This window comes from Tursiops truncatus, chromosome 1 (genome assembly GCF_011762595.2).
Source record: "Tursiops truncatus isolate mTurTru1 chromosome 1, mTurTru1.mat.Y, whole genome shotgun sequence".
In the NCBI taxonomy this organism is placed as follows: Eukaryota; Metazoa; Chordata; class Mammalia; order Artiodactyla; family Delphinidae; genus Tursiops; species Tursiops truncatus.
Window position 1 is genome coordinate 11,942,688 of NC_047034.1, and position 72,089 is coordinate 12,014,776.

Genomic DNA, 72,089 nt, shown 5'->3' on the forward strand with positions numbered 1-72,089 from the left:
TTCTAATAAATTGTATTACCTTGCTTCAGATACCTAAAGTCAGTTTCTAGTTCTTGTAACCAAGGATTCTGTCAGACATGAAATGCAATCTTTGGTCCTAGTTGGAAATTATATGTCCCATGTCCCAGCCTTTATTGTAGATAATGATCCCTCTCTAGGGGAATGCATTGGGAAGTAGGTTCCAGTCCAATGATTCTTCTGGAAGAGCAGCTTCTGAGAACTGTATTTTAAAATGTCTAGGAAGAGATCAGTTTTGCTTATCACTTCATGATTTTTATTTCTAGAGACTGTGGGGTATTGAAAGAGAATTGGGAAGTAAAGCAGCACTAAGGAAGATCAAAAAGTTGTCTTTGCTACATCAAGGTTTATTTAACGTGGGGTCACTAGTAAAGCAGGAGATGAGTGCTTCATGGATTTCCTCAGTTACTCTTAGACTTTCAGTATGTATCAGTACTACAAAACAACTTCTGGGGCCGTTCCTTTTTGACTTAGGAACATTTCTACCACAGATTTTGCTTCAAATATGTTCATACATAGCTGTTTTCATTCTCCGTTTTATGCTTCTTTCAAACCTTCAGTTTGTCTTTATTCTTACTTGAATAGGAAATTTGAGTTTTGACCTCAGTATGGCACAACTCCCCGACCTGGGATTTGCTACTGCTCCTACAATGGCTCTTCAACTAACAACACAAGAGAAAGAAGACCCATCTCTCAGGACTACCGAAAGCTTCTAAGAAATTTCACACTAGCCAAGAGACAGGCATTGGGCTATGTAAAGAAACTTGTATATAAAATCCTACATCATAAGAAAAACACTGGAAACCACAGCCAAGAGATTATCACAATAAGAGTCTGTAAATATATTAAGCTTTAGCAAGCAAATCTATTACTCAACTCTGGTTCTGGTGATATCAAAATGATAAGAAACCACAATTATAATTTTTTTAAAAATCTGTTCATTTTCAGGGGAATTGAAATATTTTCCTTAGTTTTTAAAATCTCTGATTTTTTAATGATTTCACTGTTTAAATATATTTTTCTGTTAAAGCTCATATGACAACGATTAAACAGTGTTTGTAAGAACCAAATTATTTTCCCCATGATATATTTTCGAAGGTGCTTAGGAAAAGGGCTTAATATTACCTGAAGAGTCACAAGTTTCATACAAAAGAAATCTAGTAATACTTGCATATGAACATGTCCAATCCATTATATTTTATGCATGTAAGGAAAAAAAAAAGACACTGGATTCCACATTCTTGAGTGGGAACAGAATGGAACTATGAGAAAATAAATTGATATTTGTATTAATGTTTTTAGTATATGCCAGACATTGGACCAACACTTATAGAAATTATCTTACTCATTATGAGACAGGGCAAATTACTGGAGTTTACCACCAGGAAGCTACTATCTAACACAGACCTTAGAGAGAAACAGACAAGAAGAAATGTGAACAGGAATTAATGAAGATCACCTTTACCCCATGCCCAGTTCTTCCAGTTTAGATCCTGTCATTGCTCTCAATGAATGAATGTTCTAAGCTACTACATGTAACAGTCTTATGTGATTTGAAAATAAATAATCAGACCAGATAATTCATCATTCAAGAGTAGTTTTAGAATTAAGAATTTGGGAGTCAAGAAATTTCCAAATTTATTCACGTATAGTAGAAATATTTTTAGGGTTTTTTTCCCCAGAAATGTAATGTCATAAAAAGGAGGAAAAAGTAAAAAGCAGAAACATGAGATGTGAATGCACCATTAGTTTTGTATTTTTCAGTAAATATCCCAATTCCAATGTTAGTCCAATGCATTCTTAATGTGGTTTCCCTCAGTTACATTATACTTTAATTCATTATGCTTTTTATTTCTCATTCAGGGATATTAACCATTTTATATTTGTACTAGATCTCACATTTCAGGTTTCTCTCAACCGAGTAAAAGAAATGTGGCTTGTTGTATTTAATGACATCTGGGATTTGCATTTCAGAAAGTACCACCAGATTGTTTCTACGGGATGCCATAGATGTGTAGGACTGTGGATACATTTGCATATTTTACTGCCTTTTGAAGAAAATGCCAGAACCATAAAGTCTGGAGAACATATAATATTTGCCCAACATAAATTTTGTTGTTATGTGAACTATTTTTAGCAGAGATAAGAAGTTTTACTGGTAAAGCACAGGAGATACATAGGATAAGTAAATTCATAGGAAGCCAGCAAGCTGATCTCCAAGGACCATTTCTGATGGTAAAGTGCTTCCTCTCCATATCAAAATCAAATATCAAAACCAGTCATTTTCTGAGTGGTTTACTTAGCAAATTTCTTAATCAATGAGATATGTGGATATAGAATGAAGATTTTATTTTTACTCTGGGTCGATTTAGTATCCTTATGCTTTCTGTGATTCTAATATTGTTTAAAATGAAGTCTAGGATGAAACTGATCCTCAATATATGCTCTGAAAAGAAATAAAAAATTACATTGATTATTATATTCAAGCACACTGTGTATTTGTAGGGATAGACGTCAGGGTCACTGATGCTCCAGAAGACAGAAGATGCCCCTGTATCACTTTTCCACATTATATATCATAATCTTGTATCTCTGCTGGGAGATTCATTCTCCATGTCTCTCTGGCACTTCTACAAGTCTAGACATTCAGTCTTAAAAGCTAGAAACACTGTCTCCACGTGGGGCAGTGAAGGTATTTGTATGTGGTGATATTTCAGGTCAAGTCTTCTTGCTTCTTCTAGAGGAGGTCTGCTTATATTCCAGGGGAAAAAGTATAAAATGTTCCTTATGCTCAAAGCGTGGTCAGGTTTGTCAACAGTCTGGTAAGATCAGGGGTCCCTAAGCTGAGTATTCCTCAACTGTGAGTGTGCTAACTATGCATCCAGACATACTCTGCGTTGTTCCCGCCAGACTTGGAGAACAAAGGAATCTAACATGAACATGAAGTTCGTGTTCTCTTCTGTGCCACGAGCAATATTCTGTCTAACTCTATTTGAGCTCATTGTTTTCTTACCACTAATTTTTGTATATTAATATGTATGTATATACACACATATATACATGTGTATGTATATCTTATACATATTTCAGAATTTAAAATATCTTACCAAGGTTATCAAAGACCCCCAAATATTAACAATTTAAAACAATAGTTTAAATGAGCATAGATTAAATCTCAAATTTTAATTGAACAAAAGAAAAATTATGCTTCACTGAAAGTATAATAACTCCAAATCCCATACACTTGAAATTATAAGAAGCAAGCATACCACTAAAACAACAAAACGTCTAAGCAACTATTAGAGAAAGAAAAGATTAGCAGTGGACCTTTTCCTTTTCCTTGGAGACTTACCAGGGAAAAATGTGGTCCAATAAAACTCCCTTAAAAACGTGTTATTGACAGATCTCACAATAAATAGAGTAATGATATTTAAAAGTGAAAGATTCCTTATCTATGGAATGTTTTTATTTGAATATACCTATTGTCTCTAGAACTCTTATGTTAAGTAAAAATGGGATTTATTGGTTTATGTGTTGACTCTTTGCAAAATATTATTAAATAATTCAATTACTAGAGTGTAAAATGGGAGAGGTTTCTTTATTTCCCTATTGTGTAAAATATCATTTGTCAACCTGGTATGTAAATGCTGGGCCACAGCATATACTAACATGGCAAGTGAGGAATGGGTAAGCTGAGTTGGCTGTTCTGACTTATTTCTATTTTTTCCTTTACTTTACAGATGCTTGTGCCCTCAAAATTATTAGTAACACATGATATTGGGTAAAATTTCTGTTTCTTATTAATCTGATTTATCTCAAATCAAAAACATGTTATTTTTAAGTGCAGAATATCTAAAACTAATAATTTTGAGAAAATCATACAAAACAACTCATAACAAAAGAGTACATGTTAGGTGCAAGAGCTCTTTGGCCACAGTGCCAAAGTTTCAATTCAATTCTTCCACTCAAAGATGCTATGACCTTGAGAAATATGGAAAAAGCAAAACATTATAGTATACAGAGTCCATGTAGAACACAGAAACCACACTAGGCATTTTAAGAGAGAGAATTGAATGTTAAGACTTCTTTACTGGGTTTTGCATAACTGAAAGAAATATTGAAAACTGAACATTATAACATGGAAATAGTCACTGCTGGAAATAAGTTATGATCTGGCTAAGAGAAAAACCAAAGTGTGACTTGTACTTATTAGAACTTAGAAATTTGGAAAAGGGTGCTGTGGTTGTAGAATCGAGACCCTTGAGGATGGCCAAAATTCAGAACACTGACAACAACAAATTCTGTAGAGGATATGGAGCAACAGGAACTCATATAACTTGCTGGTGGGAATGCACAAATGGTACAGCCAAAACAGTTCAGCAGTTTCTTATAAAACTATACATACTCTGAACATAAGATCCAGCAATCGTGCTCCTTGGTAATAACCCAAAGGAGTTGAAAACGTAGGTGCACACAAAAACCTGCACATGGATGTTTATAGCAGCTTTATTTTTAATTGCCCAAATTTGGAGGCAACCAAGATGCCCTTTCATAGGTTAATGGAGGATGTTGATAATGGGGAACGTTATGCATGTGTAGGGCAGGGGGTATATGGGAAATCTCTGTACCTCTTCCTCAATTTTGCCATGGACTTAAAAGGTCTCTTTAAAAAATTTTTCTTAATAAAAATAATAAATTTATTTAAGTCTTTCTAAAAGTGTTCCATATACATTATCTTACTCTAAAATATATATCTAAAATGAATAATTTTACTTGGTATATATTTATGCATTTAGTTAGTTTCTTGTCCTTATCTTTTTTTTTTTTATGTGATGCTGGTGGGTTTTTTTCTTATTTAGAAATGTACTTTTTTTGAAATGATCTTGTGGTTTTTCATTTATCAACTATTTTATTCAAAATTCTGGGTTATTTTTTTGGTTAATAAAATGAAAAATAGTGACTTTTTGATTCATTCTACTCTGTGGAGCATGTTATTAATTTAAAAAAATTGTACACATACAATGCTGAGTTTTCTGCAAAGCTCATAGGAAATTGTGCAAAATAGAATATATTTCTTTTTTTTTTCTTTCTGGTGCATATATATATATATGCACATACATATATGTAAATAAGTAGCCTACATATTTTTGAAGGTAATTACTTTCGCAATCATTAAGGAAGGCAAAATAGTTTAATCATTTCTACACTCAGAAAATATTTTCTTAGAGATAATTATAGTATACAAGAGAGACCCAGTTGTGGTATCAACAAAAAAAGTTGTAGTAATAATCCAATATGTTTTCTAAAATGTAGATTAAAAGGACAGATATTGTTAAACTCACACAATTTTTATGGAAGTGTCATAGATACAAAAAAACAGTATTGCTATAGGTACAATAGATAATTTTTTAGCTTTAAAAGAATATAGGGCTTCCCTGGTGGCACAGTGGTTGAGAGTCTGCCTGCCAATGCAGGGGACACGGGTTCGTGCCCCGGTCTGGGAAGATCCCATGTGCCGCAGAGCGGCTGGGCCCGTGAGCCATGGCCGCTGAGCCTGCGCGTCCGGAGCCTGTGCTCCGCAACAGGAGAGGCCACAACAGTGACAGGCCCGCGTACCGCCAAAAACAAAAAAAAAATCATGGGGATATATGTGATTCACTTTGTTATACAGCAGAAATGAACATAACAATGTAAAGCAATTATACTCCAATAAAGATGTTAAAAAAAAGAATAGGAAAAAATTTAAAAAAATCATGCAATCTTCTACAAGGTTACAAACTAGAATATCTTAGAATTGCCCTTCACCCTGTGGAATACAATTCCTTAATCACATCCCGTCTTGTCTAGCAATAATCATCATTGTGACTTTTACTTTTTTCTACAGTTGTACAAATTATGTTATAATAGGCTATATAAAATATACACTTTGGTTTCACCTGCGTTTGAACTTCATTAAAATTAAACCAAGCTATATTTATTCTTTGTTGAACTTTATGATTGAGAGGTTTATTAAAGTCAATATGTGTAGTTGTAACTTTTAATATTCGTTATTTAAGTGTATCCTAGTATGTGACAATGGCACACATTACTCGTTTAATTTCTGTGAGTTTTTAGATTGTACCTGGCTAGGGGATAGAGCAGCAATGGCACCATAATATTTTGCTAAAAATTTTTTCAAAGTAATTCTACCAATATAACCCCTCCACCTCTGTTGTCCCATATCTTCAAAAAAACAAACAAATCTATGTACATGTAATGTTATTTCAGAGTTGTCATAGTTTTATTCCCATGTATAGTCACAAAGTTGATCAGTTTTCAAATGTTCACTAATCGTTTGAGTTTCCTATTTTGTGAAGTCCTTGTTAAAATCTTTTGCATATTCCTCTGTTGAAGTATATGTCTTCTTACCGATTTGTAACAGTCTTATACATGTGGTTAATATTACTTTAATTTAGTTTTGTTTTTTCAGTTGTTTTTGTCAGTTGTATGCATTGCAAATATATTTCCCACTTTGCATGTTGATTTACTTCCGTTCCTGAGAAAATTTATGAATAATAATTCATAAGATAAATATAGAAAATCTATTTATATTTCTGTCATTTCATTTCTTTTCAGTCTTAAATACTTTTTCCCTTTCTTGACATAATAAATATAATAGTTTCATATTACATTATGAAACTATTATATTTGTTATTTCACATATAGGTTTTTATTCAATTTGAAATTTATTTTTAGGTTTGGGGATAAAGTAAAAAGAAAAAAGTGTTTTATTTATTTTTTTAGTGTAGTTACACTGACATGCCAGTGTCACTTATTGAAAAGTTGGTCCTGTCCATATTCTTTGTAATGCCTTTTGTCCTCATGTTATCTCTCCTTATATCAGTGGGCCTGATCTATATTCTGTTTCATTAATTTGCATTTTATCTATGTTTTTAAATTATTCTTTTCCCTTTGAATTACCTTGGCACTTTTCTCAAAAATCATACTCCAACACAGAACAGACTAATAAAAAAAACTAAGAAAATGTTTTTCTAATCTTCAGGTGACCCTTTGCTATTCTTAGCTCTTTCTATTGCCAAATATATTTTAAAATCAGTTTCTCAATCCCAGAGCAATATTTCTATGTAATCCTTCTACAAGATAGTTGTACCAATTTATATCCCCATCAGCGGTGAATGAGAATTTGTGTTCCTCCACATCCTAAGCAAAATACAACCATCTGTGTAGGTGTAGGGGTATAACAATGAATGAAAGTGGTGAGAATGGACATCTAGTTTTGTTCCTGATTTTGGACCTTTAAATATAAATTTAATGGTATTTTTAAAAATATATCTATTATCCACAAGCATGCTGTCAATTTTCTATTTCTAGTTTGCTGAATGTTGTTAGCACTTCATTAGAAGTTATCTTTATTTTGTTTATTGCTTTTTCTACATCTATCCAAAAGATCTTATGTTTTTTACATCTGTAAGTATAAGAGGTTATATGAACTGCTTTTTAAACCTTAAAATATATTTATATACTAGGATAAACCCAAAGTGGGCATGATGTATTGCTGTCTATTACATATTGCCAGATTTAATTTGCTAATATTTTGCTTTATATTTATATATACTCATATATTTATGAATACCTGGGTTTGTGGTTTTCATTTCTTGTAATAGTTTTGTCTGATTTTGATATCAAGATTTTACTGGCTTCATATAATGAATTAGGATGAGTTACTTGTCTCTTGGTATAGTTACTTCTCTATTTCTAGTAGTATACTGTGTAGAATTAAAGAATTATACTGAACAACAGTGATATCTGCTGCGGAATTACCACATTTGGGAAATGTGAACATATAGGCAAGGAAATTTTATCAGAACATATGGGCAAGGAGATTTTGTCAAATTAATATATCTGTAGGGCTTCCCTGGTGGTGCAGTGGTTAAGAATCCGCCTGTCAATGCAGGGGACACGGGTTCAAGCCCTGGTCTGGGAAGATTCCACATGCCGTGGAGCAACTAAGCCCATGCGCCACAACTACTGAAGCCCATGCGCCTAAAGCCCGCGAGCCACAACTACTAAAGTCCATGCGCCTAAAGTCCATGCTCCGCAACAAGAGAAGCCACGACAATGAGAAGCCCGCGCACCGCAACAAAGAGTAGGCCCTGCTCCCCGCAACTAGAGAAAGCCCGCGTGCAGCAACGAACACCCAAATGCAGCCAAAAATAAATAAATTTTAAAACCAAGTTAAAAAAAAAAATATATATATATATCTGTAATCGTCCATAAAGTTGGAATTGGGCTCAGGAATCTCATACATATTTTATATCATTTAAGAGATCACTATTATTAGGCAGCCAGTCACAACAATCGTATCCAAATATCTTGGAGATACAATTTAACTCCTAATATTTATACAATTTTTCTTTCATTTTAAAATATAAGAATTATTTACTGTCTCTGTTTTTGTTGTTGTGTTGGGGTACTTTTCTTTCCATTTACAAATAATACAGATATATTGTAGTACTTTGTCTAAAAGTAAAACCTCACTCTGAAAGAAAAACTATAATAGTTAAAATATACATTATTAATTATTATAATTGATTGATTTCTAAAATGTGACAAAGGGCAAGACAGATTTATGGGAGATAAGAGAAATCAACTGCTAAATTGTACCAGCTAATTTTTTGTACTTAATTATCTGCAATATATTGAACAATTCTCTGGTTAAGGGAAATAACTAATTTGAGTTTATAAGTCATACTTTGAATGAACTTGGAAAAGGGCATGGGATAATTTTCAAATTAATGTAAAGAAATGCGTTATTGCATAATTCTTAAATGTATTCATACAATTGAAGTCATACTTTCAAAACAATTGAAATATACAGGTGTTTTTGATTATAGATAAATCTGTTGTCTATTTCTATAAACCCTACTCTGTTAAATAATCTGGCAATTAGAACAGCTACATGATGGTAAGAAACTGCTTTAAATGAATTGCCCTTATCAAATGACTGCTTAAGTTAACATATTAAATTGGGTCATTATTTTGATTCCATATAGGCAAAGATATCATTCAATTAATCAAAGTAGGCATTTGAGATATTTCCTTCCCTTTTAAACTCTCATTTTCAACTTCACTTCCTTTGAAACAAAGATAATTAGTATAATTTGGAAACCAACTTGTGTGTGTAATATACATACATTTGAATATAATGATACATTGAAAGTTCATTTGCATGTATAATAATTCAGAATAAGTTGGTTTTACTTCTTTCTAAAAAATTTATTATATCTCATCTCCTGGAAAATTTTACGCAGCTCTAGTCCATAACATTTTATGCAGTGAAAAATTTCCAGTCAACATAACAAAAATGATGAGGGTGGAAAGAATGAAGCAGTTTATCATGACGAAATCTTTCTGGAAAGACAACAGGATATAGATAATTTTATGTCATGAAAAAGGAAACAACATACCTAAGATGCACTTCTTTATACTGTGGAGCTAGGAATTATTTCTAAGAGCATCAATTACCATACAGTAATCCGGAGTGGAAGTACAGGGGTGGAAATAAGTCAGGCATAAGAAGAGATCAATAAATTTATATGCACTGACAAGCTGACCATTTAGGTTGAGGATACAAGTAGGGGATTGCCTGCAGTTAGGAGTTTGTCTTTGAAATGACTGGCATCAGTCTGAAAAAACAATCAGAGGTTATTAATAGGCTTGAAACATTGTAGGTGCTAGAATGAATAAATGGATCCTTAACTAGGAAATTGACCTAAAAATGATTAAAAAGAATTATGGAAATAAATCAGGTAGATCATATCCAGACTACTGTTGCCAGAACTGAGTAACTGACTGCAATGGCTTACATGTTTGTATATGTGAATCTGAATGCCTTAGATGTTAGGGAAATAGAGATGAAAATATAGATCTAAGAATTTGATAGGTAGAAAAGTGATGTCACAGTTGGTAGGTAAACTGTGTACAAACTGATGACTATCTTACATTTAGGAAGTAATATTGAGGAGAAATTCTTAAGGAGGAAATTATAGAGTTTGACTTGTTATCTATCTATGTGAATTTTAGAATGATATATATTTAAATGAATGCCCAGCACAAAAATGGTAGTCTTTGTTTGAATATAGTATTCACCACAAACAAGAAATGCTTCCTTCTGTTGGAGAGATGAGTTATAGGTAATTGCCCATTCTTAAGAAAAGTAATTCCAATTTGGGACTGTTAGATGGGATTGTGGTAGTGGTATTAACCAGTGTAGGTACATCCCTCATCATTTAAAAGAAGTATGAGGCTATCAGAAGAAAAAATAGGTCAGACAACACATTATTTGTGTTGTTTGTCATCATGAATTATAACAGGAAATTTTCACAATGAAATTGAATTGATTTCAACATTGCCTGTGATTTCAGTAACTACGCTTACTACCTAACTACATAATATTACCTGTAGATTGCCTCCTTTTTCTGGCATGAAACACAAGCTATATCAATTTAAATCATAATGTGGAGACAATTTGGTTTCAGAATTGGTTCTATTCAAAAGTGTTCAGAACATGCTCTTTTATTGCAAGACAAACTGCAATTAAAATTCTACACTGAAGCTCAGAGAGTCACTGAGGCCAAGTCGCTTTCTACCCTTTTTACAACAAGCTGTATGATAGGACTGTGTTTTGTACTCTGAACCGTAAGCCTTGCTTTTATTCCCGCTGTGATGGTTGTACTCCAATTACTGGGAAGTAAATGGATTCTGCACTATAATTGTATAACTTTGTGAAACTGGGACACCTGTAATACTTCAACTAAGGAAGAAATATGGAACTGATATTTCGAGGAGAAAAATAGGTCTTGGGATGGTAGGAAAGAATAAAGAATTGCCGACAAAACAATAAAACAAAAACAAAATGAAGCATCCTAATGGGTAAAGTGGTGGTTACTAGGACAGTAGTGCTTTCCACTATCTCCCTGCACTACTGTATAGAGTTGATTCTCACAAGGTCAGTAGCTTTCTGAAGTGTCGTAGAGGATCAGATACATTCAGTTAACAGAGAAGTTTAGTGTCGGAGAAACAACTCGATGAAAAATAAGACTCACGATAAGACAGGCCAAACCCTAAAGAGTAGAGATGTGGAGATTGCTTTGTATGAGGTGCAATCTGTATGAGAGAGAAGAGGGATAAATATTTGGAAATATTTTCATGAAGTACAAAATTATTACAGATCTATTCAATTTGACCATTACAAAGCCAGTGAAGTAGGAAGAACTTGTTTTTCTTACTATACAATCAGAGAGAGTTGAATTTTATTTGCTGTAAGTTTCATCGAGGTAAAGTGGTTCTCCAGCTCAAATACCACAGTTAATTGCAGCACCATGCCTTCACTTAACAAATGCATCAGGGGTACCACCAGATCTGAAGGAAACAATAAAATTCCTGCCCTTAATGATTCAAGAATGTGGAAAACATTTCAAAGTTGATTCAACTCTCCCTCTTCCAAGATGTCAAAGATGTTAAAATTTTCTACAACCTAGGAGAAGGATCACAGGAAGAAGAGAGACTGCAGTGTTGGTACCATGGAGCATCTTATTTTTCCCACATAGACAAATTTAAAAATAGAAAAAATATGTTTTAAAAGCACTCTTGTCTTAAAATTTGTCTCCACTTCAGAGATAATTATTCCAACTCTTACATTAACTCTATATAAATATGACAAATTCATTGATAAATGAATATGTATTGAGAAACATTACCAATAAAATAGAAAACATATTTTGATACATTGTCAAGAAGAAATGGATAATTGTTTTATAATTGTAATTTTTTGTTGATTCAAAAGTATTTAACCATACTGTAAAAATTCAGATTTCTTTTAAGCAATAGGCTACAAATGCTTATTTGGAAAATAGACACAGTTTAGTGTTAAATAAAACTATTTTGGGAATATGGAGAAAAACTCCCAGGGAATTAGAAGCACAAAGAAATGAGAGTTGGACTGCTTAAAAGAGTAATAATCCTGTGAACTGGGTAACATTTCAATAATTAGGTAAAAACATTACTTTGTGAACTAGACTTATCCCATAAAGAATGCCTCAAAATTGTCTAGCCCACACTCAGACTGAACACTGGAAATCTAAGTCACACCTTAATGTCTGCATTAACATAATTTTGCAATCCCACTGTCATTATTAGTATTTCTTTACTCTTCCAGAACTGTTCTGCCCCAGCAATGGTTCCATGGTTCATTAGGAACTTCCTGGAAAACCATCAACTTTTTAATGGAAAGTTTCAACAAACAATTTACACCCTAAGATTATTTGAATACTTTTCTCAAAATCCTTGCCTGGCTGTTTCCATCAATTCTGGACTGTTGGATGTGAGTCTTACCCAATCCTTATAAGTCCCCACATTTAAAGACTGTCTTAAGCCAAACTTACAATTCTTAATAAATTCTGACCTCCTCCCCCACACCACCCCGAAAGACACCTCCAAAGTTTTGTAAGGTGGTATTTTCCCTTAATCAATATCTCAGCTTCATCCTATCAACAGATTTAGGTGGTGATATTTTAGGAGCCAGATTTCCATACCATCCAGGAGGAAAGAAAAACTTAAATTATTTTCTCAATGCATTTTATTTTGCTCAAACAATATTTTGGAAGTCACAATCATTTCTTTTTATTTTTTATGATATATTAGAAATGTAATTTTCAAAATTACCTATTTGAATCTCATTCAAAATACAACGAAAACAAAAATAAAATGTAATAAATTAACCATTGTATAGTATATATATTTTTTCAAATATTCATTATTTATTTTATATTCATATATGTGCATACATACATACACAAGACAATGGCTTCTCTCAGAGAGCTGTCATTTCTTGTTTAAGGGAAAGATTTATAAATAAGTAGGTAGGTTATTAGTAGGTCATATGGTGAAAAATGATGTAAAAAAATATAAAGCAAGAGAAAAAAAAAGAATGGTTGGGGAGGGCTTGTTTTACACAGAGTGGTCTGGGAAGGCTTCTATAATAAAGTAGTGCAAACAAGCTGAATCAGAAGTGTAACTGGCCAATTCAAGGAGGCCAGCTCCCTGGCAATGGGTTCTGGGAAGACAGTTTCTTAAAGATGTTTTTTTCTCTAAGTGACCTGGGTAGCCACTGCAGGGTTTTGAAAAGAGCACAATTTAAGAGGTTTTAAAAAGTTCACCTTGGCCATTGCATGGAGAGCAAACTATAGAGAGAAAAAAAGGCAAAGGTGAGACAGCACAGTCTGGAGGTTATTACAATAATAATTAGATTGTAGCTTGAGCTAACATTTAGCCAGCTGAGAACACTTAGGAGGGGCTATTTGGGGGTTTGGAGACATGATTTTGGTTTAGAACTTGTTAGATTTGAGATAAATGCAGGTGGAGATGTTAAGAGGCATTTATATATTGGAGTTTGAATTTTAATGAAGACATCAATATACAGATTGGCTTTAAGCCCATACGATATTGTGAATCATTGTTAGAGAAAGTGTTGATAGAGAAGCAGTCCTGTATCACTCAAACTCTTACATGTGAAGAGACTAAGAGAAATCAGCAAAGGGGAAAGTAAACACTTGGAACATCCAGGTAAGTAAGAGAAGGAGTAAGAGACAATGGAGGGCAGGAGGAAGAAGAAAATATTCCTCTAAGGCAGGAGCATTGCATCTAGATCAAGTAAGATTAAGACTGAGTATTGGCCATTGGAAACAGCAACTTGGAGGTAAGGATTAGCCTTGGATAAAATTTGTTTTTGGGGAAAGCTGAATTTAACTGGATTGCACAGAAAACCATAGAGACATACTTATTTTAATTCAATTTACTGAAAAGAGAGTCAGGTGAATGAGAAAAGTTGCTGGAATTGTCCTGTCATAAACAAGGAGTAATGAGATCTCCTGCAATATCAACAAGTGGAATGACTGGTCTTAATCCATTCCTTATCAGACACAAGCAAAAGAACCCAGAATATAAACACAAGTGCAACTAGAATGGTAAATGCAGTGGCAAAAGCATGTGGATGGTCTCTTTTGTTTCTCTTTTCTCAAATAAGTAGAAATAAGCTGAAAGGGGTAAGAAAGAGGAGATATTCAAATTTAAGGAAAAGAGAGACGATATAAAACAGTTGACTGGGAGAATGGAACAGTGAATATAATGAAGATAGAAAAGAGTTTCAGTAAGAGACCACTTACACTTAGCAGTAATTAATTTAAATATTCACACATTTTATCAAATGAAAAGATATTTTAAAAGATTAAAAACAAAGGAGAAAACACTGACATAGGTGAAAAATACATTTTTAAAAACATCAAAAATAATTTTAATTTTTATAAAAAATGTGTATTTTGAATGTAATTTTCAAATTTGAAATTTATATTATTTCACATCATCAATATGTTGTTATTGTTTTTATAGCACGCAATAGTCAAAACTATGTACACATTTTTGTCACAGCTAATAAAAATAGCACAGTCAATATGTTTACACTTTTGTCTTTATTCTAAAATATAACAAAGGAAAACATATGAGTTTGGAATTGTTGGTGTCTACTGGTAGCTGCCAGCTTATAGACATCATATTTATCCTGGGAACCAAAAATTTCACTGGAGCTTTGAATTTTGGGAAAAAATAATTGAAGTAATAAAACAACCATAAAACAGTAGATTTGGATTATAAATAAAATGTACATTTGTACTACTAATATACACTATTCTAAGATTGTCCATCTGTGTTACCTGTGCTGTAGCACAACTGCAAAAGGATTGAAAAAGTTATCCAAACAGGTAGCTATTCTATTTTAAGATTATACCCTAGAATTAATAAAGCGAGAAAAGTAAAATTATAATATATATATATATAAATAAATATATATGAAGGAGAGACAGAAGAATTATCTTTCATTATATCTAAACTTAAACTAAACCATACTTATATACAAAATAATTTGAAATTATGTTGGATACATTTTTCTTATTTTCAGCAAGGCATTTCTATCAAAGTCTTATGCCCTGCATATCACTGCATGCATGGATAATTCTAAGTAGCTTTATTAAGATGAGAATAATAATTCTTAATGAGAGTAACTCAAAACTGAGAAAATTTGGGTGGAGACTTTATAACTAGAAATTACAGGTAATTCTCTTGAGTTGTAAAGTCAGTAAATGTTAGCTGGGGTCTCTGATTCCAGGTAGAAAGTTAAAATCATCTGAATGTTTTTTTGTGGATTTACTGCAGAGATTTTTGAAGGAAGTATTTTCAGGAGGGTGTCCCCAAAAGAAACTACTGGCTTCTAATAAATTGATTCACCACTTAATTGAGACTTTTACTTCATTTTAAATTTACAGTCACCAAAGAACACAAATGTGTTGACTCTCGGTTTGGATAGAAAGGAAACCTAGGAAATAAGCCCATGTATTTGTGTCTGATCTACTGCAATATCAGTGCTAGAGAACTGAAAATATTCCTAAATCAAGAGTTGTGCAGGGAGAGAAAGAGCATGCAGGTGTCCTGGACAGGAGGGCCATGATCAGTTATAGAACAGACAGTCTAGTGTCACTAGAAGGTATAGATCTACAGGAGCATGTATGAGGTGATAGAGAAGAGGAATTCTGGGCATAGAACTTTGAAAATCATGCTAAAGGAAAGGAAACAGTCTTTGCTGGAAGCACTAAAGATGATCATTTCAGCATTTTAAAGCAGACGGGTGATCAATTTATAGCAAACAGATTTGAGTAAGGACAGTACATGCTTGTAAACCAGTCAGGGGTTTTTTATGTTTAGGTCAGGTGACAGATAGTAGTAACTAGTAATAAGTTGGTACTAGTGAATAGTTTAGAAGGATATTTATAAGGTGGAAATACAAGGAATCAGTGATTAATTCAAATGGAGAATGAAAGAAAATAAAATGTCAAGAATTTTATCCTCATACAAATGTGATGACAGTAGTGAAAATATATATCAGAAATGTTATTTCTGTGCAATTAGAGACACATGTTTTTAATGAGAAACCTATAGATTTAATTTTAGATTAATAGCATTTTCAGTTATTGCTAAATAGTGTATAATGGATATAAATACATGGTTAAAACATAGGCTGCAGAACATGGCACCCAGGGAAACTCAATCCCTAGATCTAGAACCAACCAACCAACTTCCCATTTATTACTAAGGTCTTTGTCATCCCAAGAGTGAACTATCTAATAAATTCATGCTGCTATTGATCTAGACATACGTTATAATGTCCAATAACTAACACACACACACAAACCAAATGCTTTTGGTGAATCAGAACCCTTAGAAATAATTTTTATAAGCAAAAAAAAAAAAACAAAAAACAAACGTTCTTAAAATTCCTCAAAACTAGATAAGGAATGTTCCACTAGTTTAAAATATCACTTGAGGGTTATGTATAATCATTTTATTTTTATCATAATTAAAGTGTATGAGAATTGGAAAAATATTCAAACAACAGAATTTCACTACAGAATAGTAAAATGGACATTTCTGTCAGAAAGAGCAGACAGAAAGAGAACAGTATAAAACTCTGAGGGCTGCTGTCTGATCCTGCAGGTTCCAAATCACTTGTCTTAGGGTTACTTTAGTGGCTGTTAGTGACTTCAAGCCACTTCTAAAACTCTGTTTCCCATAAATAACTGAAATTTGTCCTTACTTTTTTGCAGTGGTGATGCCTCTATGTATTTAATTTCCTTAATTGTATATTACCTGTGTTAACAGTTGTATTGTAAAACTTGGTGGGCATTGGGAAAGTTTACGTATATATATACATATAAAGTTGGAAGGGATATATATATAACTTTGCAATTAACTTTGTTTTCTGCTTTAAAAATTTACAAATCAAAATGATTTGCTTTTATTTCACTTTTATAAAATCTGTAAAGGCTAAAAAAAAAATGGAGAGAAAGATAGAGTGATTTGTTGAATGTGTGATGAAGTTTAGTAAACCTGCTCAGGAACTCCTTTAAGCATATGTGCTAAGTGGAAGATAGAATGTAAATCAGATAAGAATTCCGATGACCAGTCTTAGAGCTACCCTTTTCCAGCTACATTGTTACTCTCAAACTTACTTTTATTTCTGAGATAGCATCATTTTGACTCAAAATGCAGTACTGTGTATAAAACACTGCAGGGGCCAATGCCAATATAGACAATTTTGTAACATCCATGGAAGTATATGGAACAGGTGTTATTAGAATCTTGATCTAGAATGTTTTTCATAATTCTAAGTTAAGGTGAAAGGATGACTCATGACGTCATTTCTCACAGATCACTTTTATGATTTCCCCAAGGTCATTCAATATATCCAGAGTAACATTTTTCTTTTAGAAAGTCTGCGAACGTGTGGACACAGTGCTTTACAAATTGCTCCTCAAAGATGTCTTATATCAAAAAGAGTAGATTCCATTGTTAGGGAGCTAAGTTGAACAATGGCGAGTAGCTAGCAGTGTGGTTAAGTATACCTTTGGAAACAAAGAAAATACTGCAAAACACCTAGCCAAACAATCCATCAATACACACAATGCTGCACCGAAACCATAAATCCTACCACAGCACTGCTACACTTGCAGAGGGAATCAAACACTGAATATCACAGGAGCATATGCCAGGGTAGGACAACCTGTGTGGAGCATGTGGGCTTGCTGGTGTTTCCTTGCAAAATATTTTCACAGATTCATCTCCAAACCCTACAGAGGCAACTTTTAAAAGTAAAAACATTCTTGGATATAAAAAAAGCAAGGAGGCTGCCTGAATTCCCACACTACCTGTGTAACAAAGAGCAGTATAGCAGTCTCCTGCAGGATTCATGCTGAGTGTGAGTGTATTCCTTTGCTAGGGCTGCCATAAGAAAGTACTGCAGACCATATGGCTTAAACAACAGAAGTATTTTTGTCACAGTTCTGGAGGCTGTAAGTTCAAGATCAAGGTGATGGCAGGATTGGTTTCTTCTCATGCCTGTCTCCCTGACTTTTTGTTGGCTGTCCTCTCCCTATGTCTTCACATGGCCTGTCCCCAGATTTCCCCTTCTTATAAGGACACCAGTTAGATTGGATTAGGATCCACCCTAATGACATTCTTTCAACTTAATTACCTCTTTAAAGAGCCTCTTTCCAAATGTAGTCACTTTCTGAGGTACTGGGGGTTAGGACTTCAACCTATAAAACTAGGGTTGGCATAATTCAGCACACCACAATGAGCAAGAAAGGCACAGAGAAGGTGAGCTTCACAGTGCTGCTTTTAAATGCTTTAAATATAGGGTATGAATCATTTTTTCCCCTTTGGTTTAATTATGTTTGAACCAATTTTGAATCTAACATTTATCTTTCTCCAAAACATAATAAATACTCATTTTAGAAAATGTACAAAACTCAAAGGTGTTATAAGAGAGAAAAAATTCCATTTGTTTCTATCATGAAAACTTTTAAAATAGAAACAATTCACATAAGTATCAGGTTTTGTATATTACTTCCATTACTTTTGTATTTACCAGTGTACTGGAAACAGTTTCCCTTCTATTATCAGATTATTGAAATTTTAATGACTACATAATATTTTGAGTAGTAAGATGGTTAATTTTAATTGTATGTGTCAACCTGGCTAGATCATGGTGCCATGTTTGTCAAATCCCAGTAAAGATTTTGCGGTGAACATATGTTTTAAATGTGATTAACATTTATTTTAATTTAAAAAAAAATTTAAACATCATTAGTTGCTTTACAATGTTGTGTTAGTTTCTGCTGTATAACAAAGTGAATCAGCTATATGTATACATATATCCCCATATACCCTCCCTCTTGCATCTCCCTCCCACCCTCCCTATCCCACCTCCCTAGATGGTCACAAAGCACCGAGCTGATCTCCCTGTGCTATGCGGCTGCTTCCCACTGGCTATCTATTTTACATTTGGTAGTGTATATATGTCCATGCCACTCTCTCACTTCGTCCCAGCTTACCCTTCCCCCTTCCCGTGTCCTTAAGTCCATTCTCTATGTCTGTGTCTTTGTTCCTGTCCTGCCCTTAGGTTCCTCAGAACCTTTTTTTTTTTTTAAGATTTCATAAGTATGTATTACACACAGTATTTGTTTTACTTTTTCTGACTTACTTCACTCTGTATGACAGACTCTATGTCCATCTACTTCACTACAAATAACTCAGTTTTGTTTCTGTCTTTGGCTGAGTAATATTCCATGGTATATATGTGCCACATCTTCATCCATTTGTTTGTCAGTGGACACTTAGGTTGCTTCCATGTCCTGGCTATTGCAAATACAGCTGCAATGAACATTGTGGTATATGACTCTTTTTGAATTATGGTTTTCTCAGGGTATAGGCCCAGTAGTGGGATTGCTGGATCGTATGGTAGTTCTATTTTTAGTTTTTTAAGGAACCTCCATACTGTTCTCCATAGTGGCTGTATCAATTTACATTTCCACCAACAGTGCAAGAAGGTTCCCTTTTCTCCACACCCTCTCCAGCATTTATTGTTTGTAGATTTTTTGAAGATGGCCATTCTGAGTGGTGTGAGGTGATACCTTACTGTAGTTTTGATTTGCATTTCTCTAATGATTAGTGATGTTGATCATCCTTTCATGTGTTTGTTTGCAATCTGTATGTATTTTTTGGAGAAATGTTTATTTACATCTTCTGCCCATTTTTTGATTGGGTTGTTTGCTTTTTTGATATTGAGCTGCATGAGCTGTTTTTATATTTTGGAGATTAATCCCTTGTCAGTTGCTTCACTTGCAAGTATTTTCACCCATTCTGAGGATTGTCTTTTTGTCTTGCTTATGGTTGTCTTTGCTGTGCAAAAGCTTTTAAGTTTCATTAGGTCCCATTTGTTTATTTTTGGTTTTATTTCCCTTTCTCTAGGAGGTGGGTCAAAAAAGATCTTACTGTGATTTATGTCATAGAGTGTACTGCCTATGTTTTCCTCTAAGAGTTTTATAGTGTCTGGCCTTCATTTAGGTCTTTACTCCATTTTGAGTATATTTTTGTGTATGGTGTTAAGAATGTTCTAATTTCATTCTTTTACATGTAGCTGTCCAGTTTTCCCAGCACCACTTATTGAAGAGGCTATCTTTTCTTCATTGTATGTTCTTGCCTCCTTCATCAAAGATAAGGTGACCATATGTGTGTGGGTTTATCTCTGGGCTCTCTATCCTGTTCCGTTGATCTATATTTCTGTTTTTGTGCCAGTACCATATTGTCTTGATTACTATAGCTTTGTAGTATAGTCTGAAGTCAGGGAGCCTGATTCCTCCACCTCCGTTTTTCTTTCTCAAGATTGCTTTGGTATTTGGGGTCTTCTGTGTTTCCACACAAATTGTGAAATTTTTTATTCTAGCTCTGAGAAAAATGCCTTTGGTAGTTTGATAGGGATTGTATTGAATCTGTAGATTGCTTTGGGTAGTATAGTCACTTACACACTGTTGATTCTTCCAACCCAAGAACATGGTACATCTCTCCATCTGTTTGTATCATCATTAATTTCTTTCATCAGTGTCTTATAGTTTTCTGCATACAGGTTTTTTGTCTCCTTAGGTAGATTTATTCTTAGGTATTTTATTCTTTTTGTTTCACTGGTAAATGGGAGTGTTTTCTTAATTTCATTATCAGATTTTTCATCATTAGTGTATAGGAATGCCAGAGATTTCTGTGCATTAATTTTGTATCCTGCTACTTTACCAAATTCATTGATTAGCTCTAGTAGTTTTCTGGTAGCATCTTTAGGATTCTCTATGTATAGTATCATCTCATCTGCAACAGTGACAGCTTTACTTCTTCTTTTCCAATTTGGATTCCTTTTATTTCTTTTTCTTCTCTGATTGCTGTGGCTAAAACTTCCAAAACTATGTTGAATAATAGTGGTGAGAGTGGGCATCCTTGTCTTGTTCCTCATTTTAGAGGAAATGGTTGCAGTTTTTTACCATTAAGAATGACGTTGGCTGTGGGTTTGTTGTATATGGCCTTTATTATGTTGAGGTAAGTTCCCTCTATGCCTACTTTCTGGAGGGTTTTTATCATACATGGGTGTTGAATTTTGTCGAAAGCTTTTTCTGCACCTATTGAGATTATCATGTGGTTTTTATACTTCATTTTGTTAATGTGGTGTATCATGATTGATTTGCATATATTGAAGAATCCTTGCATTCCTGGGATAAACCTCAGTTGATCATGGTGTATGATCCTTTTAATGTGCTGTTGGATTCTCTTTGCTAGTATTTTGTTGAGGATATTTGCATCTATGTTCATGAGTGATTTTGGCCTGTAGTTTTCTTTTTTTGTGACATCTTTGTCTGGTTTTGGTATCAGGGTGATGGTGGCCTCATAGAATGAGTTTGGGAGTGCTGCGCCCTCTGCTACTTTTTGGAAGAGTTTAAAAATGATAGGTGTTAACTCTTTTCTAAATGTTTGATAGAATTTGTTTGTGATGCCATGTGGTCCTGGGCTTTTGTTTATTGGAAGATTTTTAATCACAGTTTCAATTTCAGTGCTTGTGATTGGTCTGTTTATATTTTCTATTTTTTCCTGGCTCAGTCTCAGAAGGTCATGCTTTTCTAACAATATGTCCATTTCTTCCAGGTTGTCCATTTTATTGGCTGATAGTTGCATGTAGTAACCCCTCATGATTCTTTGCATTTTTGCAGTGTTCTGCTTTTTCATTTCTAATCTGTTGATTTGAGTCTTCTCCTTTTTTATCTTGATGAGTCTGGCTAGTGGTTTATCAATTTTGTTTATCTTCTCAAAGAACCAGCTTTTAGTTTTATTGATTTTTGCTATTGTTTCCTTCATTTCTTTTCCATTTATTTCTGATCTGATCTTTATGATTTCTTTCCTTCTGCTAACTTTGGGGGTTTTTTGTTGTTCTTTCTCTAATTGCTCTAGGTGTAAGGTTAGGTTTTTTATTTGAGATTTTTCTTGTTCTTGAGGTAGGATTGTATTGCTATAAACTTCCCGTTTAGAACTGCTTTTGCTGCATCCCATGGATTTTGGGTCGTTGTGATATTATTGTCATTTGCTTCTAGGTATTTTTTTTTTTCCCCTTTGATTTCTTCAGTGTTCTCTTGGTTATCTAGTAGTGTATTATTTGGCCTCCATGTGTTTGTATTTTTTACAGCTTTTTTCCTGCAATTCATATCTAGTCTCATAGCGTTGTGATTGGAAAAGATATTTGATATAATTTCCATTTTCTTAAATTTACCAATGCTTGATTTGTGACCCAAGATATGATCTATCCTGGAGAATGTTCCATGAGCAATTGAGAAGGAAGTGTATTTTGTTGTTTTTGGATGGAAGGTCCTATAAATATTAAGTAAGTCCATCTTGTTTAATGTATCATTTAAAGTTTGTGTTTCCTTATTTATTTTCATTTTGGATGATCTGTCCATTGGTGAAAGTGGGGTGTTAAAGTCCCCTACTATGATTGTGTTACTGTCAGTTTCCCCTTTTATGGCTTTTAGCACATGCCCTATGTATTGAGGTGCTCCTATGTTGGGTGAATAAATATTTACCATTGTTATATCTTCTTCTTGGATTGATCCCTTGATCATTATGTAGTGTCCTTCTTTGTCTCTTGTAATAGTCTTTATATAAAGTCTCTTTTGTTTGATATGAGAATTGTTACTCCAGCTTTCTTTTGATTTCCTTTGCTTGGAATATCTTTTTCAATCCCCTCACTTTCAGTCTGTGTGTGTATCCCTAGGTCTGAAGTGGGTCTCTTGTAGACAACATATATAATGGTTTTGTTTTTATATCCATTCAGCCAGTCTATGTCTTTTGGTTGGAGCATTTAATCCATTTACATTTAAGGTAATTATTGATATGTATGTTACCATTATCATTTTCTTAGTTGTTTTGGGTTTGTTTTTGTAGGTCTTTTCCTTCTCTTGTGTTTCTTGCCTAGAGAAGTTCCTTTAGCACTTGTTGTAAAGCTGATTTGGTGGTGCTGAACTCTCGCAGCTTTTGCTTGTATGTAAAGCTTTTAATTTCTCCATCAAATCTGAATGAGATCCTTGCTGGATAGAGTAATCTTGGTTGTAGGTTTTTCCCTTTCATCACTTTAAATATGTCCTGCCACTCCCTTCTGGCTCACAGAATTTCTGCTGAAAGATCAGCTGTTAACCTTATGGGGATTCCCTTTTATGTTATTTGTTGTTTTTCCTTTGCTGCTTTTAATATCTTTTCTTTGTATTTAATTTTTGATAGTTTGATTAGTATGTGTCTTGGCGTGTTTCTCTTTGGATTTATCCTGTATGGGACTCTCTGCCTTTCCTGGATTTGATTAACTATTTCCTTTCCCATATTAGGGAAGTTTTCAACTATAATGTCTTCAAATATTTTCTCAGTACCTTTCTTTTTCTCTTCTTCTTCTGGCACCCCTGTAATTCAAATGTTGGTGCTTTTAATGTTGTTCCAGAGGTCTCTGAGACTGTGTCCATTTTTTTCATTCATTTTTCTTTATTCTGCTCTGCAGTAGTTATTTCTACTATTTCATCTTCCAGGTCACTTACCCCTTCTTCTGCTCCAGTTATTCTGCTATTGATTCCTTCTTGAGAATTTTTAGTTTCATTTATTGTGTTGTTCATCATTGTTTGTTTGCTCTTTCAGAGTAGACTGCCTATTTCCTCTCATTTGTTTGGTCTAGTGGGTTTTTACCTTATTCCTTCATCTGTTGTGTATTTCTCTATCTTCTCATTTTACTTAACTTACTGTGTTTGGAGTCTCCTTTTCACAGGCTGCAGGTTTGTAGTTCCCATTTTCTTTGGTGTCCGCCCCAGTGGATAAGGTTGGTTCAGTGGGTTGTGTAGGCTTCCTGATGGAGGGGACTGGTGCCTGTGTTCTGATGGTTGGGGCTGGACCTTGTCTTTCTGGTGATCTAGACCATGTCTGGTGGTGTGTTTTGGGGCTCTGTGGCCTTATTATGATTTTAGGCAGCCTCTCTGCTAATGGGTGAGGTTGTGTCCCTGTCCTGCTAGTTATTTAGCATGGGGAAACCAGCACAGGAGCTTGCTGGCTGTTGGGTGGAGCTGGGTCTTAGCGTTGAGACAGAGATCTCTGGGAGAGCGCTCACTGATTGATATCACATGGGGTCAGGAGGTCTCTGGTTGTCCAATGTCCTGAACTCAGCTCTCCCACCTCAGACTCAGGCCTGACACCTGGCCAGAACACCAAGAACTTATCTGCCACATGGCCAGGTATGTGGGGGAGTTTCTTGCCTTCTGGGAAGTCTGAAGTCTTCTGCCACCATTCAGTAGGTGATCTGTAGGAGTTGTTTCACATGTAGATATATTTTTGATATATTTGTCAGGAGGAAGTTTATCTCCGCATCTTACTCCTTCACTATCATGAAGGTTCCCCTGTGATTATCATTTAAATCAATAGGCTTTAAGTAAAGAAGATTTGCCTCCATGATGTGAGTGGGCATCATTTAATCAGCTAAAGGTCTTAGAGAAGAGACTGAGGCTCCCCTAGGAAGAACTTGTGCCACCAAACAGCCCTTTGACTCAAGATGTTAACGTTAAGTTTTCGTTGGTTCTCCAGTGTACTGGTCTGCGTTGTAGATTTTGGACTTGCCAGCCCCACAACAGTGTAAGCCAATTGCTTAAAATCTCTCTCTCATACACACATGTCCTACACTTCCTACTGGTTCTGTTTCTCTGGAGAACCTATTGACCTTGACTTTACATTGTTCTTTTTGCTGTTTGAATTTAAGCTTTCCCCCTAATTTCTATGTAAAGATGTGATGATGAACATCAGTGTCCACAGAACTGGCGGGGTTTTCTTCCTAGATCTTCCCACACAGCTCTTAAACATAGCCTGCAATGTCAATGAAACCACACTCTATTTCCACTTCATATTTTCAGGCCATCAAATCTCCTTAGCCCTAAATCTTTGTCATTTTGTTGATGCCTTTATTAACCATTTTCTCTGCATGTTTATCCTCAAATTGCTATCTTTCTCTTTTTTGATGTATCCTAGAAATATCCCTATCCTTCTCTGTTTCTCTGGAATTCTCCAAACCAAAATCAATAGTAAAAACACTTTCTTTCCTAGTTTCATTAAAAACTGTTCTCTCTACCTCCTGGTGTCAACTGAAACTCAGCTCTCTAATACTGCTACAGTCCCCAAGCTCTTTAAATGGAAACCACATATTTCCACAGATTCTAGAGGTAATTTTGGGTTTCATCTCAGTGTTCAATGACATTTCTAAATCAAAGGTTCCTGAATTGAACACGTATGTAAAAGAAAAAAAATAGTCCCTGTAGACATTGACTAATGCCAGTGTCTAATCCTACTAATTTCCAACATGAGTAATTATAATTTGTCATTCTCCATATTTAATTGAAAATGTTGGTACACATCTCATAGTGTTCATTTCCATCCCAAGTGACATTAAAATCAATTCTTCTTTGATATCACTTCTATTCTTTCCTTTCCTTTCCTTTCCTTTCTTTCCCTTTCATTTCCTTTCCTGCAGAGAACTCTTCCCTATGGGAAGTGATTGCATTTGGCCTGATGGAGCTAATTTGACCCCAAATGGTACATGACTAATTAAGTGCCAATTGCAATTTCCAACACTCTATGTAAAATAATCTTATAATCTTATAATAATCTTATGATCTAAGCCTAGATAATTAGATCTCTCCTTGGAATTATGTTCTTCAGATATTGGAGACTTTTTTTCAGTTAGGATAAATAGGATGTTACAATGTAATTCCAATCCCGTAGTGATTATTCTATATCCTATAGAGAAGAATTATGATAGTGGTGCTAAGCAGAGCAATCAGGGCTCAGAAATAGAGAGAGGGAAAGAACACTAAAACTCATGTAAAGTTCCTGATACCAGTAGCACCAATACTCAGATCACTGTTTTAGTTTCCAACTGCATAAAGCAATACATCTCAGTGATGAATGCTAGTTTGAATTGAGTTTTTCTTGTTAGAAATTTTTACTGATGATCATTATATAAAATAAAATGTTGAAATCTTTTATATACAGCTCAATAAATTTTTGCCTATGTAAAACCACCTAGATTAATACAGTTTCATATCATCTAGATCTAGTCAAACAACCCCCCCAAACACACACAGAGGTAACATGATTCTAACTTTCATTGCCACAGATGAACTATCAAACTCCATAGAATAGGAAATTTATAATATATATTCTTTTATGTTTGACTTTTTATGATGTTTTTCAAATTCATTTCTGCTGTTGAATATTCCAGTAATATGTTCTCTTTCATTGATAAGTATTTTTCTTTTACATGAATGTACCACAACTAGTTCTCCATGATCCTGTTGATTGTTATTTTACTAATATGTGAAATAAGCCTGCTATGAACATTCTTGTACAAGTCTTTTTTGTGGCATATGAATTTATGTTTGTAAAAATAAATTTCTAGGCCATAGATGGTCATATGTTTAATGGTTTTAGAAACTGACACAACTTTTCCAAAATACTGGCACCTGTCATTATGATTTAAATAAATCTACCAAGTATAGATATTAGTGGAGCATTGTGAGTGATGTATATTAAAAACATGAAACCAGCTCATCTGTAAATATACATTCATCCAACACTGAGCACCAAAATATATAAAGGTAATATAGACAAATTTGAAGGGAGAAATTGACAGAAATACAGTAATAGTAAGAGACTTTACTACTTCACAGTCAATAATTGATAGGACATGCAAATATGGTTAATAGATCTTTGACAAGAGAATACAAGTGGGTAAAGCATGTTTTTTTAACAAATAGTACTGGGATAATCAGATATCCACATACAAAAGAATGAATTTATACCTTTATCATAACCATACACAAAAATCAACTCAAAATGGATCAAAGACAAATATAAGACCTGAAAGTGTAAAACTACTAGGAGAAAACTTAGAGAAACAGCTTCCTGACATTGGTATTAGCAATGGATTTTTTTATTATGACACCAAAAACAAAAATAGATGAGTAGGGCTACACCAAACTTAAAACCTTCTTAACAGCAAAGAAAATAATCAACAGTGTGAAAAAACAATCTATGGGATGGGAGAAAATAATTTCAAACCATATATCTGATGATAGGTTAATATCCAAAACATAGGCAAACTCATATAACTCAGTAGCAGAAAAGCAAATAACCTGATTAAAAATTGGCAAAAAGCCTGAAAAATATTTCTCAAAAAAAGACATACAAATGGCCAACACATATATGAAAAGGTTACTAATCATCAGGAAAATGCAAATCAAAATGACAATGAGCTATCACCTCGCACCTACCAGGATAACTATTATCAAAAATACGAAAGATAGCAAGTGTTGGAGAGGATGTAGAGAAAAAAGAACACTTGCCTTGTATATTGTTGGTGGGAATATAATTTGGTGCAGGCATTGGAGGTGTCTCAAAAAATTAAAAATAGAACTACCATATGATCCAGTAATCCCACTGCTAAGTTGTATCCAAAGGAATTAAAGTCATGATCTCTAAGAGACATCTGCACTCCCATGTTCACTGCAGCATTATTCACAATAGCCAAGACATGAAAACAACCAAAATGTCTGATGATAGATGAAGGTATAAAGAAAATGCACTATATAACGGCATATAGTTTATTTTATTATAAAGAGGAAGATCTTGCCATTTGTGATAACACTGGTGAACCTAGAGGATATTATTTTAAGTGAAATAAGCCAAACATGAAAAAGACAAATAGTTAATGATCTCACTTATATATGGAATCTAAAATAATCTTACAGAAAAAGAGAGTAGAATGGTGGTTACCAAGGGCCAGGGGGATGGACAAATGTGGAGATTTGCTCAAAGGTTATAATGTTTCAGTTATAAATGTGAATAATTTCTGGAGATGTAATTTACAGCAGAGTGACTATAGTTAACAACCCTGTACCTTGTATTTGTAATTTGCTAAGAGGGTAGATCTTAAGTGTCCTCACCACAAAGAAAAAAAGAAAAAAGAGAATGATACCTGTGAGTTATACATAAGTTAATTAGCTTGATTGTGGTGGTCATTTCACAATGTGTGTGAGTGTGTGTGTGTGTGTGTGTGTATATATATACACACATATATATATGAAAACATCAATTTTGGACACATTATACATGTAATATTTTTTGTCTATTTAACCTCTTTAAAGCTGAAAAACAGTAACATTTCTTAATATTAAAATGAAAAATAGTGCATGTGAATTAATCATAAATAAATAAGACCAAAATCAGTTTGCAAGTAGAATGTTGTCTTATTGTTCTTAAACATCTTGATATCTAGCACAGTGCTTGTACATAGCAAGATGTTCACAAGTCATTGTACAATAAAATTGAGTAAATAGATTTTACTAAGGTTAGTATCATACTTTTGGATGTGTACCTCATGATTCATGTTCTAATACTTTAAATTTTAAGTGATTCCTTAAAATCCAAATTTTCTTTAGTTAAATAAGTTTATTGTGCATGTTTATATTTCCTGCTACTTTTGAATACTCATAGGGTGTGTGTTCTAATATGTAAGAAGATGTAACATTAAACTATGTTTCTCAACTAGAGATAATCTTACCTTATAGTGGATATTTACAATATCTAGATACATTTTTAGTTGTCACAACTGGAGGATTGCTACTGACATCAAATTGGTTAAATCAGCCATGCTACTAAACACCCTACAATGAACAGGGCAACTTCTCAAAACCAAAACCAAAAACAAAACACCTTATCTTGACCTAAGTGTCAATAATGCAGAGGTTGAAAAATCCAGTATTAAAAGTATTTCCCAATTTGAAACATAAATCTAAATGGACATGCTTTTTATTATGATGCCTACTGTCTGCAATTTCCTTTTCATGAAAACTTCTCTTGGTGTGAAGCATTTTAAGTTGCTCAAACTATGTGTAAAGTAGCAGCTCACTTGTGAGAATAATCTACACTGTTAATTGGATTTCTTTGACCAGCCTGTATTTTAATCATCTGAACATTTAATAACTGATTCAAAGGTGTCATGGAAAGGTGCTTCTAATTGCAGGTGACAAATCAGAAATAGTTTTATGTGCTATTTTTCTCCCATGTTGATATATTTTTATCTTGGATCATTACTTTCCACAACCAAAACACATCTTGGCTTTTTCATGCATCCCTAATGAAGACAATTAAAACACTTGATATACATTATATGGATGGGATCTCTTTTTAATTGTTCATTGTTTGCTTTCATAGTGATCAGCTATATTAAATGAACCTTGACATTAAAGAGCAGCTTGATGTTCTGTTTTTAATTTATCATTTCAGGTGATACTGACTGCTATTAAGGGTTTAGTCGAGGAGCTGAAAGACTGGTGATATTTAACACAAGTATTATAAATAACAAAATATTTCAAGTAGATGCAGAGAAAATTTTCAAAATTAAAAGAGATTTCTTTGGTCTCAGAAAACATGACAATAAATCCAGTAAGAATTGTAAAATTTTATTCCTCTAAAAGGAATTTATTCTAATACCTTTAAGATTTTATGTTTCCCAAACAATGCAAGATGCTGAAACGCCTCCATGAAATAATCATTTAACATAAATCAACTGAGCATAAGAAAAGAAACAGGACAAGCAAGATAATAAGGGGCAACTGACACTGACCTGGTGTTGACAATTATTAAGGAGCAATGGGGAACATGGCAAAAAAAAAAAAGAGCATGACAATCTAAAGCAGGGTGTCCATTGTTGCTATTTGCTGACATATCTGATTTTTCAAGGAAAGTTAGTCTTCTGGATATCTACTTATAATCTATTGGTTTTACATGTTGACCATTAATCATCCTGAAAACACTCTGTGAATCAAGATTGTAAGGTCAAACAAAACACATCTGCTATCTACATATAGTCAATAGATTACTATTTGTCTTTTTTCCTTTTGTTTTAATACACAGCATTATCACATTCCACTGGCAAAGAGCCCAGAGGATAATAAAAAATTATATGAATGGAGGAGAAAGAATTTTGAGAAAAAAATACAATCTACCAAAGTCCTGTAAGAAAGGACACATTCAGCAGATTTCAGAGGTTTCTAGGAGTAAACGCCCTGGTCTCTTTACATGTTCTTCTCTAGAGCACATAGGACATTCTCAAGAATAGATCATAAATTGGGACACAAAAAAAGTCTTAAAAATTTTAAGAAAATTGAAATCATATCAAGTAACTTTTCTGGCTACGACATTATAAAGTTAGAAAGCAATAAAAAAGAGAAAATTGGAAACCACAAATATGTGGAAATTAAACAACACATTTTTGAACGCACAATGGATCACAAAAGAAGCCAAAAGGAAAATCTTGAGACAAACAAAAATGGAAATACAACATATGGAAACATATGGGATGCAGCAAAAGCAGTACAAAGAGGGAAGTTTATAGAGATAAATGCATACATTAAGAGAAAAAGAAAAAAGAAGCTCTCAAAAAATCTAACTTTATAACTTAAGGAACTAGAATAAGAACAAATTGAGTTCATAGTTAGCAGACTAAAGAAAAATTTAAAAATAAGTAGAAATAAGTTAAATAGAAATTTAAAAGTATAGAAAAGAACAACACAACTAAAATTTGTTTTTAATATATAAGCAAAATTTACAATCTTTTACCTAGACTAAGTAAAAAAGAGGGAGAATAATTTAAATAAAAGTATATGTAAAAGAAGAAACATTATAATGATACCACAGAAATATAAAGGGTCAAAAAATACTACTATGAACAAGTATAAGCCAAAAAGTTGAATAACAGAAAAATAGATACATTCCTAGAAACATACAACCTACCAAGACTGAATCTTCAAGAAACAGAAAATCTGAACATACAGATAATGAGTAAGGAGACTGAAATAGTAATGAAAAGTCTCCCAATGAAGAAAAGTCTTATTTAGTTCAATATCATGTGAAAATACCTATCATAACCTTTAAAAATAGATGTGAAACACACAAATTCACAGTAGCATATAGGAAAAAAGTAAGATAAAACATCAGTCCAATCAAAGGCAAAACACAAAGAAAAAAACATAGAAAAAGAGAATCAAATAGAAAATGCCAAAGAAATCAACACAGATATATCAGATATGACAAAATACGAATTGACTAAACAACTGTCTAGTTAAAATGCAGACTCTCCTTTTAGACTGAAATATTTACAAAATCCAGATACATATTGTTTAAAAGTAATGGACTTAAAAGAACAAAGAAAGGAAGAAACACATTTCTTAATGACTCATGAGAAAGAAAGAAATCATAATGGTATTTAGAAAATCTTCAGAAAGAGAAAATTACCAAAACATTACATATTGGAATTCATTGAGATAGAGGAATACTGAAAGTTACATACATATTTAAAAAAATTTTTTAATGGCTCATGTTAAGAAAAATTCAGGAACAAAAACTGATCTAAAGATTGGTCTTAATAAGTTAAATTCTGAACAGAATTACTCCCAAAGATTATAGAATGAAGAAGAAAATAAAAGGAAAAAATGAGACAAAATTTGGAATAAAATAGAGGATCTTGCAAAGAAAAATGGAATATGAATAGAGAGATCTCTACCTTAATATCTTAAAATATTCAGGATATTAAGGTTGCTTTAAAATTTTAAAATTCAGTGATTGACACCTTAAATTACTTTAAGCAAACCCATAAGATTTTTTAATAGATGCATATAAAAATCTTTAAATATATTTCAGCTTCTATTTAAGATGAAATTTATAAAACTTTTGAATAACATTAAATAAGTCCTAAGTAAATCAGGCAACACTCTCATATTACCACATTTAAAAATTATTTATTGTTGATCTTGATAGTAAATGAATTTCCAATCAAAATGCCCAAAGGCTTTGCATTTGGAAAAGCTGACTCCAAAATTCATATGTATTAACATAGTGAAGACAAGACAAGACATTTCTGAAAATTAAAAATATGATTAAGGCTTTATCCTACCAGGCAGTACTGCCCATTTGAGCTATGTTTAGAGAAAATTCATTTTGGCTGGGCCCCTTCTATATATAAAATTTGAATCACCCCTACTTAGCATGTCAGTATTTTGGTGTCTTAATCTCATGCAATCTAGGGAAGAGCTAAGCCATCAGTACTGACCCACTGACTAGGCCACCTTCTTGGAAATGGGGTTGGTCACAATACTCTGGGGTGACATCATATTTGCAAACACTGGAACTCCTGTGGGCATTTGGTTGGGATGTGGGAAAATGGCTTAGAATGTGCCCTGAACGAGGGGAATTGGGATGGAACCCCGCTCCACCCAGTCACTAGGAACCCCGCCAAGACAGTAATAGAAACTCCACCAAGATGGTACTGCTGCCTTGATGGGTCTAATCATGGAGGAGACTTAAATGTTAAGAGTGTGTCAGTGCCTCTTGAGGCAGGACACAGCACAACTTCATGGAGTCTTTGTTCCTTCTAGTGGGGGCCTTAGTAAGAGAATACATTTGAGGTAGTGTTCATGAAAGTAACTGGTGGACTCAAAGTGTTTTTGGTGCCATCAGTAGATTACTTTTAGGAAAAGAACAGGAAAAACGTCTTTAAAGTCCTGATTTATATTCATCACTTAATTATTTGATTGATTACCACATTATAAAATATTTTACTTTTGAAGCTTCTAGTTCTCCTAAGATAGGTGAACTTTTGCTATACCAGGGCTCCAGCAATGAACAGCTAAAAAAGATGGAACACACACAACATAAACATATACAAAAGCACACATATATTTGTGTGTCAGGAAAATAGAACTTATAGGGCCAATATCCCAGTGAGGGGTGAATTTCAGAGAACATAATCTGGCATTCTGTTGCTGTTATTTTCTCTTAGGAATTTGCCAATTCTCAGCTTCAGGTGAGAGGTCAAGAATCTGGAGAGGCCACTGCAGAATTTCTGTTGTAAGAGGCAAGATGGTCAGAAGGATACACTACTGAATTTTTTATTTTCCATCTCTTTCCCTGAAACTACAAATTCATTACAAATAGCCAGCCTTCCAGGTATTCATAGGTGGCAGTCCTTGTATAACATCAATCTCTATCTTTTTTAGCCTCTATTAGAATTTCTATTATCATAGTGCACAATTTACCCATTAAGTCAATGTTGCATATTTTTAAAAAATATCACAATAATTTACTTTCTGTTCCAATTCAGGTACTAGAATATGCAAAAGTATGTGGTGGTACAAAAAGTGCTTAAATATCAACAGAGATTTATATTACACTCATGCAAATTCTGATGACTCTCCATGGCATGAATGACTCATGTGATGACTCAATCGATCAGGACTGCTTGGATTTTTTGGGGTACTTTGTCATCTCAGTGTCAATCTCCCATGGTCAATACACCAGAAATGAAGCAAATTATAATTTCAAGTATAGTCCCCTAGATGCTTCTCCATGGATGAAACAGAATTATTTCTAATTTTCCTATTGGTTATAACTATTCCCATAGAAAAATGTATCTACAAAAATGCTAAGATATATGGAGTAATTGAATACTCAATTACAAATAAATATCTTCCCACAATAAAATATGAGTTTTAATAGTGATTTTTATCATTAGTTATACTACTACTGAGACCTCATTTACTAATTTTGATTTCTTTGTTTTCTATCCTTTTGTTCCTTGAGTATATTACCAAGTTCATTGCTTGGATCATCTCTTTGTCTATTTTCATTGTCTGAATAATGAAAACAATCTTAGTGAAACCAGAATTAGAAGTGACATGATGGCATGACTAAAATTATTAGAATCATTGCCTGCCCTGGATCCTACCCCTACTACAACCACCACGAGCCTTTCATGGGGCTATTGTGTGAAAACATAATTAAATTGCTATTATGTAAATAACTCTATTTTGTGGTATCTTTGTTATAGCAGCATAGCCTTTCACCTAGATAATGTATAAAATATTAGTGGAATTTTGAAATTGGAGAGTTGCTCAAACAAAACCTAAAATATATGTCAAAAACTTGCTATCTGGGCATCGGACAACAAGGAAAAAATGAATGCAGACTTGACGACTTATGATCTTTGTTATACCATTGAAAAAAGTTGACGTAACTGCCACCTGTGATAACTTGTAAAGCAGACTTCATGCCTATGGAGACCATAACTCTACAGAAAGGGGTCAGAATGAAAATTTGCAGGCATAATTGGAAAGAAATAGAGTTTGCTAAAAAAAGAAAAAAAATGTTCTCCCTGCAACATGAATTAACAATTTTGTGAGAATACAGAATTTGAAAATTCAGTATCAGAAAGAAACAATTGTTTGTCTACTGCTAAAAGCAGGAGATTTGTCTACAACCGGAAGTAGGAGATATGTCGCCCAGAATCTTTTGAAATGCATTGTATTATTTTTATTTAAGTACACGATGGTTGCCAGCCCAGCTGCGTGTATCAAAGTAAGAGTGTTCAGATGGCATAGAATTAATTACCATTGAATTGATGATGACAGAGAAAGTTGAGCAGAACATAGGCAACATTAATAATAGGAGGAAATTTCATAAGTTTGAGAACTATGACCAGAAAAGTCTTTCGGATATGGTAACTTTGACATAGAGCTGATTGAAAGCAAGAAAATATTACTACTTCTAAAGTTATGCTAATTAGTCAGCCAGCTAGAGAACTCATTGACCAGTGTTACTTTCAGATAGCTATGGTTATGTGTCTAAGTTTGCAGCAATAGGATATAAGTGAAAATCATAATTATGTGACTGGATCTTGGCCTTAACACGGTAGACATGTGATCCTCTAACCTTTTCCTCTTTCTGTTGTGCAGATGCTGTGGTAACCCAAGCTATTCACGCAGATGACAGCAATCCTCTTGGACATGGTGGCAGAGATATAAAAAGGAAGAAATAACACTCACTGAATGATCTCATGAATTGAAAGTGACTACCTGCATTAACCATTGCACCTCATCAGATTTTTATGTGAAAAAAATGTTTTTCTATTTTGTTTGAGTCACAGTATTTTATCTCTTTTTAGTTTTCTGAGCCAGAGTATTCTATGTCTCTTTTTAAAGCAGCTTAAACTAATTAATATAATTCTTAGTTACATTAAAAAATTGTTTTCTAGAAAGTTTGTATCAACTTTCACGTCCACTCTGTGTGACAGTTCTAATCCTAAACCCATTTTTTCCCCCTCAAATCTGTCTTTTAAAAACTTTGCCAATTGCTTAGGCAAAAAGGAGCACAGTTACCATTTTTTGTTGATAGTGAGGTTAAATATTTTGTCTATGAGTTTTGTGAAATTTGAAATTTTTCATTTGTATTTTGTGCCCTTTTCTCACTTTCTGTTTCTAAAGGTTCTATAATTATTTTATACCCAGTTGGTAAGATTTCTTTTAGTTTATCATATATATTTTAATGAAAAGCCTTTTTTAAAATTTTGTTATGGTTTTCAATACTTATGTTTTTCTCTGACAATTAATTTATGAGTTTTTAGCTGCAGGGTAGCTTTGTTTTTTTTCCTAATCATACCCATACTTTCTCTTTATTTTCTTTCTTTGTATATACACTTAGAAGACCTTCTCATGTGATAGCAGATTGAACTCAAATATTCAAGAACCAGTGCTAAGCCATTGTATCATTACAGCAGAAAGAGACAAATTAATTTAACTTAAACATTCATAAATCAAATTAATCTCAATAATAACACTAAATATATATTATCTTGTTTAGTAAATTACTAACTAATTGACTCCATTTTGGTGAAAAATCAGCACCCAAAATAATATAATCCCTACAGAGGTCAAAGTAAATATGAGCAACAATTCAGTCAAGATAGATTAATTTTTAACAGTGTTAGGTATAACAGATAAAAAATAAACTGCACATATAATGAATGCATTTTTATTTCCTAGACAACACCCAAAGTTTCAACAAATTTTAAAGGAATATATAACCCAAAGAGTTAAGGAGTATTGCTTTGATTTATTTTCTGCAATGAGCATCATTTTAGTCTGAGTCATATAGTATAAGATTCATATATATAAAAATACTACTATTAAAGCTAATTCTGAAATTAGTTGTGTGAATTGAAAATTTTCAAATAACTCTTAGACAAATACAATAATCTCATGATGATTGTTCTTGTACATCAATTGCATTATTTATTTTTATATGAAAATTCTTTTTATTTTTGAGATAAAACAGCTTTGTGCTACTTACATATTATATGTAATGTTAACTTTACTTGATTCTTTGTTTTGTTCCTTAACTGCTTACAACACTATAGATCTTACAAAAGCACAATTATTCGGTTAACAATTAATTATTCAACTTTTATTCACACCTCTAAAACACTTTAATTGACCAATTGTTATTAAATATAAGATAATACGTTGATAAGTGTAGTTCAGTTTTAAGTCAGTTTTGCTTTGCTCTTGCTCTTTGTTAATGCCATTACTTGGGGAAAAGGAAAAGAAGAAAAGGAAAGAGCAGGAGGAGGAGGAAAAGGAAGAGAAGCAGGAATAGGATTATGAAATAAAAGTAGCATAAGAAGATGAAGAACAAGAAGATTGAGATGTGAAAGAAAGAAGGAGGGGGAAAGAAGAAAGGAGAAAGGGTCAGTGATGGAATTGAGTAACTGTAATGAATACCTTTTTTTTCCTTGCTGATTCACTCTAACTGGATTTAAAATATCAAAAGATTTTGATTTCTATGAATAATGACAAAACATATATATGTATATATATATTTATATAATATGTGAGCTCTTGTAACTTTATAATTTAAATTTACTCAAGTCCAAATTTTTATTCTAAATGTTTTCATCATATATGTGTACATAAATGGAGGAGATCAGTTATTCAACGTATACAAATGCATTTTTCAGGGATGTAATTATTATGTAAATTCCTCTATGTTAATTATATTTACAAATAAAATTTACAAATTTTGTTGAAAATTAGCATGGGTCATTTTTTAATTATCATTCTTGATTTTAACCACACAATGTTGAGGTGGACCACTGAACTTTAAAAACTTTAAAAGCTGAAAACACAACATATCTCTTAAAACTTGACAATACAACATCACAAAGAATTTCAAAACCAATATGTTTCAGACCAGATGTCTCATTTCTAGTGGGTAATAGAAAGAATGGTGTCTATGTAATTCCTCTTGGACTTTGAAATATCATTTCTCTGTTGTAAAGTGAGTGTTCTATACTTGAACATTATTCACAAGATGTATTCGTAGACAATCCTACTGGAATAGAGTATACCAGTAAATTACATTTTGCTTTTTAAACAAAAAAGTAGAGGAAAATGAAACCAATTGTGTATCTAAAAAGTGGCAGAGCTTTGGCAAAAGAGATTGCCTCAGTTTGTCATTCCCACAGCCTCATTATTTATAAGAAAGTAGGAAAGGAACAAACATTTACCCAGTACATTCTGTGTCAAACACTATTAGATGCTTTACATAAACCTTTTAACATTTAAAAAATTATAAATACAAAAAGTACAGTGTTTGTGGAGCTCAACTAATTTTAAAAACGTGAACAGACCTATGATTAATTTTAAGAAGTAGAATAACCTTAATCGTAATTCTAATTCATAAGTTTCCTTCTAGTCACTGGTCCCCAAAGGGAAACCTAACACCACAGATGAATTGTCACTGTTTTTAAAATTTGTATAAAAGGGATCACACAGTATGTATTCTTTTGTGTCTGTGCCTTTTTTTTTTTTTTGCGGTACGTGGGCCTCTCGCTGCTGTGGCCTCTCCCGTTGCGGAGCACAGGCTCCGGACGCGCAGGCTCAGCGGCCATGGCTCACGGGCCCAGTTGCTCCGCGGCATGTGGGATCTTCCCAGACTGGGACACGAACCCGTGTCCCTTGCACTGGCAAGCGGACTCTCAACCACTGCGCCACCAGGGAAGCCCTGTGTCTGTGCCTTTTTTCTCCAATATATTTGTGAGCTTTTGGTAAAATTGTATGTAGCTGATTTTGTTATATATAATAATATTCCGTTAGTGAATATATCATGATCTAATTTTCTTATTCTGCTGTTCCTGGCCATTTGGCTAATTCCACTTTCTGACTATCATGAATAGTGCTATTATCAATATCCTTATACATATAATATTGTGACTATATGTGCATTTCTGATGACTATATACCCTGCAGTTAATTGCAGTGTTCTAGGTTATGTATACACTCAGCTTTATTCAATGCTAGCAAACAATATTCAAAGTGACTTTCCTTTACAGTCTCAGCAGGAAACTGTGAGAGTCTTGTAGATATATATTGTGTCTTTACCAGTATCCCCATGAGGTATGTAATTTCATCATTATTACCTACAAATATAAAGTTAGCCCTAGAACACTTCTATGGGACTCACTCAGCATCACACAACTGGTAACACAATGGTGATCACAACTACAACCTTCAGATACTAAGGCTGTGTGTTTATATTATAGGAGTAATGGATCATTAGTAGCAATTCTGGTTGATGAAAAAGGCTTCTGTGACTACTCTCCTGAGGAAGATTCGGTGGGGCTTACCTGGGTTCAGTTGATAAGACTAAACTGTGATTTCTTAGGTGGTTGCCATGGGAGAGATGACCATAAGATTTCCCATAAGTGTGTGAACTACACAATGTAAAACATACTCTGGCAAGAAAACTTAAAGAAACTTTTAGTCAATTTAGTATTTCAGATATAAGAACTTTGTCTCATTTATATAAAGATACCATTAACAAATTTAAGTGAATTTAATTTAAAGAAAAGTGTTGCATTTACACATTTTAGGTGGAACCTCAGCCCATCTCAAGTTAATAAAGAAAACTCTTCTTAATAGAAGAATATCACCTAATAGATATAAAAGAAATGATGAAATTAGAAAATTGCCATTTTGCAATTTCCATGTAATTATAGAATCAAGATGATTCAATGTTAAAACCATTACATAGTAAAGGATTATTGACAAATAGGAAATTTGTTAGATGTCAAAATATCACTGTACAGATTAGTAGCAATTTTATTTTTTGGGGGGTCAGGGGAGACAGAGAGGACCATATTCACAGGGAAATGATTTGGCAGTAACTGCCTTAACCAAGTATCATTAATGACTGGGGCAGTAACATTCTGTGTGTCCTAATTCCTGATGTGCTGTAATATATAGAACATGGTATCTCCTCTATGCGGGAACTCACCAAGGATGTCTAACCTGAATATAAATAACTTTTTAAAAACGACCAGAGAAGTCCAAAATGTGAAAAAGTCCTAAGAAAACTGACCTAATCTCTTCAAAAGGTGAATGTAATAAACATGTAATGTTTTTTTAATGGCGAGACTGTTAAAGATGAAAAGAAATTAATGTACCTAAAAACAAAATGGAATGTGTGAAACTTGTCTAGATCCCTTTATAAAGCTGAGAGTAGGCAAAGAAATGAGGACAGTGAGAAAGATTTATACAGTGAATGAAATCATGCTGTTCATAGTACTTCGTCTAAAGTTCATAATTTGTCGACATCTGCAGTGAAGTATCAAAGGGAACAATGAAAATTAAATTTGTAATGTCTAACAATTTTATGGGAATAAAAGGGAATTGGACATAAGCTATACAATTGTTCCAAACTTCCTTTAATTTTGACCTCAAGCAAAAAAATTATATTCCATGTTTCTGTGTGCTGTGCAGCCCATAATTTTACTTACTATTGTTAGTTAAATTTGGCTAAATCCAGCATAATATAAACCAATAATTAAATTTTTGCTCAGTCTACTGGGAAAAATATTTTTCACGAAATGGCTTTATAAATATGTGCAACATAAAAATACAATGTTCAGGGGCTTCCCTGGTGGCGCAGTGGTTGAGAGTCCACCTGCCGATGCAGGAGACACGGGTTCGTGCCCTGGTCCGGGAAGATTCCACATGCCGTGGAGCGGCTGGGCCCATGAGCCATGGCTGCTGAGCCTGCGCATCCGGAGCCTGTGCTCCGCAAAGGGAGAGGCCACAACAGTGAGAGGCCCGTGTACCGCAAAATAAAATAAAATAAAATAAAATACAATGTTCATGTAAAGTGATCTCATTATCATAATTTTTCATGATTTATTATTAAAATAATACCTTAGGATTAAGTATAAACATATATTCATAGTTCATGTATTTGAATATGCATATTTGTATATGAACATATATTCATATTTTAATGTATTATCAAGGTGTTACTTATTGGCCCTATTTTCTGCGTGGAACTTGACCTTAAAATCTGATCTTCATGCATGCATTCAATCACGTATTGCTTTCCTGCCCTGCTCTGATCCCTGAGTATGATCCAGTATCTAGAGTCGGTTTGTTTTGCTGATTCATGGTTAAATTTGTATATATAAAATTATCCTGTAGGAAAAAATATATTGATAGATTTAGCTGTCCTGTATAATAATATACAGACTCATCACTCATTAATAACTAGACAGCTGTGAGGTGTAATTTATAATTATCTGAGTCTTCAAAATATCATTAATTAAATTAAATTTGCAAAATTCTAGATGTTACACAGCTTATTAATTTAAGGAGAAAATGGAAGTTTTTGAAAGTTAACAATCTCAATGTCACTCCTCTTAATGTCCCTAAAGTTATATCCCTACTTGTCATTATCTCCTTTCCAATGAACACCAGCATGGCTAGTATCTCTGTCATATGTTTGTAATTCCATAATATTCTGCTTTCCTATATATCTCTTAAATACCCTTCTCTATGTGAATTGAATTTTCACTCTTTTCCACTAACTTCCTTATCTCAACCTGAATAGTATAACATTATTTCTCTCAGCCCTACAGAGGTAACTCCAAGTCTATCCTATATTTGTTTATATATGACTGAAATTAACTGTAATATACTGTTCAGGCTGTGAAGAGGTTAGCTAAGCTACTCATGGACTTGCTGTCTCAGCATACATTTTGTTGGGACAAGTGGACCGCAGTGACCTTAAACTGACATTAGCTCCTCAGGCAAGTGCATGCCCTAGAGAGCACCCTGAGATTCACAGCAAGTGTAAGTTCCTGATGTGATTTCTCTAACAGCCCTTGTAATCAACAGTCTCTCCCACCTCCCCCAACACATCTTGTAGATAAGACCCTATTCTTGATTTATTTTTTTTGAAGCGATAAATTGTATTTATTGCTTGGAAGAATCAATATTATTAAGATGTCAATTTCCCCAAAATCATTCTTTTTTTCCCCTTTTTATTTTTTTTAATTTTTAAATTAATTTTTATTGGAGTGTAGATATTTACAATGCCGTGTTAGCTTCTGCTGTACAGCAAAGTGAATAAGTAATACATATACATATATCCACTCTTTTTTAGATTCTTTTCCCATATAGGTCATTACAGAGTATGAGCAATGAGTAGAGTTTAGTAGAGTTCCCTGTGAAAAGGTGTTCAACCTTACTATTAGAGAAATGCAAATCAAAACTACAATGAGGTATCACCTCATACCAGTCAGAATAGCCATTATCAAAAAATCTATAAATAATAAATGCTGGAGAGAGCATGGAGAAAAGGGAACCCTCCTACACTGTTGGTGGGAATGTAAATTGGTGCAGCCACTATGGAGAACAGTAGGGAGGTTCCTTAAAAGACTAAAAATAGAGCTACCATATGATCCAGCAATCCCACTCCTGGGAATATATCCAGAGAAAAACATGGTCCTAAAGGAGACATGCACCCCAATGTTCATTGCAGCACTATTTACAATAGCCAAGCCATGGAAGCAACCTAAATGTCCATGGACAGATGAATGGATAAAGAAGATGTGGTACATATATACAATGGAATATTACTCAATCACAGAAAAGAACAAAATAATGCCATTTGGAGTGATATGGATGGACTTAGAGATTGTCATACTGAGTGAAGTAAGTCAGACAAAGATAAATATCATATGATATCACTTATATGTTGGAATCTAAAAAAAAATGGTACAAAAGAACTTATTTACAAAACAGAAATAGAGTCACAGATGTAGAAAAAAAATAATGGTTACCAGTTGGGGGGAGGGAGGGATAAATTGAGAGACTGGGATTGACATATACACAGTACTATACATAAAATAGATAACTAATGCTCTTTTGATTTAAATTGATCAGTCTGGCCTTAGCCTGGGAATACCAAATCATTCCATGCATGGATCCTAATAAATTTATTTGTGCCATGTCCTGTCTTTCTCTGTACTCTGTTTGCATTTCCCTGATTACTAGTAATGTTAAGAGTCTATTCATACTTACACTGACTAGGTGTTGTTATCACTTTTAAAAATTTTCTAATGATATTTATATCATATGCAATATGACATGATATGCAATACATTGTATTTTCTTTTCTGATTTGTCAAAATTACTATATAGTCTGGATAATAAACATTTGTCATTGTTATATGTTTCAAATAATGTTTCTTGGACTGTCATCTGCTTATTATTGTGAGGATTTATTATAATATAAAATTGTTTTTTAAAGGTAAATAATATTTCAATATTTCCTTTATGGCTTTTATCTTTTGAATGTTACTCAAAGAGCCTTCCATCCCCCAACCCCAAAGTTTTAAGCACTTTCATCTATATATTTTTTTAGTGTTACAATGTTTCTGGTTTCCAGCTTTATATGGGTTATTTGTATGTTCTGGTGTTTAGCCATCTGATATTTTTATTTAGCATGTGAAGAGGAAAAGGGTTTTATCCATTGTTTGAATATCTGTTCTTTTCCCCACTGGTCTTGGATGGCACAACTATTGTATATCAAATTTACATATATACATAGGATTGTTTCTCTAATCACCTTTCAGTTCCTTTATTATCATAATCTATTTCAGCAGTGAAAGATAACTCTAGCTATATCTTTATTTTTATGCTATGAACAAAATAATATATTTAATTATCATATTATGTATAAAAGTTTTCTAATGTTTCTAATGTTCTAATGTTTCTAAAGTTAACCATCTCATACATGAGACCTATTGGCCTAAGTAAAGTAAAATTCAATACACTTTTGGATTTTCTTTGCTACTATTTAGAATTCTTGAATTATTTTTGTGAGAACCACAACATTGACTTTTCTAGAACTTTCTTTGGTTTTGTCCTCATGCTGATCTTTACTTATTAATATTAGTTGTGCTATTCCACATTTTCAATGAACCATTTATATAAAGTTAGAATTGTCTTCTTCTAGGAAACATTTCAGTTCTGAAGAAGTGATCTTAGCTGTTTCTCTGTCAGAAAACTTCAGAAGAATAGAGTATACCTGCAATATTCCAATGAGAGTAGAATGAAGTTGAGACCTTGTGCTATTTCTTCAGCTTATATTTATTACTATACTGAGGGCACAGAGAGTACTATATTGCTTTCAGAAATGTTTAGTTCATGTCCAAAATAATTTTTATTAATTTGTGATGCTGTGAGAAAACATGAGAAAATAAATATATAGATATATATTTTTTCTCATATATACTATATATATATATTATAAGCTGTTAAAATAAATAATCACAGGGTACATTTTAAATAAAAGACATTTCTGGAAAATTGTGAAGGGGATTTCTGGAAGAGTTTAAATATGATTTTTAAAATTCTCCTACCTTCTTCTTACTTCAACTTCTTACTTCACTTCTTACTGATTTCACAAGTATCATCAAATTAATGTGAATGATAGCTGTACTTCTAAGAAAAACATATATTGTTTTTTACTTTTTTATATGTTCTAAGTTTGTCTCATTTCTCATTTCTAAACCTGAGTAGATCCCACAGAAAACTGGCAGACATTGTCCAGCATTGCTGTAAGGAGTGAAAGGATCAGAATAAATCAAGATAACTGTTCCTTCTCATACTCTGTAGTTCTAAGTAAAGACCCCTGGCTTCCTTTACATCACTCATAATACAAAACATTTAAATTTTTGTTGTATATTAAAGTTCTCATCACTTGCAGCATCCTTGCAAATGAGCTTCACTGAAGTCGTTCATTGAAATATTAATAAAAATTTTATTTTATGGCCAACTACTTTGGTGAGAAATAGTTCTCCAGAATTTGCTTACAAATCTATTAAAATGGAAAACTTTTAAATGAATGAATTAACAAATACATTTAGCATGAAGAAAACTAAAAAGTGTGATAGTTACAACATTTCATTGGTTACATTTTACAGGGAAAACAGTAAGAAAATGTGTATAATATTGAATTCAATCACGAAAATTAGCATAGGCTTCTGCATTCTGGGGCTGGAATAAATTATTTTCTAGGATTACTTAAATTTAAATTGCAACCTATAGCTAAAGATTGTAATTCTTTGAATACCTTATTCTTGATACTAGAAGACAAATGATTTCTATAATGTTTTATATAATGTAGAAAAGTTTGGTAAAATTTTTAAGTTGACAGGAAATTTTATACCTTACTGATTCTTGAAAATTCAGTGACTAGTTTATCAAAAAATGGAAATGCAATACCAGCGTGAAGCATTCATTAATGGATGCACTTACTAAAATTGAGAGTGGAAAAGTAGCATGGATATTAATGCCTGAACAATTCATCCAAAATATGAGAAAAATAAAATCCACAAGGGTGAGTCAGTGATAAACACAAGTCTAGAACTCAGAACTTCCTTATTTCCTAGCCAAGTTCTCTTTACATATACGTAGCTTTTAAAACTGGAAAACACCAATAAAAAGTAGAACAGAACTGCACATGCTTTTCAAACAGCATAAGGCATATATGTAAGCACCTATCTTTTATGATAAGGAATATCAAAGTTTACAAAATTAATACCACTTACTCCTCAAAACATTCTGTATATCGTCCTTTAACTTAGAATTTTTGTGTAATTAATGCTAGAATTAAGACCAGTCACATCTCTAACTTCAGTACTTCCCCAAATTCTAATATTGAATAATCCCATGAATAAGCAAGCTGGATATTGTAATATCATCTATAACACCTGTGAAGTTCTTTCTAAGATCATATTTTCTTTCAGGTGTAAACTTGCCTTTTTCTTTTTTCCTTGTCTAATTTTAAGCTCACCCGGTGATTATAGATTTTCAGATCTGATATCATTTGTTTACTAAAATTTCCAGGAGGATTTTGTGTGATGAAATGAATTTTTATGTTGAGGTGAAGATGATGTTCTTAGCTGATAAAATAACAGCTTCTCACAGCATCTTAAAATGAGTAAACCTCTTCTTGCCTGGTGATATGCAGCTGTTTCTGTAGTTCATAGAGTGAGTTTCCTGCTGAAATAAGGATATGAATGTTCACAAATTGAATATTAGTAGAAGGCAGATTTCTTCCTACTGCTTTCAGATAAGATACTGACAATGAACAGTAGGAGGTAAATTCATCTCAATTCCAATTATAAATAACATACAAGCTTCTTTTCCATCTATTGTTTGAAAAACAGAAAGCTACATGAATTATAGCAAAATAAAGCAATTATAAAATTGAGTCCCAATGAATTTTTATGGTTTAGTTATTTCTCTTTTAAAAAATTTCATGCTGTGCCCCTTTGGAAACTCAAAAATATGTTTTCAAATAATATCCTCAGATTCATAGAAAGAAGGAAAAATAACTATCGTGTCTTCTAGTTGTTTATTTAAAAGTTATTATTAGATTAAACAATCCAATTTAATCACATCAATTTTATTTCAAATAATCAAGTGATTCAAGTGCTTTATTCCACTTTCAATCCATATATAATAATATATAATTATTTCAATCCAATATAATTAAAATAATTAATTTTTAAAAATGTAAAGATAAAATTGTTTTGAAAAGGCACACCGACTAAGCCTCAGGCTGATATAAAAATAAAACCAAACATAATCTGTGAACTTGAACATAAAATATCAGTGTATAATATAGGGTAAATTGTAATTTTATCTTAGGGCATATTGATTCTATGGGTGTATATGGATTGCTGTAGTTCAGCATTAAAATATACATATATTATGCATAATTTACTTTAAATAACGATTTATTTAATTTATTGCAGGGGGATAAATGGAAATACATGGTCAGCAAACATGTTAAATTTACTACTAAATGGTATACCTGCTTTAAATTTCTCAGAAAAAGAGATTATAGATACTGTATTAAAGGCACATTAGACTATTCTCTCTATATATGTAGAATATAAAGTTCTCTCATTATGTAACTTCATGATTTTGGAACCTCTCTTCTGATATTTTAAGGGAAAAAGTAATATAATCAGCATTGTGTTTTAGAAACATTATTTTTATAGTGAGGTGATGGATTGAAGAAGACCAATAAGGTTTCTGAGTGTAACTGATGGTGAACATGCTGTAGTGTATACAGAAGTAAAGACATAATGTTGCAAATATGAAATTATATCATGCTATAAACCAATGTTACCTCAATAAAAATAAATAAATAAGAAAATAAACAATTTAAAATGGAAACCATGGAAACCTAGCTAATTCAGGGTGAAGATGATAGAGCAGTGTATGGGTAAGAACGAAATTAGAGATAGGATCAGTACTGATATAAGCAAACATGCACTATTTTAGGATGCAGAAACTGAGGCACAGGGATTTTTGGTAACTTTTTCCCAAAGCCATAGAGAGGCAAGCAGCCATACCCCCACTTGTGGTTAAAATATTCGATGAAATAAGGATAAAGTCCTATACAAATAGGCTGGATAAAAAAGGAAGGGAATGCTTTGAACAAAACACAATCTATAATGTAGAGGTAAGAGAATTCCACTGGCTGGAACAACAATGGAGAAGTGAAAATGCCTTGAGGCAGGAATGCACTGAGTGTGTTCAAGGCATGTGGCATTGTTACATACTCAGCTTGAGACAGCTTTGTAGGCTGCTCAAATTTGCATGACAGTTGGATATTTCTGGTCATTAGAAATAACACTTAAAAGTAGGAAAAATTGTTTCTGAAGAAAGACTTCCAAAGAAGGGTGAGCAATGGCAATTAAATGAAGTTGATATCTTGAACAGGAAGAAAAGACAGTGGTTTCAAGGATGGTCAGAGATAATAGATGATTACTTTTCAATCTGTACTAATTTTTTAAATTATACGTTCCCCTCAAGTGCACTCTGCATGTTTATTGCATTTTAGTATGACTGGAACATAATTTATACTCTTTATACTATTAAGAAAAATCATTAAAAATACTAATTATTGAGTGAATTTTCTATACTTCTTTTCTTAGTTTCAGTGGTCTGATACTGGTATTACAGTACTTAAAATAGTCCTTTCTTAACCTATATAGTCAACTCTTATTGACACGCAGTGAAATAAATGGGGGCATTAAAATTAACAATATGTCTAAAGAAAATAAGTCTGCTCTTCTTGGGGAATCCATGGGTTTTCTAAAAAACTAAAGCACCTAGGCGGGGCAGAGTCAAGATGGCAGACTAGGAGGATGCAGAATTCATGTCTCCACACAACAAGGGCACACACCAGGCACCAGTGGGGGACCACGGACACCTAAGGGGACAGGAGGATCCCCAAGTGATGGGGTTGACTTTCTGTTTTATCTTGTTGCTGTTGATTCATTTATATTTTTATTTTTTCTAATAAATCTTTTATTTTTCTAATTTTATTTATTTATTTGCACTCTGTTATTGCTCTGCTCCTTTTGGCTTGTTCCCCTCCTTTTTTTTTTTCTTTTTTCTGTTGTGGTTTTGTTTTACCTTGTTGCAGTTGTTTCAATTATATTTTTGTTTTTCCAAATATATTTTTTACCTTTCTAATTTTATTTTACTTTTCATTCTTTGCTATTGTCCTTTTTTTCTTTTTTTGCCATGCCACACAGCTTGTGGGATCTTGGTTCTCAGGCTGGAGGAAAGGTCTGAGCTCCTGTGCTGGGAGCGCCAAGACCAAACCACTGGACTAACAGAGAACCTCAGACCCCAGGGAATATAAATCAGAGTGAGGCCTCCTGGAGGTCCCCATCTTGGCACCAAGACCTGGCTCTACCAAACTGTCTGCAAACTCCAGTGCTGGACACCTTAGGCCAAACAAACAGTAAGAAAGGAACACAGCCCCAGCCATCAAAAAAAAAAAAAAAAAAGAAACGACAGAAAAATATGTTACAGATGAAAGAGCAAGTTAGAAACCTAGAAGACCAAATAAATGGAGATGAAATAGGCAACCTACCTGAAAAAGAATTCAGAGTAAAGATAGTAAAGATGATCCAAAACATCGGAAATAACATGGAGAAGATACAAGAAACGTTTAACAAAGATCTAGAAGAACTAAAGAGTAAACAAACAGTAATGAATAAATGAAATTTAAAATTCTCTAGAAGGAATCAATAGCAGAATAACTGAAGCAGAAGAATGGAAATGTGATCTGGAAGATAAAATGGTGGAAATAACTGCCAGGGAGCAGAATAAAGAAAAAAGAATGAAAAGAATTGAGAACAGTCTCAGAGACATCTGGGACAACATTAAACCCACCAACATTCTAATTACAGGGGTCCCAGAAGAAAAAGAGGAAAAGAAAGGGTCTGAGAAAATATGTAAAGAGATTATAGTTGAAAACTTCTCTAACATGGGAAAGGAAAGAGTCAATCAAGTCCAAGAAGTGCAGAGAGTACCATACAGGATAAACCCAAAGAGAAACAGGCTGAGACACATATTAATCAAACTATCAAAAATTAAATACAAAGAAAAAAAAAGCAGCAAGGGAAAAGCAACAAATAACATATAAGGGAATCCCCATAAGGTTAACAGCTGATCTTTCAGCAGAAACTCTGCAAGCCAGAAGGGAGAGACAGGACATATTTAAAGTGATGAAAGGGAAAAATCTACAACCAAGATTACTCTACCCAGCAAGGATCTCATTCAGATTCGATAGAGAAATTAAAAGCTTTACATACAAGCAAAAGCTAAGAGAATTCGGCACCACCAAACCAGCTGTACAACAAATGCTAAAGGAACTTCTCTAGGCAGGAAACACAAGAGAAGGAAAAGACTTACAATAAAAACCCAAAACAATTAAGAAAATGGTAATATAGGAACATACATATCGATAACTAACTTAAATGTAAATGGATTAAACGCTCCAACCAAAAGACATAGACTGGCTGAATGGATACAAAAGCAAGACCCACACATATGCTGTCTACAAGAGACCCACTTCAGACCTGGGGACACACACAGACTGAAAGTGAGAGGATGGAAAAAGATATGCCATGCAAATGGAAATGACAAGAAACCTGGAGTAGCAATACTCATATCAGATAAAATAGACTTTAAAATAAAGACTGTTACAAGAGATAATGAAGGACAGTACATAATGATCAACGGATAATTCCAAGAAGAAAACATAACAATTATAAATATTTATGCACCCAACATAGGAAAACCTGAATACATAAGGCAAATGCTAACAGCCATAAAAAGGGAAATTGACAGTAACACAATAATAGTAGGGAACTTTAAAACCCCACTTACACCAATAGACAGATCATCCAGACAGAAAATAAATAAGGAAAAAAAAGCTTTAAATGACACAATAGACCAGATAGACTTAACTGATATTTTAAGTACATTCCACCCGAAAGCAGAAGAATACCCTCTCTTCTCAAGTGCACACTGGACGTTCTCCAGAATAGATAACATCCTGGGTCACAAATCAAGTCTTGGTAAATTTAAGAAAACTGAAATAGTATCAAGCATCTTTTCCAACACAATGCTATGAGACTAGATATCAATTACCAGAAAAAAAACTGTAAAATATACAAAGACATGGAAGTTAAACACTGCACTGCTAAATAACCAAGAGATCATTGAAGAAATTGAAGAAGAAGTTTAAAAATAACTAGAAACAAATGACAATGAAAACAAGATGATCCACAACCTATGGGATGCATCAAAAGAATTTCTAACAGGGAAGTTCATAGCAATTCAAGCTCACCTCAAGAAACAAGAAAAATCTCAAATAAAGTATCTAAACTTACACCTAAAGCAACTAGAAAAAGAAAAACAAAGAAAACCCAAAGTTCATAGAAGGAAAGAAATCATAAAGGTCAAAGCAGAAATAAATGAAACAGAAATGAAGAAAACAATAGCAAAGATCAATAAAACTAAAAGTTGGTTCTTTGAAAAGATATACAAAATTGATAAACCTGTAGCCAGATTCATCAAGAAAAAAAGGGAGAGGACTCAAATCAATAAAATTAGAAATGTAAAAGGAGATTCCAACTGACACCACAGAAATACAAAAGACCATAAGAGACTACTACCAGCAACTATATGCCAACAAAATGGACAACCTGGAAGAAATGGACCATTCCTGGAAAAGTACAACCTTCCAAGATTGAGCCAGGAAGAATTAGAAAATATAAACAGATGGATCACAGGTAATGAAACTGAAACTGTAAATAAAAATCTTCCAACAAACAAAGTCCAAGACCAGATGGCTTCACAGGAGAATCCTATCAAACATTTAGAGAAGAGTTAACACCAATCCTTCTCAAACTCTTCCAAAATATTTTGGAGGGAGGAACACTCCGAAACTCGTTCTACGAGGTCACTATCACCCTGATACCAAACCAGACAAAGATATTACAAAAAAAGAAAATTATAGACCAATATCACTGATGAACATAGACGCAAAAATACCGAACAAAATACTAGCAAACAGAATTCAGCAACACATTAAAAACGTCATACATCATGATCAAGTGGGATTTATCCCAGAGCTGCAAGGATTCTTCAATATACAAAACATTCAATCTGATACACCATATTAACAAATTAAACAATAAAAACCATATGATCATCTCAATAGATGCAGAAAAAGCTTTTGACAAAATTCAACACCTATTTATGATCAAAAGTCTCCAGAAAGTGGGCATAGAGGGAACTTCCCTCAACATAATAAAAGCCATATACAACAAACCCACAGTAAACATTCTCAGGGGTGAAAAACTGAAAGCATTTCCTCCAAGATCAGGAACAAAACAGGGATGTCCAGGTTCTCTACTATTTTTCAACATAGTATTGGAAGTGCTAGCCACAGCAATCAGAGAAGGAAAAGAAATAAAAGGAATACAAACTGGAAAAGAAGAAGTAAAACTGTCGCTGTTTGCCAGTGACATGATACTATACATAGAAAATACTAAAGATGCCACCAGAAAACTACTAGAACTAATCAATGAATTTGGTAAGGTTGCAGGATACAAAATTAATGCACAGAAATCTCTTGCATTCCTATACACTAACAACAAAAGATCAGAAAGAGAAATTAAGGAAACAGTCACATTTACCATCGCAATAAAAAGAAAAAAATACCTAGGAATAAACCTACCTAAGGAGGCAAAAGACCTGTACTCAGAAAACTATAAAACACTGATGAAAGAAATCAAAGGTAATATAAACAGATGGAGAGATATACCATGCTCCTGAACTGGAAGAATCAATATTGTGAAAATGACTATACTTCTCCAAGCAAACTACAGGTTCAATGCAATCCTTACCAAAATACCAATGGCATTTTTCACAGAACTAGAACAAGAAATTTTACAGTTTGTGTGGAAATACAAAAGACCCCAAATAGCCAAAGCAATCTTGAGAAAGAAAAACGGAGCTGAAGGAATCGGGCTCCCTGACTTCAGACTGTACTGCAAAGCTACAGTAATCAAGACAATATGGTACTGGCACAAAAACAGAAATACAGATCAATAGAACAGGATAAAAAATCCAGAGATAAAACCATACACGTATGGTCACCTTAATTTTGACAAAGGAGGCAATAATATACAATGGAGAAAAGACAGCCTCTTCAATAAGTGGTGCTGGGAAAACTGGACAGCTACATGTAAAGGAATGAAATTAGAACACTCCCTAACACCGTATATAAAAATACACTCAAAATGGATTAAAGACCTAAATGTAAGGCCAGCCACTATAAAACGCTTAGAGGAAAACATAGGCAGAACACTCTATGACATGAATCACAGCAAGATCCTTTTTGACCCACCTCCTAGACAAATGGAGATAAAAACAAAAATAAACAAATGGGACCTAATGAAACTTAAAAGCTTTTGCAAAGCAAAGGAAACCATAAATAAGATGAAAAGATAACCCTCAGAATGGGAGAAAATGTTTACAAATGAAGCAATGAACACAGGACTAATCTCCAAAATATACAAGTAGCTCAATATCACAAAAACAAACAACCGAAACCAAAAAGTGTTGGAAGACCTAAATAGACATTTCTCCACAGAAGACATGCAGATATCCAAAAAATACATGAAAAGATGCTCAACATCACTAATCATTAGACCAATGCAAATCAAAACCATGAGGTATCACCTCACACTGGTCAGAATGGCCATCATCAAAAAATCTGGAAACAGTAAATGCTGGAGAGGGTGTGGAGAAAAGGGAACCCTCCTGCACTGTTGGTGGGAACTTAAATTGATACAGCCACTATGGAGAACAGTATGAAGGTTCCTTAAAAAAACTAAAAATAGAACTACCATATGACCCGTCAATCTCACCACTGGGCATATACCCTGAGAAAATCATAATTCAGAAAGATACATGTACCACAATATTCACTGCAGCACTCTTTACAATATCCAGGACACGGAAGGAACCTAAATGTCCATCAATAGATGAATGGATGAAGAAGATGTGGCATATATATACAATGGAATATTACTCGCCATAAAAAGGAACAAAATTTTGTTATTTGTAGTGAGTTGGATAAACCTAGACTCTGTCATACAGGATGAAGTAAGTCAGAAAGAGAAAAAAAAAATACTGCATAGTAACGCATATATATGGAATTTTAAAAAGTGGTACTGATGAACCTAGTGACAGGGCAGGAATAAAGACGTAGAGGTAGAGAATGGACTTGAGGGCATAGGATGGAAAAGGGAAGCTGGGATGAAGTGAGAAAGTAGCACTGACATATATATACTACCAAATGTACAATGGATGGCTAGTGGGAAGCTGTTGCATAGTGCAAGGAGGTAAACTCGATAGTTTGTGAGGAACCAGAGGTGTGGGATAGGGAGGGTGGAAGGGAGGCTCAAGAGGGAGGGGATATGGCGAAATACGAAAACATTAGCTGATTCAGTTTGTTGCACAGCAGAAACTAACACAACATTGTAAAGCACTTATACTCTAATAAAGATGTGAAAATAGAAAAACAAAACAAAAAAAACAAAACAAAACAAAAAAACCCCTAAAACACCTGAAATTTAGTATATGTGAAATAAAGAGGAGAACTTTAATAAAGGTAGGTATTTTAAAATTCCATCAAATTTAGCAGTAAAGGAATCACCTGTGTTGTTGGTTTAAGCCATTTTAATGGAATAAGTACAGAAGATTGAATGCAGTGGAGGAAAAGAGATCAGAATGAAAAAAAAATAATGTATACAGGTAGAGTGCTAAGGAAGAGACTAAGTAAAGGTGACAGCTGGTAAGATGTAGCCTTATAGGAGGTTTTAGTATTGTTGTTTTTCAAAAATACAGCCTTTTTATAGACTTGATCAAATTTAAAAGATACTAAAATACCACCACCACCCCCCCCCAAAATGTAGCAAGGATGTAATGGAGCAGTTCCCTAAAAATGAACTAGGTATGGGATGTAAAGCACAAATGAAGAGTTAGCTAGAAAAAAATGACATGTATTTATCCATTTGGATAGAACTAAAAATTCTGGGTACAGGTGAGGTACATAAAGGGGAAGAAAGTTCACAGAGTCCCCTTATGATGCCTTCTATTTTCTCATAAAATTATTAGGGATATTCAAATGACAAGAGTAAACGTGGAATTGATGGTGTAAAGCACATTTGAAGAGTGAGAAAGTTTTTGAATAGCCACTGTGGGAAATAATAAGAGTAATATATGTGTGTGTATATATATATATATATATATAGAGAGAGAGAGAGAGAGAGAGAGAGAGAGAGAGAGAGGGAGAGAGAGGGAGACACCCTCCACTTTTATTTAATCCACATTCTCCTATTATTTTATTTTTCATTTCCAGCTGCAAACTGAGGTCTATAGATACACCACTTATTAGGTAAAAGGGGAGTTTCTATCGCATGCTCTTCTGACTCCAAATCGCATGTTCTTGGTTAAAACCCTACATTAGGATATCAAGCTGTCCTGTTCTATGCTATTAGTAAAGTACAGAAAAGGATAGAGAGCTCACTTTGAATTCAAGAGCATAAATTTGTAGTGGCACCGATTTGTGCACTTCAGATGAATTCTCAGAAGTGCTCAGCATCCTTCCTGGAATTGAAAGGAGAGCAGACAGAAATGCCCTGTGGTTGATGAGCTATACGTCGTTTCTCCAGAAGCACAAGGGCGAGTCATCTGAGGGTACCAATGACTGAGTAATTACAGTCACGAATCATTAGGGCCCTGTTGACCGGTATTGAAATGAAAGTTGATTGATAATTTGACATAAAGTAAAGAGTTCAATATTTTTAAAAATGAGGTTAAAGTACAAGTGTAGTCAGAATAAAGGGGTGAGAAAGAAAAATGAAAAGATGAGGTATTTTAATTAAGCTTGGATGAAACTTCTCAGAGTTATGAGACTTACTGAGGATTGCTTGAAATCATTTGTGTAATAAAGTAACAAATAGAAATATATGTTCCTAATTATATTTTGAGAAACTTTGGAAATAAAAGTATTTTTAAAATATTATTTTTTAATTCAGATGTAAGAAAAGAGGCAAAAAGGAGAATGAAAATTTTCATGTATGTGTAAAATCTAGGCTATTTTTAATCCAACTATTACTGTAGATTCCTTTACACCTGCAGCTTTTCTAGTCATATCTGTGATTCACATTTTTAATAGTATCATAATGACATCTAATTTGCAGAGATTAATTGAAGCTAATATTTAAAGTATATGAGATTAAAAAAAAACTAAACAACTTTTCATTCCAGCCATATAAAACAGATGGAATGTCCCTGATTAAAATTATTTCTTTCTGCAATAATTGTATTTTCTCCAGTTTTCTGCTTTGTGAATTCCTACTCAACTTTCAAAAACAAATTCATATTTTTATTTCTATAAAGAAATCCCTGAACATTCCCCAAAACTTCACTCACTGCATCTCAAAGGTGAGCTTAACCTTGACTGTCCACTATCTTGTAGAAATCCCTGCCACCTCAATTACTGTATTATATTTATGAATTTGTCCATATGTGTTTTATTTTATCGTATGTGTCTTACTGATAGTTGGTAAATTATTTGACTTCGATGATGGTAGCTTATGCATTTTTGTATCCTAGGAGCATCCTATGCATTTGATAAATATTTTACAATTAGGAATTTGAGAGATTAAATCAAAAGAACAGAAACAACAGAGGGAATGTGTGTGTATACGATGTCTGTAGCAGAGTGTAATTGTAGACAAAAAAACCTTGAAATCTCAGTCCTCTTATCTGAGGTCCTAGTTGCATCCTGCCCAATGATCTTTATTATTTCAAATGACTAAAAACATCAACCAAATTTAGAAAAGTGCAATAGCTTCTTAGTGGAGCCAGAAAAACTGAATCAGTGCCCAATCACCTAGAGAATGCTCCAGGTCAACCAAAGGAAGAAGAGATGCTTCTATATGAGCACTATATTATTAGCTTTTATCTGCCACAGAGGAGGCATTCATTTTAAAAAGGAATCATTTGAATTCCCTAGATGGAAGTTGAATGTGTAAAGTTAAATGAATAATATCTTCCACATGATTTAGAATAACCCTTTAAAAAGTTCTCTTGCATAATCTCCCTGATCTTGAGGTCTTCCAGATTAGATTTTAATGTTTACTAAATATTAAAAAATAACCTAATTTAAGGTAAATGTATATTCAGTTATAAGATTCCTATACGAAGAACCACAGATGATGATAAGGCTGGCTGTGTGACTAGGGGCCAAGCAGCCCAACCCCCCCGGACCAGAATGGAGCAAGTGTTCTGCAGAGCCTTGACTCCCAGCTTGGGCATCTCCCTGGAGCCCAAGGGGAGAGCAGTGCGACCCACGACCTCCAACCCCACCCAGGGCAGCACTGTGCAGCTGCACTCATTGGGACTTCACCAGCCTAGGCCCTGTCCACCCTTGGAGCTGGGTGCCAGGTCCTCCACAACACCCAAGACATGGCAGCTTCTAATGCAATCTTCTCACAGTGCCTCTTAATAACATGTGGACTCCTACACGGTCAATTAGCATCACTACTTTGGTTGAACTGGATCTGGGATTTGCCATGGCTTTGGCTTCCAGACAATTCTTGGTCAGGTCAACACAGACAGGAAGTCAGTCTCCTCAGGACACACTAGAGCTTCAGCTTCCGGACAATGCTGGGTTCCATCCATGCAGACAGGAGCCCAGGGTCTTCTGGACCCTCTGGGATATGCCACTGAGGGAGTGAAAAGTGAAGAAAAAGTGAGGAGAAGCTGCCTGTATGTGGCTGACTGCTGAGGGGGGTCCATTTTCAGAGAAGTAAGCGGGGGAAAGTTTTGATGTGGAAAATTGTGGATTTTAGGTAGTTTTGTGTGTGGCATAGACAGTTTCCAGTGTCTTTCTTTGGTGTGTGGTATCTAGTGTCCTTGGCATGATTTATTGAGGGGATTTCCCCAGTGTGTGTCCTTGACAGCTTTGCCATAAATTAACTACATACACATGGTTAACCATACACATGGTTTCTTTCTAGGTTCTCTGTTCTGTTCCTCTGGTGTGTGTGCTTGTTTTTGTGCCAATTCCACACTGTTTTGGTTCCTGTAGCTTTGTAGTGTAGTGTGAAGTCAGGGAACAAGTTGACTCTAGCTGTGCTCTCCCTTCTTAGGACTCTAGCTGTGCTCTCCATTCTTAGCTGTGCTTTGACTTTTTGGGGTCCGTTATGGTTCCACACAAATAATATGATTGTTCTGTTTCTGTGAAAAATGTCATTTTAATTGTGTTGGAGATTGAATTGAATGTGTACACTGCTTTGGCAGCATGAATGTTTTAACAATATTCTTCCAATGCCTGATCCAAAACCAGTTGGTTTTCTATTTATGAGTTTCTTTGTTAGTGTCTTCCAGTTTTAATTGTGCAGGTCTTTCACATCATTGGTTAAATTTATACCTAGGTATTTTGTTCTTTTTGATGCAATTGTAAATGGGACTGTTTTCTTAATTTTTCTTTCTGATACTTCTTTCTTAGTGTATAGAAACTCAATTGATTTTTGTGTATTACTTTTGTATCATGCAACTTTACTAAATTCATGTATTACTTGTACCTTTTGGTGGTTTGAGGTGGAAAATTGTAGTTCAAAAATCCCATTGTTTCTACCGTATCCAAAGTCATCTACAATACCCAAGACATAGTGACTACTATTATAATCTTCTCACAATACCTCTTAATAATATGTGGATTCCTACAAGAGCAATTAGCTTAACCATTTGGGGTGAACTGAATCTGGGTAGGGCTTGGCCCTATCATGAAGTGTGATGTTTTATCTACTTTACTGGCATGGTCTTGACATGTTTGTTTTGAAGTAATTTACTTTCCAGTAATTTCAAACATACTGAAAACTTGCAGTAGCAGTACAATGTACTCTTTATCTGTAAATTCAGATTCCCCAGTTATCATTGATTTACCACATATGCCAATTTTAATGACAACTTCTATTGTGTTTTACCGCAAAAAGGGACACTTTCCCAACGAATACCGAAATAGCCGCCAAATGTGAAATCATTATGGTTTTCGCCTTCTAATCCAATTCACAGGTCCACTTCTACTTTTTCACCACCTGCTCAAATGTCTTTTTTTCATTCTGAGTGTTCTGGAGACTTTCCCTCATTTTCACAACCTTGAAGGATTTAAGGCATACAATATGAGTATGATCTGGGTGGCCTTTTCTGTATGGCTTCTTTCACTTAGGTTGTTTTCAATGTTCACGCATGTTGTGACATGTATCAGTACTTCATTCATGTTTTCTATGGTGATTAAATCTATCGAACATAACATTTACCATTTAAGTCATTTAAATTATATAGTTCTATGGCATCAGCTACATTCACATTGTTGTACAAATATCCTCACCATCCCTCATATTTTTTCATTTTTGCCAAGTGAAACTGCATCCAATAAACACTAACTTTCTTCAACATTTGTCAACCACATTCTATCTTCTGTCTCTGAATTTCACTTCTCTGGATACTTCATAGAAGTGGAATTATATAATATTCATCCTTCTGTGACCAGGTTATTTCACTTTCATTGTATGTGACTTTAAGGCTCATATATGTCGTAGCATGTGCCTCAATTTCCTTAGTTTTTAAGACTGAATGATATCCCTTTGTGTATGTATCACATTTTGTTTGTTGATTCATCTATTCATGGACACTTGGGTTGCTTACACATTTTGGCCAGTGTGAGTAATGCTGCTCTGAATACGGGTGTACAAATATGTTTCACTCCTTGTTTCCAGATCTTTGGGTATATATCCTGAAATGGAATTGATGGATAATTCGTTAATTTATGTTTAAATTTTAGATGAACTGCCATACTGTTTTCCACAGTGGATTGCACCATTTTACTCTATTTCTGTATATGGCAGAATAATATGGAACTTTATAGATCTACCCTCTTTTGCTTATTCATTTATCCACTGATGGATGTTCAAATTGTTTCTACAATTGGGTCAATGTCAACAATGCTGTTATGAATATTTGTGTACAAGTTTTTGTTTGAACACCTCTTTTCAATTCTTTATGTCATATATCTAGGAGTGGAGTTCTTGAACCAAACTGCAATTGTATTTTTATCTTTATGAGGAAATGCCAAACAGTTGTACATATTGCCTGCACCATTTTACAGTTCCACAAGCAATATGTAAGGGTTCCAGTTTCTCTACAGTGTTGCCAGCATTTTTATTTGTTTGTTCTTGATTATAACCATTTATTGTATGTGAAAAAAACAAAGACCCACAGATTCTAAACACTTTGTTTCTACCAAAAAAATTGCCCAAAACATATGAAAAGCTTTAAAAAGTGCTGCGATTTGATATACCCTTAAGAAGACATCATAAAAATTTTGAAATTTAAAATTATTTAATTCCCCCAAATTTTTTTAAAAGTTCTAATGAGTCACACAAGTATCTGGACAATTAATTGAAGAAGGAAGACAGAAAAATTTTAATGCCAATAATGATGATAACAGACACACATTATAAATCCAGGTGCTGGGTTGCTTACCAAAGGTGGGTTAGGAATAACACACAGGTGGGAAGGATTGGAAACCTGTCTGCCCAGTATGTCTCTTCCCTTCGGCCTGGAGCTTTCCCATTCACACCTAGGCATGGGGCACTGGTCAGGAGCCATGCATGCACACTCTGGAAGGGCAGGAGATTTAACACTCTGTGGGCTTGACCCTTGAAAAGTGGAATACTAGAACCCATAGGTTAACCAACAATCAATGAACCCATAGTTATATTCTTTCCCTTTTCTCCACAGATTATTTTTCCTGAGACAAAGTTAATTAATTGTCTTATGTCAGGACTGCTTTGCAAGATCCAGCAACCAGTCATATTTAGTTGGGACGAGCTTGAAAATGTATCTTTAAATAGTCTCAATTTCACTGCTGTTACCACTCCTTTGTCTCTTACATTCTCTGAGAGTATACTCATTAATAAAATAGTAGGACATAGCCTTTACTAAGACAGTGGTAGACAATTCATTGGGTAGTTGAAGAGAAAATCTACCATTCTCTATATAGTAATCCCTTCTGTCATGGACGGAAATATCCATAAGAATCACACATTTTCTCTGCTGTTCCAATCCTTGAGAAGATAATCACAAACCCCACCCCAAGTGTGGAAGAATGCAGTGGTAGAGTGAGGCCAGTAGTTGATGGGTAAACGTGTTTAGTTATAGAGTTAAGAATTGTAAATCTACTTGCTAACATAGATTTTCCAATATTAGCATAATCAGTAAACAAGGTGATATATAAAATTTTTGTACATTTTTTGGTATATAGTTTAATGGCTCAGAAGCCAAAAACTGAAGAGAATTATTTGTATTATTTCTAGAATTCCAACTAATTAATAGGAATTAATACATCATATAAATCTTTACTCATTATTGTCTTATTATAAGTTACTGAGTAGACTGAAAGAAATCAAAATGCATTTCTTGGAAATATTTTTCTATATATTGCAACTTTGAGGGTTATATAGCAAAATAAACTATTTTCTGGGTTTCTTTTCATGATACACCAATACACAATGGAACAGAATTTTCTCCTGTAAAACTTGTTTAGAAATTTTTTAATAACCCAATTCACATTTCTCTTTTGTTAGGCAATGTGATGATAGCCAGTCTCCAAGACAGCCGCCAATTACCATGCCCTCTGCCATTCCTGAAATTCACATTCTTTTGTAGTCTCCTTGGGTAGTTCCTTCTTGGACACTTACTCTTTGGCCCACTCTTTCTTTCTCTATTCTATCATTGCTCTGGAGAAAGTCATGTTGTAAGCAGCCCTATGGAGAGACCCACATGGTGAGGAACTGAAGCCTCCTGCCAAGTGGTGCTGGTACTTGGAGCAAGTCATCGACTACATAGAAATGGAGGGGGTGCAGAGCTCCAACCTGGAGTGCTCCGTGTCTGTGATTGGAGATGCACAGTCCTGGGAGCAGAAAACCAAACAGGAGTGGGAGAAGGAATATCAAAGTTACCATCAAGAAGGAAGATGTAAGCCTGATGGTGACAGAGATAGAGATCTCAGGAGCAGCAGCAGAATGAAGCTTGAGGAAAAACAGAAATCATGGGAGAGGTTCTAATTGCCCTAATCAACTGATTCTGTGCTTTCTCAGACCTACCTGCTGGATTAATATATATATATATATATATATATATGTGTGTGTGTGTGTGTGTGTGTGTATATGTATATATATATATATATATATATATATTGCAGTTTTAAAAAGAATACTAATAAATATTTCCTGATAAGTTGTGGAGCAATTGTTATGCAACAATAGATCACTAATACAAGCATTTAATGTTCTACTATAAACTTAGATAACCTGATTCTCCATGTAACAGTAAAGGAAATTGTGTCATGGATTAAACGTCACATACATGCATTGTTTTCAGTTTAGAGATAGAAACTGTTCTTGGAAGAGTCTCAGTAATTGTCAACTCTTTTCTCTGACATATGTATTTTAGAAATATCTGATTAAGTTTGACAAAAAGGTAAGAGTTATTGTTATTGGAATTACATTTAATTTGTAGCTAAATTTAGTAAGAATTGTATCTTTATAATATTGTGTGCCAATTTAAGAAAATAGTGCTTCTCTTCATTTTGCATGGGTTTCAAGCAACTCATGCAGAAATACCCACCCCCAAACCGTTTAATTTTCTTCATAAAAGTCATGAATATTTTTATTGGATTATGTCTAAGTACTTAATTTTTTGTGCTATCATAAATATATTTTATTTGTCCATCTGCTTATTATTGATGTTGAGAAATGCCATTTCTGTTTTTACATGTACTTAGCATGCAGCAAATTACTTAACTATGTTATTAATTATAACAAAATTTTGACATATTTGGAGGGAGTTTTCTACATAGACAACCACAAACTTTGAAATATGGATTCTTAAAAACATTTCCTGATGTTACATATTTTTATATCTATGTGCCTTTCATATCTCTCCCAATCTCTGTCTTATTGCATTTGCTAAGAATTCCAGTGTTCTCCTGGGTAACTTTGTATAAAGATGATGAGCATTAGTATTATTTTCTGTCTCTCATGTTAAAAGATAATTAGGTCAATTTTATTTTAGTATCAATTTGTTTTTATTTTTTAGATAGCAACTATTCCTTCTAGTTTGCTAGAGTTTTTTAATAACAAAATAATTTATATGTATTCCCCTATCGAAGTAGATATATTTATATATTCAATGACATTTTCTACTATTATAAATGATGCTGCAATAAATATTCCTATGCATGTTTTGATATCCAATTATGAAAGTATTTCTGGGGAAGACAACTGGATTAGTTAATAAACCATGAAGAAGATGTTTTTGTTATTCTCATTTTTCAGTTGAAGGAATCAAGATTTAGAGAAATTAAATATCTTGTCCAAACTCATTCATTAGGAAGTGGCAGATGCACAGCATAAAAAGACATATATTTGATTTAAAACCCAATTGTAATCAATCTGTAGTTCAACATAAACCTGGTGCTACTTCTGTGAAGTTGTCTCAACTTTCTCCCTTGTACTCAACAGTGATTATATATAATGATAATTATTATGTTTTATGACATTATTTAAAATGAAACTCTTTATAAGGGATCAACAATATAGCAAATCACTATTATGGTAAATCATTGAAATGTATTGGCAATTTCAGTAGCTCATTAAATGCAGAAATTATTCCTCCCATAAAAACTGACTTTACATAAATACAGCAGAAGAATTTCTTGGCAATGGATTAACTATTTCGACTTTTAATAAGTTATAATTTCTATGATCATAAAATCGCTTATTTGTAAAATGTGAAGGTCATCTCTGCCTTACAGTAGTAGTTGTGGTAGCATACATTTATGTAATGCATATTTTGTACACACAGGGCTAAGCATGATCCATTTTGTCTCAAAGTATCTCTACTAGATGAATTCACTTACTTAATTTTCTTCTACCTTTTTTCCTTCCTTCCTCTTTTCTTTCTTTTTTTCTCTTTTTATCTTTTTTTATAAAGAATGTGAGAAAGTGAGGCATGGAGAAATTAAGATATATATGGAAAGCCTCATGGTGGTAGTGTAAGAATTTGACCATAGACAATCCGCTTCAGTCTGTCCTTTTAACCACACAACAGAACACCTTACACTCTGGCTGATGTTGAAGATAAAATATAATGTATCTGTAAATGTCTTTCAAACCCACATAAAAACAAAATTTTTACAGAGTTTTTCAAGGAAAACTCTTCTTCCTATTTGTATCTGCTCCTTTGCCAATTTTATCAGGATACAATTGGAACTTAATATAGTTTTAGACTAAAAGGACATTAATAAAGCAGTTTTTACTGTTTCAATATAGTTTAAAGTATTTTGACTAGGAAAATTCCAATATAATTGCTTTGCAAAAAATGTACATTAGGCAATAAGAAATATTCATGAGCTAAGAAGCCATCAATATAATAAAGTATACTTAGAAGAGTAAGCTATCATTTTATTGTGTTTAATTTAACATGGAATTGAGCATAGCCACCTGCATACCACAAAAATCTTATAATCCTGTAATTTAAAAAACATATCAAAATATATTAAAATATACATTGTAAGAATAAAACCTTGTGAATTTACTGTTCTAATCTTCACAATACATATTATAGAGTGTCTAAAATTATATACAAACTAACAGATGATTGTTATGTCAAGATTTTACTGCAGAGCTGAAATTAAGCTCCTTTCAAAGTTTTATTATAAACAGTGTAGCACGTTTATAAGCTCCTGGCATACTGGAAAAAAAATACAGAAGTAGAGTGGAGTGTCTATTATATTTATAATGATCATGATAGTAACTATGTTGCTATCATTGTGGTCATTACCATCATCTTTACTCCCTGAAAACATAGGCTGCTGTGCTGTGTCATCTTGAATCTTAAAGAACAGCATGGTGAATTCGAGAGAAATTGCATACATTTCAAGGGCTGGAAAGGTTAAGATCAAGAAAATGTAGCTGTGCTGTGGAGGTGGGAGTCTTTCACAAAGCACAGTGCAGGGTTTGTTCAGAGACAGCTGATCTATTGCCTTGTCCTACTGACAAAGAGTCTAAAAACCACTGCAGGTGCTATCAATCCAGGCCCTTTCAGATCTCACTGTATCCTTCCTGCCCAAAACTGCCTTTGAAAGAAAGGCAGTAATACATTTCTATGGAAAAGAAATCTAGATAAAATAGGAGTTATAAATGTCTTTCTTTCCTGCTAGGAGGACTCTGTGTTCATTGACACTATTACAAATTTTGTTCATGAAGGTTTTTTGTTCTTGTTTTGATCGTTTTGTTTTCATATTTTCTAATAAAAAGATATCTTTCTAAGGAACAAGTCAATGTATGGGTATTCGATTATTTGAAAGTGAGTAGAATTAAAAGAAAAAAAAACTTTCGACAGTTTCAAATTCTTCATAAATGGAAATTACTATATTTTATATTGTTTTTCAGACAGATGATAAGTTTTAAACTTTTCCTACTATAGTAGCAATTTTCTGCTAAAGATAGATGAATTTTCAGAAAATTTAACTTAACGTCAATTTTTTATTTCACTTAAATAAAATTACATTGGGCAAAAGAATTCCAAACAAACAGATCATCACTGTTGAACATTTCACAAAATCCCCAAAACCTGGATTTTACTTAAGCAACAAAAAGTCAGAAAGTGCTGTTTTTAAATATATATTTTGAAAAACAATTAGAGTAAAATTTTCAAATAATGTAAAAGTATTTCTTTGTTTCCATTAGCTTTTAAGCAAATTCAATATGATTACCTTCATTTTCTTGCAATGGACTAGTTGGTCTGAATTTATGCAAACACAAGGATAATTATTTGTTCAATATAAATTTTATCTAATTCATCTGAAAAAAAGTAATTTGTCAGCAGGTTGTATTCTACTAATTATTTGTCTAAGCATTTATTTATTCTTTTATATCTTTATTGGAGTATAATTGCTTTATAATGGTGTGTAAGTTTCTGCTGTACAACAAAGTGAATCAGCTATATGTATACATATATCCCCATATGTCCTCCCTCTTGTGTCTCCCTCCCACCCTCCCCACCCCTCTAGGTTGTCACAAAGCATTGAGCTAATCTCTCTGTGCTATATAGCAGCTTCCCACTAGCCATCCATTTTGTATTTAGCAAGCATTTAATAAACACTTTTCTGAACACTTCTTCATTTATAATAAATAGCTTTCGGCTTCATGGAGCCTATTTTTTAGTGGGTAAACTAACCAGAGGTGGAAGCATTCTATAATATAAACTCAGATAGTGATAATTGCTCTAGAGAGAAATACTGCATGGTAGAAGTTTAGAGATCAAAAGTAGGGACACTAATCTTGATAGGGTGGGCAGAACAGCCTTCTCTGAAAGAGTGATAGTTATGCAGAATCCTAAATAAAGTGAGAAGTGTGCCTGAGAGAACACTTCAGTAAGAAGAAACAGCAAGTGCTAAGACTTTGGGTTAAAACTGAGTTTAGCCTATGCAAGGAGCTGAAAGAAATACTGCATTTCTGGAGACAGAGTAAGGAAGGGAGAGAGGGATGGGAAATAAGATCAAATGTAGGGGCAGAGAACCAAAGAGGTCTTTCATGCTGCATTAAGGGAGCTGGATTTTATTCGAAGGGTATGGGAAACCAATGGAGGGTTTTAAACCATGTTGAATATAATATGATTTACATTTTAAAAAGAAAGATTCAAGATTAGGGTAGAATTGGCTTTGAGAAACTCAAATGTGTAGCAGGGAGATCAGTTAAAAAACTATTGCAGGGCTTCCCTGGTGGCGCAGTGGTTGAGAGTCCGCCTGCCGATGCAGGGGACACAGGTTCGTGCCCCGGTCCGGGAAAATCCCACATGCCGCAGAGCGGCTGGGCCCGTGAGCGATGGCCGTTGAGCCTGCGCGTCCGGAGCCTGTGCTCCGCAACGGGAGAGGCCACAACAGTGAGAGGCCCGCGTACCATAAAAAAACAAAAACAAACAAAAAAGACTATTGCAGTATTCGAGGCCAGATATGATTAGAAATCGTTAAATTTGGTATATATGGCAGAGGAAAAGTCAATAGGAATTACCAATTTAGCCTATATGGGAACTATTTTACAGACAGTAATGAAGAATTACTCAAGAATTTTGGAGTTAAGCTACCACGTAAATTGTATCCCTATTCATTGTGATGGATCAGATTTGAATAAGATATTTGGAGAAGAGAATAATATTTCTATTTGGTTGCCTTTAGATTATAAATTAAGAGATAAAGTTGCCAGAACAATGAATGAATAACCATCATCTCTGTTGAGACCACCATTGTAAATTCTTGTTTACAATCTTCCCTAAAATGACCACATTTAATTTGGAGCACTTGGAATCCAGAATCATTCTTTTAAAACCTTTACAGTGCCTTAACACAAAATAAAATGAGTTGGTGCTCTAAAAATGTCTATTAGTTTGTTTTGAATCAATGATTATACTAATTTGTGTTTCCCATTAACATAATAAACTATAAAATTCATAAGAAAAAATACTTCATGTTTATTTAAATTATGTCTAATTATTTATTATATTGCCCGTTAAAGTGTGCTAAGGAAATAACATAGTCTTATTTCCCATTTGACTTCTTTACTACAAGCTACAACTAACATTTAATGAAGGATAGAAAATTGATAATATGCATAATTCCTCTGCCATCTATTTTCATGACAAAATATTTCTTTCAAAAGCATTTGAGACAGACAATACTTTGTCTTCCATATATAATCATTAGTGAAATGGCTTATATGGCAATCACCAATACATGTTATACCTATTGTGTGTGATAATATGTAATCTAGATAAAAAATGTAAAAACACAAGAATTGTATTCTCTATTAAATTGATTGATTTTAAATATTGATATTCACGAAAGTTTGCATAATTTTTCTTTACTTTTAACATTAACTTGTTTGTTTTCCCAGTGAACATTTATATTTGAATAGGGAGTGTTTCCTTGTCTCTATAAATATTTTTACTTTTTTTTTTTTTTTTTTTTGCGTCGCAGGCCTCTCACTGTTGCGGTCTCTCTCGTTGTGGAGGATAGGCTCCGGACGCGCAGGCTCAGCAGCCATGGCTCATGGGACCAGCCGCTCTGCGGCATGTGGGATCTTCCCGGACCGGGGCACGAACCCGTGTCCCCTGCATCGGCAGGCGGACTCTCAACCACTGCGCCACCAGGGAAGCCCCCCCATACCTTGTCTTATTTTTCTCCATAACCCATTTTGCTATCTAAAACTTTATATATTTTAACTATGTGTTTGTCTATGTTCTGTCCCCTCATGCTACAATGTAAGATTCATGAGAGTAAGGATATTTGCTTATTTGTTCACTATTGTATCATTCATGCCGTGCACAAAGGTTGGTCCTTAGGATTACTCATTTTAGTTTCTTTGGAGAAATAAATGCATACCCAGAACTACATGCAATTACGTTCATTTAGCTAAAGTAAACAAAATCTCCAATTATGATGATAAGTCAATCAAAATATTGTTTCTTTTAAACTATCCAAATTTTTACCCCACTGGTTACATGTTTGTTTTTCTTTTATTTAACATTATGTGATTAAATATAAATTCACTTACAAATACCCAGTTCCTGAGAAATGGGCAAAAAAGGCAGGGATTCACTACCAGCAAAATGAATGAATGAATGAAGGAATGAAGAAACAAATCCATAAATAAATTTATAAAGATAGCCTGCATACATCTGAAGTTTGACATATTCCCACCAGTAGTCATAAATGTAAACTTAAATAGGCACTAGTCTAAACACATCAAAATAACAGAAAAAGAAAAACACACAAAAACAAATCTCAATAGAGGCAGCCACCACCATACACTACATTGCAAATATTGCAAATGGTTGCAATCCTCTTAGGAAACACATTGGTGATACTCTTTAAGAACATTAAAATGTGTTCATATACTTTGATGCTTCAATTATTATTCCAAGATTCCAAGATGAGAAAACCTGAAACACGGACAGAGATATATAAATATAGCATATTTGTACACTGTCATCACAAAGTTAACCCTATATCTTTACATTAGAAACACAAAATATCCAACGATAGGTGTGTATTCAAATCCTGTTTGTATGCACCTATTAAAAATAGTATTTTACATTGTGTTAATTGAAGTGGAAAATGCAAATAAAATAATTTAAAAGAAGAGTGTCCAGGTAAATTTATTAATTTACACATGTGACTTGATTCATGTTTAAAAATGTACGCATGGTGGAGCTTCCCTGGTGGCGCAGTGGTTAAGAATCCACCTGCCAACGCAGGGGACGTGGGTTTGAGCCCTGGTCTGGGAAGATCCCACATGTTGCAGAGCAACTAAGCCCATGTGCCACAACTTCTTAAGTCTGCATGCCTAGAGCCTGTGCTCCACAACAAGAGAAGCCACCGCAACAAAGAGTAGCCCTTGCTTGCCACAACTAGAGAAAGCCTGCGTGCAGCAATGAAGACCCAACGCAGCCAAAACTTAATTAATTATTTTTAAAAATGCATGCATGCACGGGGCAGAGTCAAGAGGTCAGTGTGGGAAGATGCTGTTAGCTTCTTCCCACAAATGGGGTTCCTGCCAGCCGCTGGTGGGGGAACCTGATGCACAAGGAGACAGGAGGAACCCCCAAGTGAGCCAGTAGGATGTGGGGTGAGGGAGGGAGGAGGAAAAGTGGAGGCCAGACAGGATCAGTGCTCCTGAGGCCAGGAAGATCAGGAGAGGCATGTGGGAGGGGCCTTCAGGAGGAGCAGGAGAGAAGCAGAGAGCGTTTGCCCTGCCCAATTGGGCCCGGGGTTCTGGCTGGGTTCCCAGGTGAGGACCCACACCCTCTGAGACATTCTGTTCCATTGAACCTAAGCCCCACCCCGCACAGCCCCCAGGGCCTTTTCCAGCCCTGTGGATCCTAAGCATACGGCCCACCCACTGCCAAAACCTCATCCATGCTTAGGCCCCACACTCTACAGCTGAGGAATTTTCCCCTTTTTTTCATTATTTTTCTTTCCCTCCACTCCTTTTTCTACTATTATAGAAATATTTTCATATTCTTTCTAACATATCTGTTAGTTTCCTAGTCTAATTTATTTATTACTTTGTTATTATTCTCTCTTTTTATTTGCCATCACACAGGGCTTGTGGGATCTTGGTTCATGAGCCAGAGGTTGGACCAAAGCTCCTGTGGTGGGAGCTCTGAGTCCGTAAAATGGGACTAACAGAGAACCTTAGACCCTAGGGAATATTCACTGGAGTGAGGTCTCACGGAGTACCTCATATCTGCACCAAGACCCAACTCTACCCAAGAACCTACAAACTCCAAAGTTGGAAGCCTCAGGGCAAACAACCAGTAAGACAGGAATACAATCCCACCCATTAAAAACAAAAAAAATTAGATGGCAAAAGAATATGTCACAGATGAAGGAGCAAGGTAAAAACCTATAAGACCAAATAAATGAAGAGGAAATAAGCAATCTACCTGAAAAAGAATTCATAGTAATGATAGTAAAGATGATCCAGAATCTCGCAAATAGAATGGAGGTATGGATTGAGAAAATATAAGAAATATTTAACAAAAATCTAGAACTAAAGAACAAACAAACAGAGATGAACAACACAATAACTGAAATGAAAAATACACTAGAAGAAATCAATAACAGAATAACTGAGGCAGAAGAATGAATATGTGAGCTGGAAGGCAAAATGTTGGAAATAACTGCCAAGGATCAGAATAAAGAAAAGAGAATGAAAAGAATTGAAGACAATCTCAGAGACCTCTGGGACAACACTAAATGCACCAAAATACAAATTATAGGGATCCCAGAAGAAGAAGAGAAAAAGAAATGGTCTGAGAAAATATTTGAAGAGATTATAGTGGAAAACTTCCATAACATAGGAAAGGAAATAGTCACGCAAGTCCAGGAAGCACAGAGAGACCCATACAGGATAAACCCTAGGAAAAACACACCAAGACACATATTAATCAAACTAACACAAATTAAATACAAAGAAAATATATTAAAAGCAGCAAGGGAAAAACAAAAAATAACATACAAAGGAATCCCCATATGGTTACCAGCTAATTTTTCAGCAGAAACTCTGCAGGCCAGAAGGGAGTGTCAGGATACGCTTAAAGTGATGAAAGAGAAAAACCTACAACCAACATTACTCTACACAGCAAGGATCTCATTCATATTCAATGGAGATATCAAAAGTTTTTCAGACAAGCAAAAGCTAAGAGAATTCACCACCACCAAACCAACTTTACAACAAATGCTGAAGAAACTTCTCTAGGAAGTAAACACAAGAGAACAAAAAGACCCACAAAACCAAAACTCAAAACAATTAAGAAAATGGTAATAGGAACATACATATTGGTAACAATCTTAAATGTAAATGGATTAAATGCCCCAACCAAAAGACACAGACTGGCTGAATGGATAGAACAACAAGACCCATATATATGCTGACTACAAGAGACCCACTTCAGGCCTAGGGACTCATACAGACTGAAAGTGAAGGGATGGAAAAAGATATTCCATGCAAATGGAAATCAAAAGAAAGCTGGAGTAGCAAGACACGTATCACATAAAATAGACTTTAAAATAAAGACTGTTACAAGCAATAAGGAGGGACACTACATAATGATCAAAGGATCAATCCAAGAAGAAGATACAACAATTATAAATGTTTATTAACCCAACATAGGAGAACCTCCTTAATACATAAGGCAAATGCTAACAACCATGAAAGGGGAAACTGACAATAACACAATAATAGTAGGGGACTTTAACACCCCACTTACACCAATGGACAGATCATCCAAAATGAAAATAAATAAGGAAACACAAGCTTTAAATGACACAACAGACGAGATAGATTTAATTGATATTTATAGAAATTCCACCTGAAAGTGGCAGAATACACTTTCTTCTTAAGTGCACATGGAACATTCTCCAGGATAGATCACATCTTGGGTCACAAATCAAGCCATGGAAAATTTAAGAAAATTGAAATCATATCAAACATCTTTTCTGACCACAAAACTGTGAGACTGCAAATCAATTACATGAAAAAAAACTGTAAAAAATACAAATATATGGAGGCTAAACAGTGCACTACTAAATAACCAAGAGATCACTGAAGAAATCAAAGAAGAAATAAAACAATACATAGAAACAAATGACAGCGACCCAAAACCTATAGGACGTAGCAAAAGCAGTTCTAAGAGGGAAGTTTATAGCAATTCAATCTCACCTCAAGAAACAAGAAAGGTCTCAAATAAACAATCTAACACTACACTTAAAGCAACTAGAGAAAGAACAAAGAAAACCTGAAGTCAGTAGAAGGAAAGAAATCATAAAGATCAGAGCAGAAATAAATGAAATAGAAATGAAGAAAACACTAGCAAAGATCAATAAAACTAAAAGGTGGTCTTTGAGAAGATATACAAAATTGATAAACCCTCAGCCAGACTCATCAAGAAAAAAAGGGAGAGAACACAAATCAATAAAATTAGAAATGAAAAAGGAGAAATCACAACTGACACTGCAGAAATACAAAGGATTATAAGAGACTATTACAAACAACTATATGCCAATAAAATGGACAACCATGAAGAAATGGACAAATTCTTGGAAAGGTACACTTTTCCAAGCCTGAACCAGGAAGAATTAGAAAATATAAACTGACCTATCACAAGTAATGTAATTGAAACCACAATTAAAAATCTTCCAACAAACAAAAGTCCAGGACCAAAGAGCTTCAGAGTTGAATTCTTTCAAACATTTAGAGAAGAGCTAACACCAATTCTTCTCAAACTCTTCCAAAAAAGTGCAGAGGGAAGAACACTCCCAAATTCATTCTACGAAGCCACCATCACCCTGATATGAAAAGCAGAAAAAGGAACCACAAAAAAAGAAAATTATAGACCAATATCACTGATGAACATAGACGCAGAAATCCTGAACAAAATACTAGCAAACAGGATCCAACAGCACGTTAAAAGGACCATACACCGTGATCAAGTGGTATTTGTCCCAGGGCTGCAAGGATTCTTCAATATATGCAAATCAATCAATGTGATACAACATATTAACAAAGTAAACAATAAAAACCATATGATCATCTCAATAGATGCAGAAAAAGCTTTTGACAAAATTCAACAACCATTTATGAGAAAAACCCTCAGACAATGGGTATAGAGGGAAGCTACCTCAACATAAAAAAGGCCATATATGACAAACCCACAGCAAACATCATACTCAATGGTGAAAAACTGAAAGCATTTCCACTAAGA